The sequence below is a fragment of the Prosopis cineraria genome, unplaced genomic scaffold (assembly GCF_029017545.1).
Source record: "Prosopis cineraria cultivar Desert tree isolate PC_DT_omini unplaced genomic scaffold, ASM2901754v1 PC13, whole genome shotgun sequence".
Lineage (NCBI taxonomy): Eukaryota > Viridiplantae > Streptophyta > Magnoliopsida > Fabales > Fabaceae > Prosopis > Prosopis cineraria.
The window spans coordinates 11,969,437-12,030,384 of NW_026555344.1; the positions used below are offsets into that span (position 1 = coordinate 11,969,437).

The 60,948-nt window shown below is 29.0% G+C and overlaps 1 protein-coding gene, 1 non-coding gene and 2 pseudogenes across 2 annotated transcripts; all 4 read left to right on the forward strand.

Moving 5' to 3' along the window:
• Positions 1 to 549, forward strand: part of LOC129291339 (heat shock 70 kDa protein-like) — a 2,320-nt pseudogene extending 1,771 nt beyond the window's left edge.
• Positions 550 to 19,602: 19,053 nt separating this feature from the next.
• LOC129289896 (probable LRR receptor-like serine/threonine-protein kinase At1g05700) lies at positions 19,603 to 27,794 on the forward strand. The gene is made up of 14 exons (XM_054926652.1): positions 19,603 to 19,680; positions 22,040 to 22,081; positions 22,174 to 22,781; positions 22,890 to 23,386; positions 23,492 to 23,630; positions 23,904 to 23,975; positions 24,058 to 24,129; positions 24,213 to 24,284; positions 24,519 to 24,667; positions 25,027 to 25,241; positions 25,397 to 25,523; positions 26,424 to 26,486; positions 26,769 to 26,962; positions 27,372 to 27,794. Exons 1-14 carry the CDS (start codon positions 19,603 to 19,605, stop codon positions 27,792 to 27,794), a joined length of 2,751 nt encoding a protein of 916 aa, XP_054782627.1.
• LOC129291895 (U6 spliceosomal RNA) lies at positions 20,815 to 20,917 on the forward strand. The gene has a single exon (XR_008588792.1). It is a non-coding gene; the product is annotated as a U6 spliceosomal RNA (small nuclear RNA).
• A 21,549-nt stretch (positions 27,795 to 49,343) lies between the features above and the next one.
• On the forward strand, positions 49,344 to 60,391 carry LOC129289898 (putative leucine-rich repeat receptor-like serine/threonine-protein kinase At2g19230; annotated as a pseudogene).
• Positions 60,392 to 60,948: the final 557 nt, after the last annotated feature.

Genomic DNA, 60,948 nt, shown 5'->3' on the forward strand with positions numbered 1-60,948 from the left:
ATGGTGCAGGAGGCAGAGCAGTATAAGGCACAAGATGAGGAAGTGAAGAAGAAGGTAGAGGCCAAGAACTCTCTTGAGAACTACGCCTACAACATGAGGAACACAGTGAAGGACGAGAAATTTGCTGGGAAATTGGATCCTTCGGATAAGCAGAAGATTCAGAAGGCCATTGACGAAACAATTGAGTGGCTTGACAGGAACCAATTAGCGGAGGTGGATGAATTTGAGGACAAATTGAAAGAATTGGAAGGACTGTGCAACCCCATTATAGCGAAGATGTATCAGGGTGCTGGTGGTGATGTTCCCATGGACGGTGGTGCTAGCATGCCTAATGGTAGCTATAGCAAGGCATCCTCTGGTGCTGCTGGCGCTGGGGCCTAAGATTGAAGAAGTTGATTAAATGTTCATGGAAGGCTGTCCTAAGGTTCTGTTTCTTAAATCTGTTGTCTTATAATGTCTTGTGTAAGTCAGAATGCTCTTGAAAGATGAAATAAGTCTATCAGAGGTGGACTTTGTATTTTTAGTTTTGCAATGAAAAATTGAATATTTCATTTACCGTTCCCCCCCCCCCCCCCGCCGGGCTTATATTCTTATAAGAAGTTTCAATGCCTATGTTGAACATTTTGCCTCTACAATTGGTTCCAATTAATGATCCTTTTACTTGCCAATCTCCTTGCTAAGAGAGAAGAAAAAGATAAGGTAAGTAGTACTGACAGATCGGCAGTTTGTTCAAACCATTTCATTTGTAGCAAAGTTAAGAATTTTTTGGTCATTTGTATTGTTCCGAACATGTTGAAGACTTTGTATTGAATCCTGCTGTGCTAGTTGTTTCCTTCTATTCCTATTTCCTTCTGACTTCTTATTTATTTATTTTGGAAGAGCTTCATTAATTTATGATTGTGTTGGAAATGTTACATAGAGTTCAGTAATGAGATTGAAGCTGCATGTGCAGACGTTTATGGTAAGCATTCTGAATTGTTAAACTTAATTTCTGCCTAAAGATCAGCTGGCAAGTTTGTGCTCAATCTGGATACTGTCTGAAAAGTTCTATGTTACGGAGCTAGTTAGTTCTCTACGTTAGATTAGCTTGATATATTCTGATTTTGCAGGCTGTCTTGCTTCAGAAACTTTCTGTACATATCTTAGGTATTGTATTGTAACAGGCACTGGTTTAGTGCACCAAAATTGTGGACGTGCATATTTCATCTAAAACCGTTGTGCAGTACTTTTTAAGGTTGAAAGATTGCTCTTGATGTCTAATTAATTTGGTCCTTAAGATTCTGATTATATTTAGTACACGGGCAAAGGACGCTGCAGGAAGCAGAACTTTTGGCCATTTTGAGTCCTATTTCTTTTATTAGACGAAGGTGAATTCCTTTTGTGTCTGTTAGTTTTCCAATAATCACTTGACAAAAAAAGAAGAAAAAAAGCTCTTTTCTGCAAACATGAGAACCGTGTACTAGAGCCATAGAATTATCTGCCCGTGGATTAAATGCACAGGGGAAGCCTGTTCTATAGTTTTCTATCTGGTAAATCTCTATTCTTGTGTGCTGTGAGCTTCAATGTCTTGTAGCGTTTAGGGCAGAAAGGTCATCAAAGAATATGGAATTTAGAATGTTTGGTTTATTTAATGTTCTGTGCATCCAAACCGAAGTTAGGGGGGCAGGAGCTAGTTAACATGTTTTTTTTTTCCCTAAATGTTTGGATAAAATTTTGCCTAAATAACATGTTGGATCCTTGTGTTTGAAGCAAGCTGAATGTGGCTTTTAGCTTTTGGCTTTGAGTCCTTCCTTCGCCTCTTATTTTATTTTTATAATTAAAATTTTATGTGTAACATTTTTCCTTAAAAAGATCAAGTTATAGTGTTATATATATATATATATATATATATATATTTCGTTAAAAATGTAAATATATTAAAAAATTTTATCCTCTAATTATTTATTTTTAAATTAATATTATTTTTTATATTTATTTTTATTTAATATGGTGTTTTAATTTAAAATAAATATAAAATGTTTCTTTTTTTTATTAGGATAGTTCTGAAAAAAATACTATGATTACATTGTTAGAAATATTTTATATTTTTAAATATTTAATTTTTTTAAAAACTGTACATGTAAATTTCTTAATGGAGGGGGTATATCATAAAACTCGTGTTCTTTCAATCATTATACATGTAAATTTGCTTTTGAATTATATTACCTTTCAAATGAATTCCAACTCATCGAATTGACTTATTTTTTTAAAAAGAAGTATCTAAATATAAATTATATTACAATAATTGAGTTTTATCAGTGTTTGCAAACTGCAATCCAAGCCTACGAACGATTATTGGTTGCATTGCCATTGGCTGATATTCATTTTTAAGACCTCAAAAATCTCACTTTGCTATTGGTTTATGAAGTTTAATTTATAGCTAACCTTGTTGGTCCCAAAGGGGAAAAAAAAACAGAAAAGAAAGAAAGCTTACCTCAGGAGAAACTGAGAAAGTGGGCTAATATGTTTAATATGTTATTGGATATTTTCTCTGTCAATAACTCAAATTTGATGGAGAAACCAATAAAACATGCTCTCAACAATGTCCATGTATTATGCTGCAGAATCATGAGATAATGATCATTATATTGGTGTATTTGTAATTAAATTTGTTCGCAGCTGATTGATGTCATTTGTGTTGGGTGACTACTCCAGAAAGTATGTATGTAAGCCATATTTCGTACAAGTCAACGATATCTGTGCGAAGAAAACTGGAAAGAGATAGAAAGATTGAATTTTGGTAATATTTTTTTTTTAATTTTCATTCCATTATGATACTGTGTCGGGACAGGGGATTAAATTTAATTGGTTTAATAAATCCTAACTTTCTTGTAGGTTTGACACTTGAATTATTCTGGATAATTTATTATTTCGATCCCACATACTTGTGGCGGCAATCAGATTTGTTTAGGTTTTATATGGAATCATGGAACATTATTTGCTTCCAAGAAATGCACTAAGTTGCTTCCAGAGTGGAGAATGTGGATTTTGTGACGACTTGCAGGAGAAACAGCAATCGAATATACGTTTGATTTTCATATTTAACATGAATTTCTTTGATGTTTCAGGAACTTTTTTAGGCACGTGATCTTAGTTTGCTTGCAAGTTTTTTTTTTTAAATAATTTTTTGTCTGCAACTTTTTATTTTCATAAGGAAAAATATAACTTAAGATTCATGTACTTTGCTCAATTTTTATTATAGATTCTTATAACTTTTTTTGATAGTTTGGGTCTTCATATATATATATATATATATATATATATTTAGTGTTCTAGATCCTGTTAACATCACTCATAGAAAGATTTAAGACACCAAGAAAAATATGGGGACCTGAAATATTGATAAAAAGAACGGTGACCTATAACAAAATTTGAAGAAAATGTAGGGATTCAATTTTATATTTTCTCTCTTCAAAAAAAAAAAAAAACTGTAACATAGATAATTGAGCATTGAGAATAAAATGTAGAAAAAGTAATTGTAATTTCTAGCTCAAAAGCGCATAGTTACATAATGATGCAATGAACGGCCCAAACAATATCAAAGCTAAATCAGCCCAAACATCAGATAGACCAAATGATAAGTGTGGTAGCAAGTGTCAACTTAGGGAAAGTTGTTGGACAAGGGAGAGCATTCTCCCTCCCTCTTCTTTTCCTTTCTCTTCTTTTTAATACAAAATTATAAAAAAATCATAAAAAAAAATCAAATCATGTTTAAAATTATAAAGTTTTTATAATTTATTGTTGGACAGTCTAAAATCCTAATATTGATGTTATCTTAGGATGCTTGATGAGCAAATCGATTGACACATTTATTTGCTTTTCTATTGATATAGTTAAAGGTGATCATTTAATCTTTTATAATGAGATTTTTGATTTTCCTGATAATTTCGAAGAGTGAGTGTAATAATTTAGTCTTATAAAATAATATTTTACAGATATTACTTATAATATGATATTTAATATATAAATTTTTTAATATAATAATTTAATTATAAATGATTAAACTACAGTTCAATTTCGGTTCAATCATTGAATAGTAAATTGCTATTTTGATTGATCGATTTAATGGTCAGTTCATTTTTAAAACCTTGTTATAAGCCATCATGATAAGCCCTAAGGCTTGCTTCCTTTTCTGTGTAAATAGCAATCACAATACAGCTAGATGAGTTTAAGAGCCATTAATTTCCTTGTCATTCACGAAAACCCGACGAGGTTTTTCTTTTTCTTTTTTTTTTGGGAAATTAGGGGATGCAAATAATAAAATATATATGATAATTGAAAAAAACTATATATATATATATATATATTATTGATATAACATATATATTTATATTTAATTATATATATAATAAAATAAGTACACATCTTTTTTTTTTAAATTTTGCTTATTAATTTTTAACGTATGATGGGGTCTCTTATTTTTCTTAGTAAAACGTATGGCATGGGGATGAATGTTGGTGAGTGTGACAATGTGGCGTGTGGAGCCCACACGCTGAGGGTCAAGTGGCCATATGCCCCTTTCAGGACGATGAAGCCATGAAGGCCTTACATGAAAACGGAAACACATCCCTTTCTAAAATTGGTCAAAGGTCATCATCCCATTCTTTACGGTGAATTTTTTTTATTTTTTTAATAATTTTAAAGAGTCACTGTCTATTTGTATAGTTATGTTAAATGAGTGGTAAAACTTCAATAAAATTAGAGTAGAAGGTCTTTTTCCTTTTCATTTTCTTCCTTTTCTAACTACTTAATTTGAATAATTTAAATTTAATTTTTTTTATAAAATTAATTTTCAATGCCTCATCATAAAAAAAAAATAAATGACTAAATTTAAATTATTTGTACTTGATTATGTTTTTTTTTTAAGAAAAAGATGGAGTTGCTTTTGAAGTCGTCCCTGCATATTTGGTAAAAAGTAGCCACAATACAATCCATAACAACACAACAATGGCAATCATTAAAATCAAACCTAAACATGTTTGCAAAAATAAATGACCAAATTTAAGCTAAAATTTAAAATATTTTTACTTGATTATGGTATTTTTTTAATATTGAAATTAAAAATTGAATATGTAAGGTTAATCTCTAAAAAATTGTAACAGTCATATTATTCACGAACCATGAATCTTGTATTTGCTCTCAAATCCCATATATAGCGACTTTTATTCATTCTTTCAATGTTAGAGATATAAGTTTAATCCTTAAAAAACAATAAAATTATCATTTATTATGTTTATTTTACAGGGGAAAACAAGTTGAATGCAATCTAGAACCAATGAAGAGGCATAGTAGAGCTCCATGAAGTCCATGCACGTTGTGCACTGTCTTCATCAGCCCCGCGGAACTTTGGCACCGCCATTCAATTCAATTCAATGCAATACGGGATCATGTGAATAGAGGAGATTAGAGCTCCAATTAATCTTTAGTTAGATGTGATATTTTTTCTATTGGGTTAATTTCATTGAAGGATCAGAGATGTGACATCATATTAAAAATGAGGTCCAAATAAATTGAACTCGTCAGCACCAAAATACACGCTAGAAAATGTGAAGTTGGTACATAGTCATTGTAATGGGATAGATAGAAAGTTACTTGGCGACAAAAAAGAAAAAGCCACACTTGGAAAACTACGAACCATGCACGGTGACCATAAGGTTAATAATGCCAGCGACAAAAGATCAGAACTCGCTGACCATAAGGATCAACGACTAATTAAATTGACTTTTAGAAAATAATCCAATATTCGAAAAACAGAATATTCAAGGTTATGAGCTCTAGATCCATACATACTTGGGCCTGTCGGTTAACAAAATTACTTGATGGTTATTCAAATATATGACTATACTTAATGATTATTTTAAAATAATAACCATTAAATATTGTCTTTCAGAACTTCAAGAGGGTTAAAGTTGGAAACTCCTACTTAACGATTGACTCATAATAACCGTAAGTAAGAGTCCTCTTATTTAACAGTTAATCACCTCTTATTTAACAGTTAATCACTGTCAAGTAAAACGTCCTTTAATATATAACACCATCTTATCTGACCGTTAAAAAACATCAAATAAGGCAAAAAAAAAAAAAAACTGTCAAGTATTTTTGCTTAATTTTAGGATTTGTAGAATATTTCTGTATTTAATTCTAGGGTGCCTTAATATATTTGCTTTGTATACCTTTTATTGAATAAGAAATGCTATCATTTTGTCTTCTCTCTGTGTTTTTCTTTTCTCTTTAGTTATGTCTTCGCTACTACATTTCTACCTCTCTTCTCTTCCCCTCCTTGTTCTGCATCATATCAGTGCTATTATTTCATAAACTGTTATACAAAAGATTTGAGCTCAATAAGACTTACCTTGCATTAAAGAGAGAAGTGGGAGAGGAAGAAGACTTCGCTTGTCACTTTAATTTTTTTTAAAAAAAATTGAAATATTGCTAAAAAATCATGATGGAGATTGGGATTGAAAGAAATCGGTATGGCTGTGTCAGAATTTATTGCATTAAATTAAAGATATTTCATCCTGTCATTAATATAAGAGAAAAAAAATTAATCTTTGCCCTATGTGAAAAACATAAACTAATTCTAACTCATTAATTTGATTTTTTGAATTAATTAAAATAATTTATTAATATAAACGAGAGAGTAACATTTACTCCCTCCAAACCCTAGTAAAAGTTTTCTAGAATATTTGCTTAATCCAAAATATGGGACATTAGTTAGTTGTTATATATTTTTTTTCAATTATACCCTTACTTTATTGAGTAATTAATGAGAATATCTTGAATAAGTCAAATGTTATATTTAGTACTTTTTAGGGCACAATTAAAAAGATTTAATAATTATTAGAAAATTAATATTTTGATCAACTTTTTTGAAAAAAAGTAAATTAGTTAATAATGACTTATTCATGACTTAAGAGAGCTAATTTGAGTATTTTTAGAACATTAAATTAGCACTTGTTTTTATTAAAAATATTTATAAGAGGATATAATTTTAGTGTTATGAAATGCAAGGGGATAAAAGTCTTAGATCCCAATTTATACTTGAAGTTTGAGAATCATTTGCTTTTCTTTATTTTTCTAATTTTAACATAATTTTCAAAATCAACTTATCCATCTAATTGTGTTTTTCTAAACTTAATTGAATTTGTTGAGTCTTTTGCTTGATAACTCTTTTTTTAAAAAAATCTTGATGTAAATGATATTTTACTTACACTTTATTACTTATCATGACTCGTGGACTTACAAAGAGCGCAATAAATACCACTATTTCTAAAATCAATTATTAACATAAAATCATGTTTTTTCTAACATCCAAACACTCATACATGCCAACATTAATTACACACCCCAAATTGTGATTATCTCATAAGAAGCTATTACTTGCTTCTTAACTACACTTTCTTAAAAATTTATCCAAAAATTATATAAAATTTATTTTATAAATCGTGGTTTTTTTTTTACATTAGTTGGCATCTAATTTATAAATGAATGTGTTTTTTACATTAGTTGTAAATTTTTGAAGTGGGGACTCGTAAATTTTAAAAGAAGACTTATATATAAATTATCACACACTATATATTTTAATTTATAGCTTAACTAATGTTAAAAAAAATTATTTGTAAATTTTGAATATACTAGTTGAGTTGAAAATTTTTGAAGGAGGACTTACAATTTCTTTTAAGAAGACTTATAATTTAGTACACTATTTTAATTTATAACTAGTTTGAAAAATATATTTACCTATAAATCTCATATGACGATTAAAAACCGTCAAATAAGATCAAAAATAATCATCAAGTATTTTCATTTTATTTTAGGGTTTGTTGAGCATTCCTTTATCTAATCCTAGAATTAAAGTTAAGGTCTATATATAGTGCCTTAACACATTTTTTTTTTGTATGCCTTTTATTGAATAAGAAATGCTATCATTTTATCTTCTCTCTTTGTATTTCTTTTTTCTCTCTAATTATCTTTCTATACTATATTTCTATCTCTTTTCTCTTCTCTTCTCCTTTTTTCCCTCCCCAAACATCAGTGCTTTTATTTTATAAACTGTTACACAAAAGATCAGAGCTCAATTAGACTAACTCCCTGCAATCCGATCATATTTATAAGGTAAAGAGAGATAATTTTTTTTGTCTTATTTATAAATCATATCATTAAATTTTTATTACAAATTACCCATTTTACCCATTTTACCCTTCATTACTGAATGTTGGAAAGAGAAAATATATTATTAAAATATACATATTTAATAGGGTTAAAGTTGAGATCTTTTTAAATTTTTAAATAAAGTTAATGAGTTTTAAGGTTTTTATTAATTTTAGCAAAATATATTAAAACTAACTTATAAATAAGATTAAAATACGTTGCATATTTTATGGGAAGTGGGAGAGGAAGAAGTCTTCGCTGGTCAACTTTAATTTTCTTTAACAAAGTGAAATATTGCTTAGAAAAGAATTAATCATGATGGAAAAAGGGATTGAGAGAAATTGGTATAGTTGTGTCAGATTTTATTGAATTACATTAAAGATATTCCATTTGGTCATTAATGCAAGGCAAGATTAATTAATTTTATGTTTATTAAAAAATGTTAATTATGTTCTTAAAATTCTAATATACATACATACATACATATATATATATATATATATTCAATTTTAACCTTCGTCTACAATTAATAATAGTAATAAATTGTTTGTTGTCTAAGAATTCAAATCATAATAAATAAATAAGAGTAAAATTAAAAAATAAAATTAATTAAAATTAAATGGCAAAAATACCGAACAACATTTTTCTCAAGGAATGCCCAGTTAAGCGAACAAAGGTAAAGGTAAAGGAATACTTATGAACTTATTTTATTATGTGCAATCTTTTCTACCCTGTTAAATTTTCCTGACATCTTAACTGTTAAATTCTGATGCACACACAACCACATAATTCTCCCAATTAATTCGAAAATGATGAAATCTCCCAAGTCAAGACAATTGTTTCTCCGTGGAAAGATGAAACAACGGAAAAGTAAAGCGCAAAAACATATATTTTATTTTGTTATTTAGTATGTTCCAACTCACGTGATGAGAAAAAGTCATAGCAATGTGAACCCCACGAATTAATTGAATGCCTTCCTGTTGTTGCTGTCAAAATCGCAGACACAGTGCAACCCAAAAAAAAAATTTGACAATTAAGGACCTTTTATGGGTATTAATGATCATAAAATTTTGAAATCTCAATTAAAAATTATGGGATAAAAAATATAGTTTGTTTTAAATATCCTTAAGAACAAAAAAAATTCAATTATGTTGAAATCTCAATTATGTTGTTCGCATGATATGCGTTAGCAATTTTTTCACGTCGGGTTAGTAAATTTTCAAGTGGCGTTAGTGAATTTCACCTTATGTTAGTGGATCCCAATTTAGACAAGTCACTTTTTATTAAACAATTAATTTTTAAGTGGAATTTCATTTTATCACCATATATGTTAGACATTTTTTTAAGTCGGGTTAGTGAATTCTCAAATAGCATTTTTTGTTAAACAATCGATTCTGAAGTGGAATTTCATGTTTTCATAATATATGTTAGAAATTTTTTTAAGTCAGGATAGTAAATTCTCAAGTGGTGCTTTTTGGTAAACAATCAATTCTTAAGTGGGGTTTAATATTTTTACAGCATAAGTTAGTAATTTTTTAAAGTTGAATTAGCAAATCTCCAACGTTAGTGAATCTCATCTCACGTTGGTGAATCTCAGGGACATTTAAGATAAACTATATTTTTTTATCTCAATTAAGAACCATGATCTTTAATTGAGATTTTAAAATTTTATAATCCTTAATTATGATTAATATTCTTAAAGGGTCCTTCATAAATGAAGTAGAAATATAGTTGTGAAAACAATTATAAAAATTATAAGATATTATATATTTTGGATCAAATATGACTTCTAAAAAATGCTTTACATTATTATCCCGAGGAAGTATTCCAAAGTCTCTAAAGAAGCAAAACGTATACAACAATTACCAAATTAAATTAAGAAAAGGGATCTTTCTTATTACACAAATTACAATGTCCAAGAAATTCTAGTTCTAATATTGGACTTAATTTCTTTGGTAGACAAGATCGAAATAATGCTGGTTCCCAACAAGAGCATCTTCTACTCATAGATTAGCATTTATCCAAATCATAGCATCATCGAACCTCCTATTGGACTAATCTCAAGTGAAAAATAAATGCTTAATTTCATCATCTCATTTTATAACATTAGACAGCACGCAACGAACCGATGAATCAATCTGATAATTAAAAAAATGCCAACCTTTCTTTTGTAAGCAACCTGTGATCAACCATAAAATGAAGGAATGCTTTGGTACATTAAATCATAAGTGCCCCACAAAAGGGATATTTGCATGAATCTATACAATATGTTGTCCTTATAACCACAAAACATTTAATAATTTTTGGTAGTATTTAATAAAAGTAAAAAGATAAAGATGAATATAAAAAACATTAAATTGTCAAATAAATAGGATTAAATTTAATTTTTTTCTATCTTATAAATAGGATTAGAAGAGTACTGCTATATAAAATGTTATACAAAAGCTTGGAGTTTTTTCTTCCAATCATCAAACTGTCTTTCAACTGTATTTCTTTTGGTTCTGGAATTTAATATTCCATGTTTGTAAATATGTCAAGTATTGCATTATATTTAGCATTTTGATTTAGGTAGATTCTGAATGGTTAGGATTATTCTTTTTTTTCTTTTTTGAATAATACTAAAACATATGCATTATATTCTTGTTTATAGGTGAATCACTTTTAACATATTTTACAAAAATTAATACAAATTTTAAAATTTGTCAATTTTATCTAAAATTTTAATAAAGTTCTTTATCCTTATTAAATACACATACATATACACATTTTAATGACGTATTTTCTCTCACTAATCTTTAATAAGAAGTAAAAAATTTTAATAAAAATTTAATGATATAAAATAAATGAAAAAAATTATTTTCTATCCTTTTTGTGTTTGCTCTCTTTTTCTTTTTTGAGTAGTACTAAAACATATGAATTTATAACCAACCATGTTACAAACTCTCAAGTTCAAAACCAGGGGAGGATCCCTAATCATTCTCCAACCCTTATACAAGTGTTGGAGGATGATCAAAAATACAAAATTTATCACAAAGAATAAAATGCAATTTAGCCAATCAAATTCGTAGCCTCAACACAGTTTGAAAGAATCTAGACATTCCTGAAACCACAATTTCAGTGCAGGTTAAGCCCCTGAAAAATAGCAAATATTTCCGTTATGGCCGGTGGAATGGAAATGAGTTTACACGCGGAATTACAATTGATACTATCTTGAGTCAGTGAAATCTGATTTGCCCACGTCCTCACGAAATCAATTGTCCTGGCTAAAGCAAAAGGTCCAAGTCAATTGATTTTGTTTGCTTGTGTTTTATGACAATTTTCCAGGTCGGCACGATAAATTCGGAGTACAGTGCCGCTTAACGATGTACGGAGAATTAAAAGCTGGTGAGACATCTCATTGCCTCAGTGATTCAGGAACGACTGTGTCATAGTGAATCATGTGAGAGCACCAGAGCAGTCCAAATATCTGTAGGTTAAATAAAAGATAAAAAGTAACATGTTTTAAAATTAAAAATTAATTCTAAATGATATAAATTAAACAAAATGCTAAAGTAATATCATAAAATGTACGTAAAAATTCATTATATTTCTTTTATAATTTATTACCCCTCTAAATATTAAAAACTTAAATTACATATTTTATTTTAAAATTTATTTCATTCGTGCATAATGAATTTTAAAATATAAACAACATGTAGTTAAAAATTGATGATCCTAGGCATTTTAATTAATGTTAATCATGTAAAAAGCTTGTTTTATTTTTTGAATTTCTTATTTGGGTACACATTGAAAATATAAATAATATATAATATACTAATATTATTTTATCTTTCAGCGTGCAATTTAAAATTTAATTTGGATATGTGAACAAAATTATTGATTTTGTTATCCCGCGAAAATTAAAAATTTTAACAACGCATACATTAGGGCTAATTTCAACCATATATAAATAAAAAAAACATCTAACCTAATTTCATTAAATTTTTTAATAATTTAAAACTAAAAAGCTAAAATAAATTTTAAAACAACAAACTATTGTTCAAACTTTAAAGTTTATGATATAGGCATGTGAAAAATATTTATAAAAAAAACATCCAATTTCTACATTGAATATTGTCTAAGCTAGCCATGTACAGAAAATTGAAGGCTAGTGAGAGAGTGAGACAGCTCATTGATTAGAAAGGACTGGGCCATGAGATGAGAATACGCCAAGTCTTTGTACAATCCCCATTCAATTTCGATAACCACCAAAAGACTTAAAAAATGTGTGATATTTTTAATTAAATTTTATTTTTAAATAAAATAATTATTTATTTTTAATTAAGTTTATCTTTTTATATTCATCCTTATTAAATACCTTATAATAAATATAAAATTATTAATAATAGAGATATTTTTGAAAAAAGATAATAATTACACTTCAAAAGACTAAAAATGCCTTATATTTTTTAACATCCAATTTCTCAAAAAATACCTTATATTTTTTAACAAATGGAGTATATATTTGTGATTCAGAGAGAATAATAAATTTTTAACTTTACCCTTATTAAATAATACTCTTTCTAAATTACAATATTTATTATCATTAACTAATTTAGTTTATTAAAAATATTAGTTTAAACTTTATTTTTCTAAAGGTGTGCACATCTTTTCATTTATGCCCTTGAACTTTCCTAATAATACATGCATAGTCTTTGGATATATATGAAGTATTTAAAGACAAGGAATTAAAAAAAACCAAGGGTATAAATGCGAAAAAACATTAAAAAATTTTAATATTATATATTTTAGATCAAGGGATACTTTTAAAAAATGACTTATATTCTAGTCTAAAGGAAGTATATATTCTTTATTAACATACTTTGTCTCATTAATATTTATAGAGAATAAAAAAAATTATAATAAAAATTAATGATGTAATTTATAAATAAAAATAAAAATATTTTTTTCTTTATCTTATAAACAATATAAGAGAGAATATATCCTTATAGGCCCAAAAGATGAATTTAGAAATCCAAACGCCAAATTGTCAATTTTGCTAACATTTCTTATTTTTCACTCCCTCCAGCCTCATTAGGACATAGGGAGAGAAGATTTTTTTTTTTAATCTTATTCATAAGTCACTTTATTCAATTTTTATTACAACATTTCTCTTTTACCTTTTATTAAATATTGGATAGAGAAATTATATTATTGAAGTATACATATTTAATGGGGGTAAAGTTAAGAATTTATTAAATTTTTAGATTAAGTTAATGAATTTTAAATTTTTTCTTGATTTTAATTAAATATATTGATGGTACTTATAAATATGACTAAAGTTGTACTTTAAAAAAAAATTAAACTCCTCGCCCATTTATTCCCATGAACTGAATTATATTTTCTTTTATGCCTTTGTAAGACTTTTTTTTTTTTTTTTGGAATACAAATGGCAAGCCAAAGCTTGAGAGAAACAGAAATAAAAAAAACCTAATGGCTAAGAGCATAAGCTCATATCACTGGCCATAATTTTTTGACAAAAAGTCCTGTGTAATGAAGTATTTTTTTAGCTTTATTTATAAATTATTTTTAACATATTTTATCAAAATTAATGAAAATCTCAAATATTATAAATTCTACTTGCCTTAAAATTTAAAAGTTTCGACCTCTACTTCTTAATAAAGATAAAAAAATATTTTTAATAATTTTTTCTAATATTTAAAAAGGATAAAAAGATAAAAATGAACATAAAAAATAATATCCAATAAATAAGATTAAATTTAATTTTTTTTATTTTATAAATAAAATTAGAGGAGTAGATTTAAAACGTTATACAAAAGATTGGAGTTTTTCCATGCAATCATCAAACTGTCTTTCAACTGCGTTTCTTCTCTGGCATTTAATATTCCATGTTTGTAAATATGTCAAGTTTTGCATTATATGTAGCATTTTGATTTAGGCAATTCTGTAGGGTTAGGATTATATTTTAATGTATATTATCTTATTTTATTTATAAATCACTTTTAACATATTTTACAGGAATTAATAAAAAAATTTAAAAATTACTAATTATGTCGAAAAAATTAATAAATTTCTTTTTTCTTATTAGATACACACACCTTAATAATGTAATTTCAAGCTGTTTGCTATTTTGAATCAGTGGAATCTGATTTCCCCAAGTCCTTATGAAGTCGATTGTTCTGGCTAAAGCAAAGGTCCGAGTCAATTGATTTTGTTTGCTTGTATTTTATGACAATATTACCCTTCCTTTTATTTAGTGCTACTGCACAGACGCCAAAGAAGCTAAGGAAACTTTCAGGTTGGCACCATAAATATTTCCAGATTTAAATTCTTTGAAATTGAGATTGATAAATTTATATAAAATTTTTCTTTTTTTTTAAAGAGAAGATTTTATTTATAAATTCATGAAATTTGCACAAATCAAAGTCAATTTGTTTTAAAGGCGGGTGGTGAGCCAGCTCATTGATTAGAAACGACTGGGTCATGAAAGATCAATCCAATTCTTTCAGTATTCTGTACAGTGATTGCTGTCTGCTTTCATCCCCTGCTCCGTATCGCAGTCCCCATTCAATTTAATATAGGAAAAAAAAAAATTACCCAACCTTATAATTTTTCTTAATTGTTATCGATGTAGTTTACTTCTTTTAATCAAATCTTTATAATTTGATTCCTTGAATATCTTAATCTCATAAGATTAAAATTATTAATGAAAGATTAACCTTTCTAAAATAAAATTACTTTTAAATTTTTTATAAAATTTGATTTAATACTTTTTAATAAAAAAATTGATAAATATGTACTGGTAATTACTTTGAATTTTCTTGAGGACTTATCTGACATGCTTTTTTGTACAATTACATTCTTGAGCTAAACAAAATAATAAAGCATAGATACTAGTACTTAAATAGAAGTTGTTAATAACAGACATATAATTATTAATATAGAAAGTATAGTTTTTAATTTAGTTAGGCAATAACAAGTATATTTTTTATATTAACAACTTTAACTTATTATGATTAACAACTAATATTAACAACACAGCTCGTCATAATTTCAATTTAATCCTGCAATAATAATTATATTTTTTATATTAGCAACTTTAGCCTAGATTTTAACAACTACGTTTTTTATTATTTTGTAAAGAGTTGGAGATATAATTTTGAAAAAAAATGACAAGATGAAAACATTATGACAAAAAAAAACATTATTACCCTTCCTTTTAGCAAGAATGGCATTAAGGGTCTTAAAAACAGACTTTATTATAATTTAGACCTAAATGAATCTGATATTGCTCTGCAGGCCTTGAGACCCTTATTGCCAATTTTCTTGAGACCAAAAGTATGATTTTACCCTTTGTTTGATTTGAATTCAGAACCTGCATGAACTCTCAAAATAACGAAATAGATCATGCACTATATAATATCCACTATGCATAATACGATGTCCATGTGTGCTGAACAAAAAATTCATACATTTTCAGTATTTTACTAGCCTAGGCTATAACAAAATGATGTTAGGCAGACCATGCATGACACAACATCCACTATACACAAGACAATGTCCACGCATGCTCAATAAAAAGTCTATGTATTTTTAATATTAAGAAGGATAATTACATCATAAATGAATAATTTCATGTTGGTATTAGCCTAGGTATTAAAACAAGTACCAACATGAAATTTGACAAAATATTTCAAGTTTGATATATACAAAAAGTTAGCCACTATGTTAAAAATATCTAACAGTTGCTTCTCCATATACAAACAAAAAACATTTGTGATTCTCACTTACCCAAAAAATATTATTTGAAAATGTTTTCATATACATAATTATAGTTGCTTGTGTACACCAAAGAAGTACAATGTAACCACATCTTATGCTGGGTTAGGATTCTTGCATGTCTTACGACTGTGTCTGGCCTTCCCACATTTTGAACAATGATAAATCTTCTTATCTTGAAAGACTCTATCTTCCTTGTTCGTGACTTTCCAGGAGGATGGCTAGTTAAAGACGGTTGTAAGAAAAAAAGTTTGTGATATATTCTTATCTGAAAGTCCATGTGATTTCAATTTATCATTATGTTAGGTTTAACAAAATACTAAAGTTAGGCAAATAATACATAACACAATATTCACTATGCACAATATAAGGTTCATTTATTCTCAACTAAAAGTCCACTTTATCAGTAGGATAGGCTTGACAAAATACACAAGTAAGCAAACAATGTACAACATAATATCCACTATGCATAACATGAGGTTCATATATTCTCAACTAAAAGTTCATGCGATTCTACTTTATCAGTATGCTAGGCTTAACAAAATGCACAAATAGGTAAACAATGCATAACACAATATTCACTATGCACAATATAAGGTTCATTTATTCTCAACTAAAAGTCTATAAGATTCTACTTTATCAGTAGGCTAGGCTTGACAAAATGCAGAAGTCACTACTACAGAATATATCTTTAGGAGCGGGTATTCAGGAGCGCTTCTTTAAAAAGTGCTCTAAAATGTGAATGCGGAATTTACTGGAGCGCTTTTCTAAATAAGCGCTCCTGTATGTCAGGGCTTCTCAATAAGATAACGCTCCTAATTAATATAAATAAAATATTGTAAAAAATTTAAAAAGACCTTCGGGAGCGCTCATAGTTAAGTGCTCCGGAAGATGAGCTCTTTCGGAGCGCTCATGGAATGAGCGCTCCGAAAGAGCTCATCTTTCGGAGCGCTCTTGGAATAAGCGCTCCGAAAGAGTTGATCTTTTATTTCTCTGCCTCTCATCAGTTTTCTTTTCCCTATTCATGAGTTTCTTTCAAACCTCTCTCTCATTTGCTGAGGTTGTGCGTTCCCAACGAGTTCCAGATCGTCACTGTTTCAGTCTATCTTCTATCGCTGTTCGCTGTTCCAGATCGTCGTCCGCCGCTGTTCGCTGTTCCAGATCATCGTTCGCCACTGTTCGCTGTTCCAAATCGTCGTCCACTACTATTTGTTGTTCCAGATTAGTGTTTGTCACTGTTCGTTCATTTCTGTGTCGACATGTCTCGCCATCTGTCTCTGTTTTTGCACTGTTGTCGCCGTCACCGCCATCTCCTGCATCACTATTCCAGATCTGCATGGCTGTTCCAGATCTGCGTCGCTGTTGTACACCGAAGGAAGCGATGCCGTGAAGACCTCCGTTGCAGCCGTGTGTCATTGCTGTACAGCTAAGGAAGCAACGCTGCAAAGACCTCCGCTACTGTCGTGAAGACTTCCGTTTTCTGCCGTGAAGACTACGCTGTGAAGGTATTTTTTTTAATAATTAATTTATAATGTAATATATTGATATATTTATATATATTTGAGAATAAATTTTATATATATTTTTTTAATAATCAATATTATAGATAATATATGAATTGGAGTTATTTATATTACAATTATGGAGTATTTGTAGTTGATAGTTAGATTAAAGTTGAGAAACCTACTTGAACATTTTTATTTTATTTATGAAATATACTTTTAAGGGAGATTATTGTTATTAATTAAATTACAATTGATTGACAGAATTTAGATGCATTATGCTACTAAATTTTTATTTGGATGAATTAATTTTTTTAGTTTAAATGTATTGTGTTGTGAAATTTGATTGTTTGATCATTTGGGAGGTTCTTCTTTTAAGGAAGATGTTATTGAATTTTTTTTATAGAAATCTAAGTCTTTTGTTTATTGAATTTTGATAATTATATTAGTGATATGGATCATAAGTGGATGTCGGCTAATCAACTATCTAGAGAATATTGGGATGGTGTGGATGAATTCATTGAATTTGCATTTTGTTGTGATCAATACCCCCTGGAGTCATTTGTCTTTGTTTGAAATGTTGCTATGGAAAAAGAGTAAAGCCAATAGAATTGAAAGATCATTTAATCTATAATGGGATTGATCCAACTTATACTTGTTGGACCATGCATGGGGAGACAAGGAATAATGCAAATGATTGGAGGGATAGTGCGAGCTACTCAACATTTGATCGTGATAGTGGGAAATATGATGTTGACCGTCTTGATGAAATGATTCATATATATAACTTCATCGCTGAAGTATTTTAAATTAAGTTAGAATTTATTTCTACCATATTTTGATAATGACATCTTTTATTGTTTTATAGGTACCTACACAATTACAAGGTTGGGAGTGTTGATATTATTTTTAAATTAGTTTTTGATATTATGATTTGCCATTGTTAAAGAGATGTAAAAGGAAAAATTTTAAAAAATCTGATTTAAAAAAAAATTAAAGTAATATACGGGAGTGCTCTTCCAGAAAGCGCTCCTATATGGTTCATACGGGAGCGCTCTTTATAAAAGCGCTCCGGTATGGTTGCATACGGGAGCGCTCTTGTAGAGAGCGCTCCCGTATGTGATGTGTGGGAGATCCCTTACGGGAGCGCTTTTCGAAAAGCGCTCCCGTATAGCGTATATACAGGAGCGCTTTTTTTAAGTTCTCCTATACATTTCGGAGCGTTCGATACGAGAGCGCTTCAAAAACACTCCCTAAAGTAAAAAAAAAGCGCTCCTGTAAACTTATTTTGTAGTAGTGAGTAAGCAAACAATGCACAATACAATATCCACTATGCACACCTTAAGATTCATATATTCTCAACGAAAAGTCCATATGATTCTACTTTATCAGTAGGCTAGGCTTAACAAAATGCACAAATAGACAAACAATGCATAACATAATATCCATTATGCATAATATAAGGTTCATTTATTCTCAACTAAAAGTCCATAAGATTTTACTTTATCAGTAGACTAGGCTTGACAAAATGCGCAAGTAAGCAAACAATGCACAACACAATATCCACCATGCACAACACAATCTTCATATATGTTAAACTAAAAGTCCATGTGTGTCCACTTTATCAGTTGGCTAGGCTTAACAAAAAGTTTCTCAAGTTTATGAACAATAAAAAGTCTATATATAACATGACAAGGTCCATTTATTAACAACACAATGTCCATCTATTTCACATGATTTGTGTGATTAAACTAAACATTTGAAAAAGTTTCTCAAGTTTATGAAGAACAAAAAGTTCGTATATAACATGAAAGTATCCATTTGCTGACAACACAATGTCCATATATTTACAATACAAGGTTTGTCGATATGATACACATAAATATCCGCACAAGTTAATTACAAAGTTTGCACAACGTAAACTCCATAAATAACAACATAAATTTCATAAACAACATCTACACCAGAACATTTATATCAGTTGCAGAAAAATATGTATTAAAAACAACAAAAAGTCCATAAATAATAACTTGTTTTCATTAAATGAACGTGAATGCGTACATTATGATTAGATAAAATTGATATGGCTTAAACTCTCTCTATATCCTTTTTTGACAAAATAAAACTGATAATGGCAGATGCAGCACTTGATCCATTCTTTCCACACTATGGTGGATCGTTTCAAGAAGCTGGTTGGCGTGAGAGGAATGTAATTGGACGAATGCCTGATCGTCTTCTCCATACCCATCTAGATAAAAGTGGATCACCCACTCATACCTGTTGAACGAAAAGGCTTCAAATGAGAGAAAGAAGGAAGAAGGAGGAAGGAGGAAGAAGAAGAGAGGGAATAGAGAAGTATGGTGGGGAGGAAAATGAATTTGGTTATTGTATCAGTGTTGAAAGAGGAAGAGAGAGAAGGAAGAGGGAGGAAGAACAGAGGGAGAAGAAGAAATTTTCGTTCAACAGCTGGTTATGAGAGGGACAAATTGGTCATTTCACCAGAAAATATAATTGCAAATGAGGCCTTTAGGCTCACAGAATAATTTCAAAATCTATTAGGCCTTATCTATAAAATTCTTACTTTTAAAGGTCTTTAGTGCCATTCTCCCTTCCTTTATTTGGCACCACTATATATACATTATACACGCAAGCTAGAGAACCTAAAGAAAATTCCAGGTTGGCACGATAACTTCAGGGTGAAATTTCAATAAGTCAAAGTCAATTTGTTTCCTGGTGCCGCTCCTCTCTAAGGACAACGTCTGGGATACGATGTATGGAAAATTAAAGGCCGGTGAGACAGCTCATTGCATCATTGGTTTAGAAACGACTAGGCCATCATGAGAGAACTACAGCGGTCCAAATCTCTGTAGGTTAAAAATATAAAAAATATATAACATATTTTAAATTTAAAAGTTAATTCTAAAATGATATAAATTAAACAGTATGTAAAATAATATCATAAAATGTTCGTAAAAATTCATTATATTCTCTTTTATAATTTATTACCTCTCTAAATATAAAAAACTTAAATTACATATTTTATTTTAAAATTTATTACATTCGTGCATATTAAAAAAACATTATTACCCTTCCTTTTATTTAACATTACTATTAACTTTATCTTAAAATTTAACGAGTTTTTACCTTTACCCCTAATAAATATTTTTAAATCTCATTACTAATATTTTTATTCAAAGCATTTAATAAGGGTAAAAATGTAAAAAAAGCATTAAAAATTGACAAGTACCTTATAAATAATCAAATTTTTTTTTCTTTTTCTGTCTTGTAAATAGGATTAGAGGAGTATACATAATACATACAAGCTAAAGAAAATTCCAAGTTTGTCCCTCCAAGGACATCCAATAAAATTGGAAAGATGTCGAGAAGATTAGCATGACCCTTACACAAGGACGACACGCACAAATCAAGAAAGAAAATTCTAGGTTGGCATGATAAATTTAGAGTGAAATTTGTGTAAGTCAAATATGATGGCATCAACTAACATGCATTTAGGCTTTTAAATCTTTTATTCATTTTCTATATGATATGAGACCTTGATTTAATTTATGTTAAATTTTAAAGTTAAATTATAATGTTAAATATTATAATATTGAATAATATTATTTTTTAGAAGAACAACATTAAATTATAATATTAACTTTTTTATTTTTTTAAAATCAAATTTTTAGGCCCGACCTTGAACCTTTTCAATAAAGGTTGGGCCTCAAAATTTAAAAAATGGGCTTCAAGGCTTAGGCCCTTAAGGGCTAGGCCCTAAAGGGTTGGGCCTGCCCATATTTTCATCTCTACTAAGATATTTTATATAAGTGTCTTAATTATAATTAAAATTTTAATGTATTATTTTTTTTAAAAAAGTTATGTAATAAATAAAATAGGGATATAGTTGTAAAAATAATTATAAAAATTATTAGATGATGTATATTTTAGATCAAGTATGGCTTTAAAAAATGCCCTATATTATAGTTTGGAGGAAGTATTCCAAGGTCTTTAAAGAGGGCAATACATACACAACAACTACGAAATTAAAATTAAGAACAAGGGATCTTTCTTGCACAATAAATTACAATCTCCAAGAAATTCTAGTTCTATTGGAATTAATTTCTTAACCGGACAAGATTGAAATAATGCTTGTTGCCAACAAGAGTATCTTCTACTCATAGATTAGCATTTGTCCAATTCATAGCACCATTAAACCTCCTTTTAATTTGAACCAATCTCAAGTGAAGAACAAATGTTTCATCGTCTCATTTCTTTTAACATTAGTTCTGATGATTAAAAAGATGCCAACCTCTCTTTCGCAAGGAACCTGTGATCAACGATAAGCAACCTGTACATTAAATCATAAGTGCCCCACGAAAGGGATATTAGGCTAACAATACTTCCTAGTTCCTACTCATATAAATTAAGCCCGCCCTCCAACTCCCAAACACAACTTGATCACTACAATACAGCAAAGATAGCGTCTCCATAGAATTCAACAGATCACATGGAGAGGGCGCATCAATGGATTCTATGGTTCGCCTTTATCCAACTTTTGCTTATGCTAGATGGAAGGAAACTCTTCACCAGCGACGTTAACGCTCACGATGGTAAGCTAAGCACACAAATTATTAGCTACAGCTTATTTTACACTTGGTCAACAAGCTTTCTATCAATATGAAACAAACTATGTTTTTTGTAGTTCTGCAATAAATCTAAATTTGTGTCAACTTTTGCGCACACAGATTGGATAAGCATCGACTGTGGAGCAAGCATTGGATACACTGACCCAGAAACAGAAATCTCGTATCAGACGGACACAGGCTTCGTAGAAACGGGAGAAATTAATATGGTGGCAGCTGAAGAAAGATTTGACGTAGATTTTCCTTATTTTGGGAGACAACTAAAGACACTGAGGAGTTTCCCAAAAGGAAAAAGAAATTGCTACACCCTAAATCCAAAACAGGGCAAAAACAGCAATTACCTCGTTAGAGCTTTCTTCGCTTATGGAAATTATGATGGCAAAAATAAAACTCCAACTTTTGACTTGTACCTCGGCGTCAATTATTGGACAAATGTTAATCCGGGAGATGGCTATCAAAAAACAGAAATTATCCATACTCCCACAACTGACACCATACATGTTTGCCTTCTTAAGACTTCCGAAGACATACCTATCATTTCTACATTGGAAATACGACCTCTCCACAATGATATTTATCTAACTCCATCCCCTTCTCAATCACTATTAGTCCTTGATGAGAGAATTGATGTTGGCTCCATTCCGTCGACTTCAACCCTGTTCAGAAGGTGATTCTAACTTTATATTATCTAGCTTGTGTATTTTCATGTTTTAATTTCCTAATGTGCTGAAGATATTCTCAAATTCATTCATCTAATAATGTTGCAAGCATATAGATTTCGAGATGACATCTATGATCGTGTGTGGCGTGTGGACGATATTTTTGAAGATGAAGGTTGGCAACGGTTCAATAGATCTGTCGATATTGATCGCAGAAGCATAAATGATTCTTATAAATTACCGCTAAATGTGATGTTATCTGCAACCCAACCATTGAATCTCTCCGCTCCTTTATACCTTGACTATGACTCTTTCTGGACCGAGCCAACTGAAAGATCTTTCAGATATTTTGTCTACTTTCACTTTGTTGAAATTGAGCGGCTTCCCCATGGAAAGAAGAGAGTCATCGATGTTACTGTTAATGATGAATATATCCTCCGAGAGAGAACTCTTGAATACTTGAAGCCGGTGGCGGTTACTGATGTTACGAAACAAGACGGTCTTAGTTTTAGCATAAGTGCAACAGCAGAATCTGATCCTCCTCCAATTCTTAATGCCCTTGAGGTTTATAAGTTAATATCAGAGCTAGCATCCCCAACTAACCAAAAAGATGGTATGTATACATATATGCATATGTATTCTTCGATCAACTGTTTTGTGAGTGGGTGTGTGTGAAAACAGTAGTAGATGAGAACCTATTTATTGTTTTTGAAAATAGTGGATGCCATTTTGGACATTAAAAACACATACAAAATAGTAGATTGTCAAGGTGACCCATGTGTTCCGGTGAACCATGCTTGGGAGAGACTTAAGTGCAGTTATGGCATTGATTACTCCAACGCAAGGATCACCTCACTGTAAGTATTTCATTTCTTGAATTAAAGTACATATTCCTTAAAGGATTACGAACTAGAGATCGATCAGTTCCACTCATTCAAGAATGTTGCAATGTTTGACACTTAAATGTAAATTAAAACAGGCTTGTCTCAGTTGACCAATAAAAAAGGCTTGTCTGGGGTCAAGCTGATGTTATTTCAAATGTATCAAATACTATTAATTAAGCTATATATTTCACAAAACTTCATAATCTCATGCCTTACTAAGTATATATTAATAATGATCACAAGCAGAAACATGAGCTCGTGCAAGTTAACAGGACAAATAGTTGCTTCATTTTCACAACTCATGGAGTTGGAGTCCTTGTAAGTATAAGATGAGTTAATTGATTAGAACAAAAATATTTAGTATAAGAATTTTGTCATCTAAAATATTGTTTTGTTGTAGGGATTTATCAAGTAATGACTTGTCAGGACCAGTACCTGAATTTCTAGCTGAATTACCAAAGTTGAGAATCCTGTAAGTTTTCATATAGATGCTATACAATAACTTGAGGATCACATGATAATTAATTGAATGCATTTCACAATGTTTTTTTGCAGTAATTTGAGTGGCAACAGGCTCGAGGGTTCAATTCCCAAGGCTCTTAAAGAAAAGTCTGATTTGGAAATGAGGTTTCTCATCTTGATATGTCCTCTAGTTGCTCAGCCATGACTGTCCCTTTTTTCTTGAATTAAAATAAAACCAGTTGATCAATTTTTTTTTTTGGTGATAATATAGTTTCACTGTTTCTTGACTCTTTTATTTTAGGGTACCGGAAAAGATTCATAATTAAGCATTTCATGAAACTAAATAAAGCTACAAAGTTATTTGTAAGAGGCTGACTAATTATTTGACTTATCTTCCAGTTTGGACGGTAATCCCAGCCTATGTTTGAAGCAACCATGCAGAAAGCAAAAGTTCCTTATTCCACTTATAGCATCTGTTTCGATTTTGACGGTTCTAATTATCTTGATTTCTCTTGGAATTTGGGTGTTCAAAATGAAAAAACTGAAAGGTATATGCTATACCCACAAAATACTTCTTGTTTGTATTATTATTATTATTATTATGTGCATTATAACTTGTTTTTTAGCAGCAAGCAAAAAATAAAATAAAAAATAAACTTAATAGATGAAATATATTTATTATGCCACTGAATTAAAAAATATAAAGCATAAGTATTTATAATTATTAATAATAATAAGAATAAAATAGACATATATTTATACACACGTACTTTCGAGGAAAGAGATACAATCATTGTCCTTCAAGGTAATCAAACAAGCCCTGATACCTTGTAAACTTTCCTTATTAATATTTATAATTATAGCACTCCCAACTGGCATTTCCGATTGTCCTTATTAATATTTGCAGTGGATTCTACCGTCTCAACAAAGCAAGCATCAGAACCAAGAAATCGTGCTTTTTCTTATTCCGACGTCCTTGAGATGACAAATAACTTACAAAACTTGATTGGAGAAGGTGGATTTGGAAAAGTTTATTTAGGAACCCTTAAGAATAGCACTCAAGTTGCAGTGAAGTTACTTTCTCATTTATCAGTGCAAGGTCATAGAGAATTTCGATCAGAGGTGAAGGCGAAATCTAATCTAATAGTCTTTATTATTTTCTTTAATTTACTCTTGGTTGCCTTATTTATTTGTTAGATATTTATTTAGAAACATAATTTGCTCTGTATTAGTTCTTTAATTATCATATAAATGATAAAGTTAAATTTGTATTGCAGGTAGAACTTTTGATGGTGATTCATCACAGACACTTAGTTTCTCTGATTGGATATTGCGAACAAAGAGGCGTCAGGGCATTAATATATGAATATATGGTTAATGGGAACCTCCACCATCATTTATCAAGTAGATAATCTCTATTTCTAGAGCCTGATTACACAAATATCAAATTCTAAATATTTAGCATTTAATTTCATAGCAATCTAACCAATATATCAGTATTAAAATATCTATAATAAAATTTATAACATCCGTAATAAATACTGTGATTTTTTTCTTAAATGTCAAGGAATACACAATAAAATATATCTATTAATATATTAGGGTAAAAAATGTATGGTAAATTGGTTCTTTTTAATAAATTACCATATATTTACTATTTATTTTATTTCCTTGGATTGTATATATAAATTTCAAAGCTAAGATGCTTATTTGTTTCCAATTAAATCAAGACATATAAAATCATTTATTGATTATTTGTTTTATAACAAACTCTAGTTATTAATATTATTAACATATTAAAGTCTTCTTGTCTTGATTTAATCAGACAAAAGTAATATTAAGTATATAAGTCTTATTCTACATTGACTGGATTTAAGTGCAAATAAAAAAATATTTTTTAGGAAAACAATTTAATAATAAGTAATTTTTGTTATAAGCTATGAAGAGTGCATCTTATTTTAAGCCCCGTATATATGTAATGCATAGCAAAATGTACCTGATTGTTATGAACTTGTACTGTACACTTGCTATTCTTTTCTTGTTACTTATTTGCTATTCATTATATATATATTGTATTAGACTTGTGTATGAATTTCAATGATGTTCACAGACGAATAAAAATTTACCTAATCATTCTCACCAAACAAACATGAGAAAATATATGATGAGCCATTTTGATGATAACGACAGCAAACAAGCATACATGCATTTTCCAGCCACAAATACAATATTTGGAGTTCATTATTGCATTGAAAAACTTTTGAGGGCATATGTGAAAGAAATCTAATCATACTGATTCTACAGGTAATAAAGGAGGTGGTTTGAAATGGAAAGATAGGCTTCAAATTGCATTGGATGCAGCGTATGGTAAGGAAAATTATGTATATTAACGTATTGTAGGATTCTTTCAAGCTATACAGAAAAATTGACATATTTTAAATAAATTGTATATGATATTCTAATTCTATGAAAAACAAATAATTTACATTTACTAACAATTTCGTTTTCAAATGACTTAAAATACTAATTAAAAATTATATTGTACATTCTTTACGAATTGCGCAAACTGGAATTTGGATTCATTCTTCTCTGACATTAGTCTTGGCAACACAAATATATATAATTTGGTCATGCATAAAATGATTGCAGGATTGGATTATTTGCATAATGGTTGTAAGCCTGCAATTGTGCATAGAGACCTTAAGGCCTCCAACATTTTGCTAGACAAAAATATGAAAGCTAAGATTGCTGATTTTGGATTGTCTAGAGCTTTTGCAAATGATATTGATAGTCATGTTTCAACTCGTCCGGCTGGGACATTTGGTTACCTTGATCCTCAGAGTATTTTTATTTATAGAATATATATTTTCTTATCAACACATTGTTATAGTGTGATCCACATAATCGAGTCTACCTAATAGAATAAGCATGGTTATTATTGTTGTAGTATATTTTCTCATCAGTTAAGAAGCCCATCAAATCAGTTTAAGATTGCAAATAAGATAATGAATTCATTTCAAAGAGAATTGTAATGAACACTAATTTAAATTGGAGTACGAATTAACCTCAGTTTAGTACATCAACTAAAGTTTTCTTTAGGAAAAACTCTAATAGCGACGAAGAACATTCTCTCACTGAAATAAACTAATTCTTTTGAATCTTTCTAGCTCAATTTGGATGTATGATTGAATACAAATATATTAATAGAGAGATATTTGAGATATAACAATTATTCTTTTTCCTTTTAACAGATTTCAAAATTCTGGAAACCTTACAAAAGGGAGCGATGTTTATAGTTTCGGAATAATTTTGCTAGAACTTGTGACCGGAAAACCAGCAGCAAAGAGACAACGAAACAATACCTTCATTCTCCTACTTGAATGGGTCGCCCCTAAACTTGATAGCAAGGATAATATCCAGTCCATTGTTGATCCAAGGTTACAAGGACATTACAGTGATGATTCTGCTTGGAAATTTCTTGAGATTGCCATGTCATGCACTGCACCGTTGGCAAGTCAGAGGCCTGATATAAGTCAAGTTGTCGTTGAACTAAGGGAATGTTTGGCAATGGAAACAAGCATGGAAGAGACCAGTCACAACACCAATTCAAGCAGTTCATTGGATAAGAGTGTTTTGCAATATGATTCAAGCTTTAGTGCTCCATATGCTAGATAGAAATCCTTTTTTTATTCGTGCATATAATGGGAGTGTGTGTAATAGCAAGAACAATAGGTTGTGTTGTACTTGCTTTTTACTCAAATTGTGAACAATGTTGATGTAATAAATCATCTTTAATTATCTTTAATGCTAAATCACTACCACTATGTTATATATGTTGATTAGTTTTATTAGAACATTTTCACCTTTAAATATTAGTGCTCAAAGTAAGCTCAAGTTTTCGTCATATATATCTCACCAATTAATATTGACAGGAGGGATGAGCAGAAATTAAAAAGTGAAAGGAGGGGGTGCGAGGAAAAAAAAAGGGTTAGGTATTGTAATTAGATCATAAGAAAATTCGTGCATAATATTATTTATACTTCATGGAGATGCTAGTGCAATATCATGTGCTTTGACTTACCTAGAGTGATTTTTGGTAATCATGATTTAGTTGTGATCAACATCCACGTTCAAGATAGTTTGATACATATTTATTCATATTCAACATCATCATTATGTATTGTACGTTTCCTTGAGAGGTAATTTTTATTAAGACCATGGAATTAATAATCATTCATGTATAATGATATTTGTGTTAAATGCTTTCCATGCCATGCATGGGGGAGTTCATAACAAATGATAAATCATATTTTTGTTTTGTGTAAGTGATATATTTGATTCATATGAGCAATACAAAGAGCATTTTTCATCATTGAGAAAATTGCAGAATTTAATGTAAGTTTTTTTAATGCAATTTATTTATTGATGCTTTTTGTAAATTTTCCTTTCATTTTATATTTAAAGAAGTTCATTTTTTTTAGTTCCTTCATATTTATAGCATTGTAAATGCAATGATATGGTTAGATACTTATAATGATCATATTTATGTAACATTTATTTTTTAAACTCTTTTATTTGAGTATAATATAAATGCATGTTTTCTGGGCATTATGGGGGAGTAAATTTTTAGGGTAGAAAGAGATTTTTTATTTTGTTCTTTTTCAAAGTTACATTGTTAAATTTTTATCAAAAAAATCCTCCTTTTTCATGGCTTCCATTGAATGTTGGAAAGATAAAATGTACTGTTAAAATATGTTTATTTAATGATGATAAAGTTAAAAAAAATATTAAATTTTTGGGTCAAGTTAATGTGTTGTAATATTTTTCTTGATTTCAATAAAGCATATTGAAAATGACTTATAAATAAAATTAAAACAGTATTTTCTTGAGTAAATTTTATTGTCCCATTTTGACAGTCTTAAACGGTCATTAGTTGATCTCACTATGTTTACGTGGCATACCAGGAGAGCATCCACCTCATTTTTTACTTCAGTGGCAATGCCTATGTGGCATCCAAAATGAGAAGCTTCTGCAAAAGGTCGGGAAGAAGATTCAACGAAGGAGAAGATGAATACTATCATCAGGTATAAAAGCAAAAATAGATTGATCTATGGCAAAACTAAATCAGAAAGTTAAATCCACCAATACACATACACTAGCTCATCCAGAAATAGATTTAGGTCCCGTTGTTAAAAAAAAAAAAGAATGGAACAGATTAAAAAAATAAAAGTAAAAATATGATGATCAAAATATAAAAGGATACAAGTGAACTATATTTATAAGGGAGAATAGAAATTTAGTTTATAAGGTTGAGATTCATGATCCATGAGTTTTTTGAAGGTTGTGATAATTCTCACATTTATAACATATAGTATTAAGTTTTATTATATTTATCATAAAAAAAGAGTAATTTAGTTTATTTTTATTTTAATTTTTTCAATTCATTTAATTTTCATTCTTTCTATAAAATTTTAGAGGCTTAGATGTTTCATTCCCTCTATCACATAATCATTGTCATGCCCTAACATGCTTGCCATGTTCAAACCACGTGCTCCCTTCCATTCTTGGGGCTCAAGATGCCCAATAACTTTAGGAGAAACAGTTAACCAAATTACCCCCTTTCTCTTCAAAGTATCAATATTTTTTTCACTAATTTTAATTAAAAATATAAATAATTTAGCACATGTAAATTTTTTTCATTTTATTTTTTATATTTATTAACTTAAATCATTATGTTAATTTATTTATAATTTATTATAAAGTACATTGGTAATTAAGATTAAGAGTAAAAAAATAAAATATGTTTTTATAAAAATGAAGATTTTATTGATATGTGAATTTTTTAAAAATTACTTGTATTTTGAACAGTAAAATATGAAACTGTCAAACAAAAATTTATTTAAGTTAAAAAAACATGTTTTGGAAATTACATGCTGACTCAAAAGACCTCAAAAGTCGATTTGAGTCAAAGCCTGAAGAATCATTGATGTAAGCTTTGCCGTGTATGAGGACAAGAACTTCACGAACAACTATTCCAAAGGCCAGAATATTTCGTGAACTTCACGAACAACTAGCGATTCATTGTTTAAATAATCCCCTCTCTTTATATATAAGATATTTTTAATCAAATCACATAAATTAATAAAATTGGTTATCTACTTAAAAGAACAATAATATTTTAATTTTGTCCCTAATTATTGTAAATAAAAAAATAAATTTATTTTTTTAAAGTAAATTTATGAGTACTTTTCTTTTTTCCCTTTTCCTTTTCTAATATAATAAAGATATAATGGTCTATTTATTAAAAAATATGCTAACAACCTTGTATATTTAGGAGGGAAATGGTTTTAGAAAACGTATATGTCAAAATTGGATGATGATGCTTTGTTTTTAAAAGATTGAGGACAACATAGGCCTTTTCTTTAATTAATGATATCATATGTCCTTGGCATGATATTTCAAGGATAAATTTGTACCTTAACCTAATTTTAAAATAAATTTTTGTTGTTTATTTATTTAAATCAAATCTTTATAATTTTATCAATTAAAATATGTTGATCCCATAATATTAAAAATTATTAATTGATTAACTTTTTCAAAAACAAAAAACATTTTTTAATTTACGGAAAATTAAACCGTCAATCCTTATAATTTGATCTAATTTATAATCAGGTCCCTGTAATTTTTTTCTTCTATTTATTGGGTCCTTGTAGTTTCTTTCTTCATAGCCACTAGATAAATATAATTCTGCTAGTTTCAGAGGATGTCTAAGGCTGCTGAGATGGCTGACAACTCATATAGTACACATGGATTAAAATTGCCACAGACTTGAATTAAAAAAAAAAAAAAGCAATTAGGAAACAAACAGGCTTCGGTGGTGAAAACATTGAGAATGTAAAGATCTGTACAAAACATAAAAGTAAATCTGAAAACGATAATAAAGAGGAAGGAAATCTCAAAGTTTGTACAAAACATATGGAGATTTAATTTGAAGAAGTCAAACAAGATGGGAAGTATCTTTGAGAGGAACAAGTATCTCAACTCTCAAGGAGAAGGAGTCATGCTCCTAGTGTCTAAAGCAGAATCTTGCTTCCTTCGCCTCAAGTTTAATACTTTTGGCAGAAAATTAAAAAAATTAATTTAATACAATGTTTACATTTTTATTAATTTTTTTTATAAAAACTATTTTAAAAGACATAACCTAATTATATAAATTTTGAGAGTTATAAAAATTATGTCATTAAAAGCCTAATGAAAATATGAAAGTTCTTAACTTTATTTTTAAAAAGTTAAAAATTTAAGGATTTTGATCTTTATAGATTAATAAATCTAACATGTTAAAAATATATGGACTCAATTAAATTAAAATAAATTGTGAGGATCTAGTTTAAAATTAAAAAAAAACTATGAGGATTTATAGATTAATTTTTTCAAGAATATACTCCCTCCCTTTCAAATAAAAAAGAAACTACCATGTGTTTCTTTGTTTATTTTTATATAAGTTAAACTACAAATTTCAAGTAGCATTTATCAATTTTTTTTAAATTGTCTCTCGCAACATCAATGTTTATCTTCACTAGATAAATTCATTAATTATAGGGGTAATTTAGTCCAAATTTTTTAATTTCAGACATAATTATTAATTTATTATACTTAACCAACTTTCTTAAATTATGTGAGTCGGTTATTTTCTCTTATATTTAAAAGAGGCTTTTGTAAATATAACCCATATTATAGAACCAAACCAAATAAATAACTTAATATTTGTTATATTTTGCATCATCACGCTTTTACTATATTTATCAATGATATACTGTTGTATATTAATGATAAATTCTCTGTAAATTTTTAAATTTTCAATGACAAATCCCTTATATATGAATGATAAATTCCTTGTATGTCCATGTACATCAGCCACATGTCCAAATTTTAAAAATTTTAATCTATATTTTTTGGGTATAAGATTTTTTTCGCCCCACCTATTTGAAAATAGAGGGAGTATAAAACTCATTGATTAGAAAGGACTCGGCCAAGACCAAATTTAGGCGAAAATATGCTTAATTTCCGACAGCTGTTTGATGGTACTTAAACTTGTAAATGTAGGAACTTGATTAGGTTGGTTAAAAGGTAAAAAACAGAAAGAAGAACATGATCGGAATTAGTATTAAGAAAGCTGAACTGGTAATTTTAAACATTTATTAAGGGTATTTTAAGAAAAATATTTTAGCAATTTTTGAAACTTGTAGAGTGTCTTGTAAATAGAGGCACCACCAACTTTAAAAATTTGGATTAATGAGCAAATAGGATCCTGAACTATTACTCAAAAATCAACCTGGACTCTAAACTCTTAAAATATACAAAATAAATCTTAAACTTTTAAATTTAAAGGAAAATAAACTATGACTGTTAACTTTTTAACACTGTTATTGTTCACACAGGTATTGTTCAGGGTTTATTTTCTATAAATTTAACCCTGACTGTTACAGAACCCATGTGGATAGTAACGGTATTAAAAAAATTAACGGTCAGGGTTTATTTTACTATGAATTTAAAAGTTTAAGATTTATTTTGTATATTTTAATAGTTCAGGATCTAGAGCGATTTTCAAGCAAAAGTTTAGGGTCCTATTTGCTCATTAATCCTAAAATTTTTGTCTTAAAATTAGAGATTGATAATTATTTCTTTTTATTTAATTTCCTTTTCTATTTACAAAATGAATGATTTTAAGTGAAAATTTGCATTGAATACCAAGACCCCATAATTATCTTATAATATTTGGAGCCCGTTTGTTTGATTTTATTTTATGAAAAAATCACTTATTTTATTTAAAAAAAATATTTTGTGAGTTGTTATTATGTTTGTTTAAACTTTTAAAAGTAATCAAAATCCAAAAATAGCATATTTTTTATTATTTTAAAAACTACTTTCAGTAGCTTATGAAAATAATATAATGCGATAAATGAGAGAGAATATTTTAAAAAGGAAGGATACACAAAGATATCATAAAATTTTAAAGTAATATAATAATAAATTATTTTTTATAAAACAAAAATCAAGTAATATATCATAAAATTTAAAAATAATTAATTAATAATCACTTTTTTATTATTGTAACCAAACATAAAATAATGTTTGCTTTTTATAAAATATCTATAAAATAAATCTATTTTTATAAAATCTCTAAACTATCTTAATATCACTTATTTTTTAATTTAAAACAAATGGGCCCTTGTTCTTAGGCAAAAAGGCTGAGAAATAAGGTATGGTCTCCTCTACAGTAGCTTTTAGATGACAAATTTGAGGTAGGTAGATATTTGTTGGTAAAAAAGAAAAAAAAAGAGGTTGGTAGATATTTTAAATTTTTAATTCTTTTGGTTGAAACTAACTTTGCAGCATTATATTAGATTGTCACATAGAGAGTACAGATAATGAGTTAAAACACATATATGATAATTTATTGAAAAAATTATATACAAGTCCCGTTGAATAAATTTATTTATAAATATATCTCACAAAATTTAGAAACCACGATTAAATTTGAGACTTGTTTATAATTTAAAATTGAGGTGTAAAGGTAATACTGCCCTTACTTATTAGTATTAGAAGTTATAGTTATAAAAAATTAAAGTTATAGTTGTAAATTACGGATAAAGGAGTTGTAAACAATTAGTGTTAAATTTGTTAGTAATACATGATTAGTTTAATTATTAGATATATAAAGTTATAGATATAAAATATTGAAGATAGTTGTATAAAGCCATACCTTAAACTATTAAGTGAAGCAGAAAAATGATAACAAAAGCATCATCGAAGTAGAAAAATAAAAAATATTCAGGAACTTATTCGATCAAATATCCATGAAGTAGTAGAATGGTCGAAGGACGATCAGAAAAACCTGATATCTAGAGATTTCAAAGATCGATTTAACCTCCAATATTAGCATTGAGTTTAGTGATCTTGGGTGATTTGAAGACCTCTTTAAATAAGAGATTTCAAAGATTGATTTAAATCCTCATGAAGTCGATCGTTCTGGCTAAAGCAAAAGGCCAGTCCAAGTCAATTGATTTTGTTTGCTTGTGTTTCATGACAATATTACCCTTTCCTTTATTTTTTTAATAAAAGAGTAATTATATTAACATAATAAAATGAAATAACAAACACAAAAGGTTCGAAGCTTAACGGTAAAAGTTAAAATAGAAAATAACAAGTCGTGATTAGAATAACTAAAACTACAGTTCAAGAATTACATGAGAAAAAAGTTGAAACATGTGCTTAATGTCTTGGTAAATTGTGCTTTGATCCAACAGAGAAAATAAATTATCCTTCCTTTTATATATTTAGCATTACTACTCTAGAGAGCGAGCTAAAAAAAAAACGAAGAATTTCAATAAAGTCCCCTTAATCACATTTATTTAAATTCAAAGCCCTTAAATTTTTAAAATTACATTGCAGTCTAAGGACACTAATTTGATATTAAATTTTTAAAAGAAATGATAAAATTGCTCCTCATTTAAATTAATATCAGAATTACTTTCCTATTTCACTTGTTCATTGTCATATTTCACTTATTAATTTATTGATGAAATATTATTAATTGCCCTACTTAACTTGTTTTTATTTTAAGTGTTTAAATTATCTTAAAATAACTTGTTAAGTCTCATATTGTTTGTCATTTATTTACTTATAGACTATTGTTAATTGCCCTATTTTACTTGTTCATTATCAAACTTTCACTTGATTTTATTCTAAGAAATTGAACAAATGAAGTATGGCAATTAACAAGTGAAATAGGACTGTTTTGATATTAATTTAAATAAAAATATAATTTTATCATATTTTTCACAAATTTAATATTAAATTAGTACCTCTAGGTTGCAATTAAATTTTAAAAATTTTAAATTTTTCCCAAAAATTTGTTTAATTTTTTAGCCGTGTAAATTTAAAAAATTAACAACATATTTTAATCATATATAATAACAAACATCTAACATAATTTCATAATTTTTTAAAAATATTTAAAAATAAAAAGTTAAAATACTTTTTTGAACCACAATATAAGACATTTTTTAAAAGTCTTGCTTAGTCTAAAATATAAAGTATTAAGTAACTTTTATAATTATTTTTCTAATTATACCTCTATTTTCATGCATTGCTCTTTTTGAAAAAAATAATGCATTAAAATTTTAATTATTATTATCAAATCACTTATATAGGATATTTAATGATAGTAAAATTAAAAAGATGTAATTTTTTATAAAAAATTAAGGTTTCAAACTAACATTTGTTAAGAACTATTAATTACTTATTAATCCTATATTTGGTCTAGAGCGAGTAAGTTATAAAATACATTATTTAAAAAATAAAATAACAACGCATAGTTCAAAGTTTATGATCTAGGCATGTAGAAATATTTTTTAAGAAAACCAATTTCTACATTGAATATTGTCTGGTAAACATTGTACGGAAAATTAAAGGCTGGTGAGACTGCTCATTGAGTAGGAAGGAATGGGCCATGAGAGGACATTCAACACTGCCTGCCTTCATCCACAACTCCACATGCAATCCCCATTCAATATTGATGCCTAAAAGATTTAATATACAAATGCAGTTACATGGCTACGTCAGAAAATAAAATTTTTAAATATATAAAAAATTAATCTACATGTCATTATAACTTTTTAAATTTTAAAATAGTTCTATGTAATTTATTTATTTTAATCAATTCTTTATAATTTAATCCATTAAATATGTTAATCCCATCAGATAAAAATTATGAATGAATGATTAATTTTCCCACAACAAAAACACTTTTGAGATTTATTTAAAATTTTATTTAATTCTTTTAGCAACTTAAAATTTTTTATTCTCATAACATGTTTTATAAAACACCAATTCTCAGAATAATAAAATAAAAATAGTTTTAAATAGGCCCCAAATCTCTATAGGTTAAAACTATAAAAAAGTGTTTTAAAATTAAAAGTTAATTCTAAAACAATATTCTTCTATTTAAAAATATAAGGAATTTTTTAAGGAGTTAGATGTTAAAAAATATAAAATATTATTTTTAGTATTTTGAGGTATAATTATTATATTTTTTTAAAAATTTTCCTTAATACTGGTAAAAAAAAAGTTTCCCTAATAAATACATCATTTTATATTTATTTTAAAGTAAAATTCCCTATTAAATATGATTAAATATGAAAAGAGAGTGTTAATTTTAAGATAAATAACTACTTTATTGGGATAAAATTTAATTAAAAATGCATTATATTTTTTAATGAAAAAAATATAAATTAAAAAATATGCTAAAATAATATCATAAAATGTACATAAAAATTCATTATATTCTGTTTTATATTTATTACCTCTCTAAATATACAAAACTTAAATTACATATTTTATTTTAAAATTTATTACATTGGTGCATATTAAAATTTTAAAATATAAACAACATATTGTTAAAAATTGATTATCCTAGGTATGTTAATAACATAAAAAGCTTCTTTTATTTTTTGAATTTCTTATGTATGTACACATTGAAAATATAAATAATATATTATTTTATTCTATAATTTTTCACCTTGTGCAATTTACAATTTATTTTGGATATGTGAACAAAATTATTTATTTTATTATCCTGTTTAAATTAAAAATTTTAACAACATATTTTATTTTAGAATTTATTATCCTATACATCATGAATTACGGCTAATTGTAATCATGTATAAATAAGAAACATCTAACATAATTTCGTTAAATTTTTTAATAATTTAAAAGTAAAAAAGCTAAAATAAATTATAAAGCAACAACGTATAGTTCAAACTTCAAAATTTATGATCTAGGCATGTGAAAAATATTAAAAAAAAAACAATTTCTGCATAATACTGTCTAGCTAACGATGTACGTAAACTTAAAAATAAACCTGTCTTTGATCAGTTCTATGCTTGTTTGGTTTTGATCATGTACGGACCGGATTGCGGATCAGTTTTCAGTCCAACCAATTAAACCGGCCGTCCCGATCTCATTTTTAAAATATTGAGTGAGACAGCTCATTGATTAGACAGTATTGGCCCAAGCCCATGAGATGAGAGAAGAGTCCAAATCTCTGTACAGTTCCCATTCAATTTCGATGACTAAAAAACTTTATACATAAATGCAGGAATATGGTTACAACATAAAAAGAAAAAATTGAAAAAATATAGAACAAAATTAATTTGCAAGTTCTTGTAATTTCTTTTTAATTTTAAAGGATTAAGGTGCAAATATATCTCAAAAGCCTTGTGGTGAGGGACATCTAATATTCTTAACTAAGGAAAAAGACAATCTTAGCTTTATTTTATTTTTTTTAAAAAAAGAACAATGTCATCCCATTTTGAAAGACTTAAACAGTCGTTAGTTGATCACACTATGTTTACGTGGCATATCATGTGGGCATCCACCTCATTTTTCGCTTTGGTGGCAATGCCTACGTGGCATCCAAAATGAGAAGCTCCTGCAAAAGCTCGAGAAGAAGATTTCGCAAAGAAGATGAATAGTATCATCAGGTAAAAGTAGAAATAGATTCATCTATAGCAAAAGCGAATCAGAAAGCTAAATCCACCAATACACATACATAAGCTCATCCAGAAATAGATTTAGGTCCGATTTGGTTGCTTAAAAAATAGAATCAAATGCATTGAAAAAATGAAAGTAAAAATATGATGATTAAAATGTGGAGGCACATAAGTGAATCATATTTATAAAGAAGAAGAGCAATTTAGTTTTATAAAGTTGAGAGTTACGATTCATAAGCTTTTTGGAGGTTTTGATAATTTTTATATTTGTGTATATAATATTGAGTTTTATCATATTTATTATAAAAAAAAATAATTTAATTAATTTTTATTTTAATTTTTTTAATCAATTCCTATCTCGTTTTTTCTAATAACCAATGGGGATTTTAGAGATTTAGGTGCTTCAATCCCTCACTCACATAGTCTTTAATTTGTCATGCCCAAGCATGTTCAAGTCACGTGTTCCCTTCAGTTCTAGGGGTTCAAGAAGCCCAATAACTTTAGAGGAAATAGCGAACCAAACTACTCTTTCTTGTTCAAAATATAAGTATTTTTTCAGCTGAAATTAATTCAAAATATAAGTAGCATAGTACTCCCTTCATTTTTATATACAAGAGAAAAAATTATATCACACAGTTTAAGAAAATTAATTAATCATAATAATTATGTCTGAAAATAAAAAAAATTAGACTAAAATGCCCTATGTTAATCAACATAAGTATGCATTAATTATTTTTTATTAAATGCATTAATTATTTTTTATTAATGTAAATTATGAGAGGCGATTTAAGAAATATGTAATAAATATTTATTGAAACATATGATTTTGTTTTTATAAAAAAACAAGTAAAAAGTGATAGTTTCTCTTATAAATAAAAATGGCATAGTATATATAAGAAAAATTTCTCTATTTTACCTCTCCTATTTATTAACCTAGATCATTATGGAAAATTATCTTTCATTTATTACGAAGTGTAATGGTAACTGATACTAAAGGTAAAAAGGAAAAACAAAATATACTTTTATGAGAATGAAAATTTTATTGACATACAAATTTTTTTAAACGGATTATATTTTGAACATGAGAAAGTATGAAACCAGCAAACAGAATTTTATTTAAATTAAAAAACATGTTTTTGAAATTACATGCGGATTCAAAAGACCCCGAAAATCTCCTTTGTTTTCCCGATATGGGTCAAGGCCTAGAGGAACACTCTAAAGATGCAAGCTTTGCTGTGCACCAGGCCAAGAACTTCGCGAACAACTACTCCAAGGGCGAGAATATTTCGGTGAATTTCACAAACAAGTAACGGTCAATTGCTGTTCCATCAAAAAGGGGAAAAAAGAGGTCGATGTTTGAATATTTCAAAATTGAATGACAATGCCCGTTTCTTCAGTAAGGATACCAGATACCCTGGCGTCATATTTCTGAAACAGATTTGCACCTTAATCCAATTTTAAAATAGGTCTCTGTAGTTTTTTTTTTTGTTTATTTAATCAAGTCTTTATAATTTAATCAATTAAAGTATGTTAATCTCATAATATTAAAATTATTAATTGATTAGCCTTTTCAAAAACAAAAAAAACATTTTTGAATTTATATAAAATTTGATTTAATACTTTTGACAGAAAAGAAAAAAAATTAATTTAATACAATGTTTATATTTTTATTAAATTTTTTATAAAAATGATTTTAAAAGACATAACCTAAGTATGTAAATTTTGAAAGTTATAAAAATCATGTAATTAATTTTGAAGTTATAGAATCTCTTAGTAATTAAAAATATGAAAGTTCTTAACTTTATTTTAAAAAAAATAAAAATTTAAGAATTTTGACCTTCATAGATTAATAAATCTAATAGATTAAAATACAAGGGCTCGATTAAAATAAAATAAATTGCAAAGATTCGGTTTAAAATTTTTTTAAAAAAACAATGAGGATCTACATACTAATTTTTTTAAGAATATACTCCCTCCTTTTCAAATAAAAGGAAAACTATCATGTGTCTTTTTTGGTTATTTTTATATATGTTAAATTACAAATTTCAAGAGATATTTATCACATTTTTTTTCAAATTGTCTCTTATAAAGTCAATATTTGTCTTCAATAGATAAATTTGTTAATTATAGGAATTATTTAGTCCAAATTTTTTAATTTTAGACATAATTATTATACTTAACTAATTTTTTAAAACTATATAAGTTAATTATTTTTTATTATATTTATATAGGAGGAAGTATACAACTCATTGATTAGAAAGGACTCCGTCAAGACAAAATTTAGGTGAAAACATGTTTAATTTCCTATTCGATAGTACTTAAACTTATAAATGTAGGAACTTGATTAGGTTGATTAAAAAAAAGAACTTGATTAGGATCAGAATTAGTATTAAGAATAGTTGACCTGCTAATATTAAACATTTTTAAGGGTATTTTAAGAAAAATATCCTAGCACCTCCCCAAACTTGTAAAAGTGTCTTGTACTTTAAAATCTTTGTCTAACAATTAGAGATTGATAATTATTTCTTTTTATTTGATTTCCTTTTCTTATTGCAAAGGGAATAGTTTTAGGTGAAAATTTGCCTTAAATATCAAGACCCCATAATTGTCTTCTAATACTCGATCTTAGCCAAAAAAGCTGAGAAAGGTATGGTGTCCTCTATAATACTTTTCAGATGACAAATTTGAGGTAGGTAGATCTCAATATTTTAAATTTGTTAATTCTTTTGGATGAAAATAATTTTGCAACATTTCAAATATATTAGATTGTGAGTTAAAGAGCACAAATAATGAGTTAAAAAACATACTGAAGGATGGAATGGTGCAAAGTTTGAAGAGTATCATCCATTCAATATTATTAACGAGATTTATAGAATTACTAGAAGAGATGAGGATGACAAACCAAGATGGACGTGGTTGAATAATGGGTTATTCACTACTAAACCAGCTTATTTGAACCTTTGCCCGCGCAGTGATACAACATGAAAGAACTTGTGGAGACGTGTTTGGAAGGCTCCAATTCCACAGCAAAATAAAACCTTCCTTTGGCTGTGTGTGAGAGGAAGGCTAATGATAAACTCGTTGCATGCTTCTAGAGGGATTCAACTAATTGAGGTTTGTGACTGTTGTACTCATTGTATTGAAAATATTATTCATGTACTAAGAGACTGCTCAGTAGCTGTGGAATGTTGGGAAAAACTTGTACCGATGGAGATGAAGGCAACATTCAGGGCATATGATGACCATGTGGATTGGATTACTTGGAATTTATCTAGAAGAGTTGAAGTAAAGGGTGTGCATTAGGATATTTGGTTTTCTCTAATGTGTAGACAACTCTGGATCACCAGAAGTGTTAGAGTCTTTCAGCATAAGGAGAATGGGATCCTGTCAATCCCTGCACAAGTTCAAGCTATGGCAAGATGGTCTAATCTGAACTTGAGCTTGAAACATTTTTGTTGTGGCTTCAAAGGATAGCATGCTCTAGAGATTGGGGTGGTTAAGTTTAATGTAGATAGAGCATGTGGGGGTAATGGGGAAGTTGTAGGATGTGGTGGAATTGCTCATGACCACATGGGAATGACTCTTGGTGGCTTTATGTATCATATTGGGCATGGAAGCAGTTTGCAACTTGAATTATAAGGCATTCTCTGGGCCCTTAAAAGAGCATGAAACTCGAGCTGGAGGAAGGTTGTGCTGGAGACAGATTGTCAGGAGGCTATTAAGGCTATGAAAGCTAATTGCTTAGATCAACATCTTGATCGGGATCTCCTCTTAGCTTTGAGATTTAAAATATGTTTTCTAGGGATTGGCGTGCTGAATTATGTTGGTGCAATTGTGAAGCAAATAACGTAGCTAATAAGCTTGTGATGGAGGCTCTCAATCGAAGAGATGGTGCAATGATCTTTACTGATCCCCCTGTAAGAGTCTAGTACCCTCTATCTGTTTATTTCATCCAAAAAAAAAAAAACATACATGATAATTTATTAAAAATATTACATATAGGTCCCGTTAAACAGACTTATTTACAAATAAATCCCATAAAATTTAGAAGCCACAATCAAATCCCTTGAATATAATTTGAAATTGAGGTGCAAAAATAATATTGTTCTTATTGGATATACAAAGTTATAGTTGTAAAATGTTAAAATTATATTGTTGTAAATTACTAATGAATAGTTGTAAACAATTAGTGTTAAACTTTGTTAGTAACGTATGATCGATTTAACTATTAAATATGTGAAGTTATAATTATAAAATATAAAAGTGATAATTATAAATGACTGTCGCACCCAAAAATGCGACTCGGACGGTGCACAAGAGCTAAAATTCGACCTTTAAAACGAAAATCGATTTAAAGGAGTCACCACCAAAATTTTGAGAAAAATTTTGGAAAACCATTTAAAGAAAATAAGGATAGTGTTATGAAATCAAAAAATAGGTTCGGGAGTCGATTGAATGTGGAGAAGGTGTTAGACATCCCACAACACCTATTCATAAAAACGGTTACCTAAAATTAATTGTGCTAAGTTAATATGGCTTTAAAATTATTTTAATTATCTCTTTCTTATTTATGTGTTTAAAAAATGATAATAATAAAATGAATAATATTTATTAATTTATAAGTGATGACTTGACTCAGAATCAGACTCTGAGACCTATGTATCTTACAATGAGAATCAAAATTCACGTAGTTCAAGATTATAAGTTATTGGTAAAAATATTTTTGAAGAGAAATTAATTAAAAATAATTCACTATTTTGCAAATAAAATAATTTTATGAAATTTTGATATGTACATTTTAAATTGCAAAAAGTAATCTAATTTTAATTATTTTCTCAACTTTTAAAATTTTGAAATAAAGAAAAGAAAGAGCTTAAAATTATAATTTTTTTATATTTTATTATTAAAAAATTAACCACTGTTAATCGTTATACCTGTGGAGCTTTATTAAATCACGTGGTAATATGATTGTTTCAACGGTCTACAAAGATTCAAAAATCTTACATGATTACAAGATCCCATTAATAACTGTGATTATAATTTAATTAAAAAAACGTTTATTATTTTATTCATTTATAACAATATCTATAAAGATTTATTATCCCACATGATAATGCATTTAATTTAATTTTCTATGAAGATTTTTAAAATCTCACATGAGACTTAAATATTATTTTATTGATTTAAATCATATAAAGAGAATTAATTTTAATGATCGGCCTTTGAAACCTATATTAATATATACAAGTTTTGATCCTCATATTTGTAAAATCTTATTAATTTTCACTGTATGAGATCATTCTAAATGATTGCGGAGATACCTAAATCTCATATAGCAAATAAATGATGAGCAAATATATTCTCTCTCATTCATCATATATATATATATATATATATATTGTATAGGATTCCAATTGTAAATAAAATCCAATCCCCTCCAAAATCAAATTCCCTCCTCAACCTTTTATAAGAAAAGCTCAAATAATAGCATATTAAACCACATCGATGAAGGAAGGTACAATGAAACATATAAGAATAAACACAATGCTACAACTAAGTAAAAGACCCCTTAAATTGGCACAAGGACCAAAACTCTACTGCCACCTACTAGTAGATCCTTTCATGCTAAACACATCTTAAAAAATCCAACTGAAATGTGTGGTCTAATAAGTAGAATAATTTCTTCATTATTAGAGACAAATCCATAATAGGAATGCATTGAAAATCAGATCAAGCTAATTAGGACAGCAAGCAAAGTTTTCATTTGGAAACTCTTTTTATTTTAACAATCGTCATTGCATTTTCTTCACTGTTTTAGAGTCTAAACAAACGTGACATTATCAAGACAAAACTAGATCAAACTGTTACCAGATTTTCATTAGGAATTTCTCAATAGTATGTCCCAAACAAGTAAAAGCTTGATGGAATTAGGGATTAATTTCAACAGCTCCATTTGAGTTATATTGAGAGATGATCAACATATTACAATTAATAAATTGATTTAACTATAATTTTTATCATCACTCTATAAGCTTGAAGTTATATGTGGTTCTCTAACCTTAATATCAACAAGAAGACTCGAGAATAAACATAGTTCCATCACAGGATTTAAGACAAAAATTTCATGCTCATTACAGTGGAGATTCCCTCATATTAAAAAAAAAATTAGGTTAATGTAAACCTCCTTTATCTTGGGTTACTCTTAATCCATAGCAATTCCAGAAAACAAGTCAACAAAATCAAAAATCTCGTAGCTAAGAAACCCGCATGATTTAATGAATTAGATAAGCTGGACAAATGGATAGAAAATCATTAAGGGAAGAATTCCATTGACCCATTATATGTTCCAATGTCATTATATAATCAACATCTCTACAAAGATATAGGACAGGTATACGCAGAGCCAACAAAATATAACTGCCATGGAATTTCTAGCACTTGAAAGAAAACTATTGGTTTGAAAATCTCCATTCTGCACAATAGCAGTATGATATTTGATATAAGAAGAGCTAGAATAGTTAGGATAAAAACATAAAATTAGAACCTACTGTATTGAACAAAGCCTTCAATCTTTGCCTCTCTTCCGAAAAATTCCAGAAATCCTTCTCAGATCTTCGGTCCCTGAATCTCCTTCCTGCTCTCGGTTTCAGAAATTTCCCTCAACTCTCTCTCTAGTTCTCTCGGTTTCCTCTGCCGAAAACAAATCACTCACCCTTCTTTGTCTCTTTTAGACAAAATCTCCGATCTCTTCGTTCCCGGTCTCTGCCATCTCTCTCTTTTCCCCCCTCCCTCGCTCAGATCATCATCAGCCCTTTATATAGAAGATGGATACCATACTTGGATTGTACAGCCGACCTCTGCTCTACCCCATACACCTCTGTCTCCTGCTTTCGCTGTAGCGCCGATTTCGTGTTGTCATTTTGCTGTATCATCCTAAGTAACTTGGTCGCTTGCCTCTTCTTCTGGCCGTCTTGGTTCTCTGCTCTGCTTGCGTGCGCCTCTGGCTTTTCTCTGCGTTCCTCTGCTCCCCTTCGCCTTTTCTTTCCTTCCTCTGTGCTTTTTGTCTCTGAGTCCTCGTGTGCGCGTCTGCTCTCTCCCTCGCTTTTGCTCTTCTTTTCTCCGTGCGTCTCTGCGTTTCTGCTCTCCTCTGCCTTTTTTTTTTTTCTTCAGCGTTTTCGTGTGTGTTTAGGCCTGCTCTCTCTCTTCTCGCTTTTTCTTCTGCGTTTTCGTGTGTGTTTGGGGCTCTCTCTGCTTCTGCGTTTTTGTTTCTAGCGCGCGCGCGCGCCTCTCATCGTGAAAGAAAAGACCAGGAACCGAACGAACTGATGCTTTCAGCCTTCATTATTTCTTTTTTTTTTTAATATAACTCTTTTTTTCAAATTACACTTATTAGTTAGTAGTGTTCATCTTGTACCCATTTCAATTGATCGAATATCATTTCGATCATATTAAAATGAGTTTTGTCCTGACTCAAAAATAATTGGGAAGAGACTTTACGTGACGGTATAAGAAAGGAGTTCGAAATGTGATAGGACACGGAATTACCATCAGGACGTCCCGTCCTAACCCGAATATTATATATATTATTTTTATTTTAAAAATACATATTAAATATATTAATATAATTTATACTTATATTAATTATATCAATTATAATTTCAATACTTATAATTCTTATATAAAACTAAAGTTTTTTATATTAATAATTTTAATGACATAGAGTAAAAATAACGATATTTTTTTATAGTATATTAATCATATTAATACAATTTATCTTTATATCTATCTATTTAATAATTTTTATTTATATCGTATTTCTAATTTTATTTTTGAAAGAGTAATTAATTTATCACATTTCAAATAAAGTAAAAGAATAATGATTTAATGTTGTACTTGGTTTGCCTATTGTTTTTATAGCATAGAGATTACTTGTAATTGTTATCATAATGTGTAGTTATAATTAATGTAATTCAATAATTGACTTTAAATTATTATGATTTATGTACTTATGTTGTTTTAATTTTAAACTTAATAAATTATACTTCCTTCATTCAAAAATATAAGGCATTTTTAACTAAATCTCACCCTCAATAAAGTTCTTACCTAATTTTAAACTAACTCTATCTTTTCATATTTACCCTTCTTAACTACTTTATAATAAATATAAAGTCACAATGAATAGGGATAATTTTGAAAAAAAGGTAATGATTACACATCGAAAGACTAAAAATGTCTTACAATTTTGAACATTCAACTCCTCAAAAAATGCTTTATATTTTTGAACGGAGGAAGTATGATTTAAAATTTTAATGAATATTATTATCTAAATATTTTTCTGACACTGTCTGATTTATCGAGACGGTGGGACATCTCGATCTCATCCCAGTCTCTAATGGGATGGGACAGGACGGGGCACGAAATTAAAATTTAATCACAATCTTTTTTTCAAGACGGGACATGGGACAGGGGTGTCCCAGTCCCGTCCCAATTCTTAATGAGACGAGACGGGATGGGACACGAAACTAAAATTTAATCACAGTCTTTTTTTTGAGATGGGACATGGGACAGGGGTGTTTCAATTCCGTCCCGTCCCGTGAACACTTCTATTATTAATTTCAAAAATTAGATTGAGAGGAAAAATTTTGATTTTGAATTAAACAAGAATATCTTTTTTTTCTAAATGAAAAACAACAAAATTTAAGGAAAGAAATTTAAAAATAATTAATTCTCAAAAGTTAATTTCCAATATCTTTGAATTATTTAGATAATTTGGGAGAGATTTTGCAAGATTTAAGCAAGATTTTTTCTCATTTTTAAAATTGATTCTGAAGATAAATTAAATTTATCTATCTTTTTTTTTTAAAAATAATCCTCTAAAAGAATTAAATTTTATTTTTATATATTTTTATATTTTTTGGTTGTTTTAACTAACTAAAAGAAATAAAATCCTAGCCAATAGAAAATTACCTAGGCTAAAATAAAATCAATTCTATTTAAAGGTATTTTTAATTTTTTTCATTTTATCTATATTATTAAAATTTCATTTTTTTGGGTTAAATTCATTATTATTATTACATTTAAAAATGTTCGGACAAAATACAGTATTCACAATTACTGATGAAGTAGTTGTAAATAATTAATATTAAACTTTATCAATAATGCATGATTTAACTATTAAATATGTAAAGTCATTGTTTTAAAATGTTGAAGTAATAGTTATAAATTACTGATGAGGTAGTTGTATATAATTAATATTAAATTTACAACATATGTTAGTTTAGCTATTGAAAATGTAAAATTATAGTTATAAAAATTGGAGTGATAGCTATAAATTATTAATGATGGTAAATTACTTGATTAATGTAAGTGTTGCACTGGCAATCGAGTTAATGGGATATGACAAAACTAAGAACGTGACTTGGAGCATTCTGGTGGGCAAGGTGAGGTCAATCTCATTCTCCACTGAACAATCCATCTTCTCAAGCACCTTTGAGACCTCACTTCAAGAAAAGGTATATAGTCGCCATAGCTTAAGCTATCATGTGAAGCAGAATAATGATAACAAAAGTATCATCGTGTCAGAAAAATAAAAACGTCCAAGCACTTATTCAATCCAATACTAAAAAACATAAAGAACCACATAATTCCCTGTTAACTAGAAACCCAAAATAAATCAGAAAGAGAAAGAACAAATGGAGCAAAGAAAAGATAAGTATAATTAGACAAACATCAACCGGCGAGGAGCAGAGACTTGTGGCATGTGTGTCAGGAAAAGAACAAAGCGGTGGAATGCTCAAAGGATGATCAGAGAAAAACCTGATGGATATAGGGATTTAAGAGATCGATTTGAGAACTTCTCCAAGCCGAATGGCTCTTCTAAACATCGCAAGAGCGGACCTGTTAAATTCACCAAGGAATTACATATGGATAGAAGGACTAGAGATGCTTAGTTCGGCTTCTTCGGCTCTGCAACCATCACGAAACCTTTTCTATCTTTTGTATGATTCTTTTAAAGAGAAACCAAATCTCACAGGTTAGATTGATTGATTTGGGAGAAGGCTTCTGAAGGAAGAGGATGAAGGAGTAAGGAGAGAAAGAAGTGTTGTCTGGTGGTGCGAAGGAATTGATGATGAGAAAGGAAGAAAGGAGCAAGGGCATTAAAGCCATTTGATGTCACCAGATATTGACATCGGAGGACCTTGGCCCTTGCAGAGATGGCAGGTACTGTAGGGGAAAAATTGTTGGTCAGGGATTTTTGGGAAAATTTTTCAATTTTTGTCGTGTACAGATTGAAAAATGAGAAAATGACAGAAAAATCTCCCGAAATATGAAAATGATGGTGAGGTCAATTAAAGTGTTATAATTCTTATCAAGTCCCTGAGAATTTTTTTGATATTATTGATTGCAAACCAAACTGAATATAACCGATATGAACCTATCAAAACTTCTAAGTAAGGTTTCGTTTGATTTTTTTTTTTACCAAAACTAATTGATTTGGTTTTGGTTTTCATCTTTTGAAATGTAAAACAAACCGAACCAAGCCTTGTGTGTGTGTGTATTTGTATATATTTGTTTAATTTTTTTCTTTTATGTTGTCTATAATTTTTTGTATAATTTTTAAATTTTATAATCAAGAAAATATCTCCCAAAAAAAAAATTCAAACTTGATTAAAAGCTAAATCAAATTGAATCAAACTACTTAAAAGTCGAACGGAACCAATTAAAAAAAAAAAGTTGAATAGGCTTCAAATTATAGTGAACCAATTGATTTAATTTATTTTATTTTTTCTCAAAATTGAACTAAACAGAACCTATGAATTTAATTATTATTCCGAAAGACCAAGGGGACCATTACACGCGTGCACCACATTGACACAAATTGAGTAAATTGAAAATGATGATATTTAATTATTATGTATTAGTTTTTGTTGAAATTGTGATTTCATTTTAAAATACTCCATCTATCTCACATTACAAGATAATTTTAAACAAAATCACACCTACTAATAAAACCTATTACATAAATTTTATATCCTCACTTTTTTAAAACAAAAATATAAATATTAAAAAATACTTTTTATTTAATACATTTGTGAAAAAACGTTAATGAAAGATAATATATGTAAAAAATAATAGTGAAAAAAATATAATTAATAAAATTTTATTTTTCTTAAAGTGTTTTATATTTTAAAATGTCAAATATTTTTTAAAAAATATCTTGTAAATTAAAATGGAGGGAATATCTGACAATATACACACAAACAGAGGAGAATGGGTAATAATTAGGCCACCTTAAATAAGAAGATTTCCTACAAATCTACTCCCTCTAACATAAAATATTGAGCATGGGTAACTACTTTATAGTTAAAAGAAAAAAAAAGTTAATGGAAGTCTTAATTTCTTAAAAAAATTTATATCTCTTAAATTATACTTTCATTAAATATTTTATATTAGTATCTTATTAGTAATATTTGAAATTTCAATGTATTTTTTTTAAAAAATAGTAATAAATAAAAGTAGATGTGTAGTTGTAGAAACAATTATACAACGTTGTCCTTGTAACCAATTATGTCCACCATCAACTTATACCATTCGGCATTCATAACTCAAAACCGTTCCTCATCTTGGTTTGAACAAAGAAAGCGTCTCCATAGAATTCAACAGATCTCACATGGAGAGGATACAGCAATGGATTCTATGGTTCGCCTTTATCCAACTTCTCCTTATTCAAGATGGACGGAAACTGTTCACCAGCGACGTCGACTCTCACCCTGGTAAGCTAAGCACACAAATTATTTACAGCGTATCTTTCATTGGTTAACAAGCTTTCTATCAATATGAAACAAACCGTGATAACCCTGAAAAAATAAAATAAATAAATAAATAATTTGTAATAGGAAATATATAATAATTTATTTAGAATATATTTTATTTAAGTTTGGCAAAAATTATGACAATAGAAAATGTTGGTAGAGTAGAAGGGTGCATGCTAGTGATTCTTAAAGTCTCAAGTTCAAATGCCCTGATGCAAATAAGTGGGATTTTTTTTTTTCAACTCTCCTAAACTCACCAAAATGCCGTCCCTGACCAAATTTGTTCTCTCTCTCTCTCTCTCTCTCTCTCTCTCTCTCTCTTCTCCCTTATTTCAGTTTCGGTGGTGCTGAGTAAAGGGAGAAAATTCTGAAACTTGGGTGTGCGGTTCTGGTCTCCATCTCATCTGCATCTTCGTCTCTTCCTTCTCATTTCCAGCGGTCGCCGGTGGTGTGAATGCCGTAATCCTCCATTGCTAGCTGCAACGTCGTGAGTCCTTGGTCCTTCACTTCACCGTTGGTCTCTGTTTTTTTTTTTTTCCTTCGCTGTCGGTGCTGTCATATCTTCTTCTACCTCCATTATTCTTTTCGTTCGTGCGTGCGGAGAAAAGGAAGAGCTGGTCTGGTGCTGTGGGAGGACTAACTCGTGGGTTAGAGGCTGAGTTATTACTGTCTTCTTCTTCCCCTGTTCAGCTGTAAGTTCCGTTTTTCTTCTTCCCTGTGTATGCGCTGTCAGCTACTTGAGGTGAGGAGTTTTGAACTCTTTCATTTGTTGGTTCTATTGTGCATGTGAATGGGTGGAAGAATGGAGTTGATTGCTGAAAAATCTGTCTTCTTTGTGGCTGTACGTTACCGAATATATATAGGTGTAAAAGAGGAAGAAGTTTGATCTAAATGGAATTTTGGCGCTGTAAAGAAAAGGAAAAGAAGAGAGAAAAAGAAGGAAATGAAGTGGTGTGGAATTATAGAATTCTAATGTGTGTTTGCTGCTGTCCATGCTGTTTCAGAGAAGATAAAATTTTAAATATTAAGCTGAAATTCTGATTTAGTATTGCTATGTGAGATGTGAAAGATGATGATTTAATTTTTTTTAAGTTAAGATTGATTTGTTCAATAAAGAGAAAGAACTTAGAAAGCTGAATGTTCATTTTATATATTAGAGAATTGTGAAAAATGAAATCAAAGAGGAAGAAGCTTGACTTGAGCTTGAATAACTAATGAATGAAAGGTGTTTGACATAATACCCTATCAAAAGAAGCTTTACTTAATTTTATATTTTTGAAAATTTCATTAGTCCTTGTGAGAAATATATTAGTATAGAAGCTATTGATTTGAAAATTAACTTGTAAATTTGTAAAAGAATTTGATAATGAGTTTGCATGTAGCTATTTAAATACTTGAAACTTGTATGGGTATTAGTGGATTTTGGATGTTTTAATTGAACGATTGGAATCAATGTACCTAAGGTGCTGGTGTAAAGCCCAAGGGTAAATTTTACCTCAAGTAAGTAAATTGTTTTGGCTAAAACAAATTGGTGGAGACTAGTGAAATGAATGATAATACTTGGGCTAACTCTAAAACATGAATTTTAGTTTTAAAATTCTGGATTTTGGTGGTGATTTGGAATTGTGTTAAAAAAATTAAAAATCTATTAAAATTTCAATTATTATATCTTTATAGGGTGAGTAGAAGAGGAGGATGCAGGTAGAAATTGAAGAAAGAATATTTTAAAAATTTGAAACGCTAACAAGTAAGTGAATAGTATCCCCTTTAATTTATTTTTATTTTTAATGAATTTTTGTTGAAATATTTTACTCTTATGAATTACATTAGTTTTGAAACTTTGAAATATTAATGATGGATAGTTAGATGATGATATATGCATTTATGTCCTCAATAAATATATTTTGAAGATTTATAAAATTATTTTGTTATTAAACTCTTGAAATTCTTGATTATTCAGGTGATGCAAGCTTGTATATTATTTATGAAATATTATTTTTAACAAGTCTTAAATTGAAATTTGAAATGGTTCATGCGAGTTGGATATTAAAACGTAAATTTGTATTTCAAAACTGATTATTTTTCTCGCATGTTTGAAGTGTGATTTTTAAGAGGATTCTAAACAGAACGTTGTTGCTAAAGATAGTTCTATTAACCCGTAGCACACCGTGGCTAAAAATTAGTTAATTTGTTTCGTGAGCTTTGTTCTCACGTTTGTTATTCGTAGGCTTTGTATCTATATTTTTTTCATAGCTTCGGTTGTGTTTGATTACTTATTCTCGTGGATTGTGTGTCCACATTTGTCTCGTAACTTCGGTTGCGTTTGGTTATTGACTCTTATGGACTGTGTGTCCACGTTTGTTTTTATGGCATAAGTCGTATTTTATTATTTACCCTCGTGAACTGTGTGTCTACATTTGTCACTTATTCTGTTGAGTTCTCAAAATTCTAAATGTTGACTAATATGTATTTTTAAGATTTCCATGGTTTTGATTAGTAAATATATTACTTTGATTGATGTGTGAATAAATTGTTTCTAATTTATTCTCATTTTATGGTTATGATTATGATTTACAAATTTACAAATTTATTATATTGAATTATTATCTTTTCAATTAGTTTATACTAATATTTAAGTTTATTAGTTTAATTTTTTTAAATTCTATTTTTAGAATGCTATTCACTGAAAAAATTTATTTTGGTCTCAGATTTATTAGCTAACGCTGATCCCACCACTAACCTCTGAAGGACAATATGGCTATATTGGGTGGAAATTTTTTTTGATACTATTACTTTTTGATGTCAATATTTAAGCTTTATATATTTTGATTTAGAAGAAAGATTAGTTGTTCCATATAGATTGTTGATAGACTTTATTTTGATTTGTATACTAGTTGCTGGCTGGAAGGAGTTACACTCCTAATTTATACTATAAGCTGTAAAATTTTTCTATTGTAAAATTTTCAAAAGATCCTAGTTATAGGGGAGGTTCTACCAAATTTCTATAAAAATGTTGAAACTTTCTTATGATAATTAGTATTAAAATTATTATAACTTTCATATAATTTGATTAAATTTTTTTCTTTCTTTTCTAAAATGGAATAAATTTTTATTTTCAGGCCTACGGGGACGTGTGAAGTGGTTTGCACCCGTGCCGGTCACCTTTTATTCTTGGGGCATGATACAAACCATATTTTTTGTAGTTCTATAACAAATCTAAATTTGTGTCAACTTTTGCGCACAGATTGGGTAAGCACTGACTGTGGAATAAGCAATAGATACACTAACCCACAAACTGAAATCTCGTTTCAGATAGACATAGGCTTTGTAGAAACAGGGGAAAATAATATGGTGGCAGCTGAAGAAAGACCTGGCTTAGATTTTCATGATTTTGGGAGACAACTAAAGACACTGAGAAGTTTCCCAACAGGAAAAAGAAATTGCTACACCCTAAAACCAAAACAGGGCAAAAACAACAATTACCTCATCAGAGCTTTCTTCTCATATGGAAATTATGATGGCAAAAATCAAGCTCCAACTTTTGACTTGTACCTTGGCGTCAATTATTGGACAGATGTTAATCCGGGATTATCCATACTCCGACAACCGACACCATACATGTTTGCCCTGTTAAGACTGACAAAGGAATACCTTCCATTCCTAATATGCTGAAGATATTCTCAAATTCATTCATCTAATAGGTTTCCAGATGACATCTTTGATCGTCTGTGGCGTGTGGACGATATTTTTGAAGATAAAGGTTGGCAAGGGTTCAATAGATCCATCGATTTTATTGATCTTGGAAGCATGAATGATCCTTATAAATTACCGCTGAAAGTGGCGTTATCTGCAACCCAAACATTGAATCTTGACTATGACTATGACTCTATCTAGAGTGACCCAACTGAAAGATTTTTCAGATATTATGTCTACTTTCACTTTGTTGAAATTGAGTGGCTTCCGCATGGAAAGAAGAGAGTCATCGATGTTACTGTTAATGATGAAAATATGCTCCCAGAGCCGATAACTCTTGAATACTTGAAGACGGTGACAGTAACTAATGTTACAAAAAAAGATGGTCTTCGTTTTAGCATAAGGGCAGCATCAGAATCTGATGCTCCTCCAATCCTTAATGCCCTTGAGATTTATAAATTAATATCACCGCTAGCATCCCCAACGGAACCAACAGATGGTATGTATATATCATATATGTATGCTCCTCCATTCCTCAATCAACTGTCTCGTGTGTGTGTGTGTGTCATGAGTCTGGCTTTGACTATCAGACCCTAATTATTGTTTGTGAAAATAGTGGATGCCATTTTGGACATAAAAAACACATACAAAATAGTAGATTGGCAAGGTGACCCGTGTGTTCCGGAGAAATATGCATGGGACGGACTGACTTGCAGTTACGGCATTAATCACCCCAACGCAAGGATCATCTCACTGTAAGCATTTCATTTCTTGAATTAAAGTACATACTCTTCAAGAAAACTCCCTCACCTCTATTATATGGCACCATCTAAAAATATTTTTTGATCCTTAATATAAAGCAGACTATGAATATTAATTTTATTTTTTTAATATTACATCTATTTAAACTCATTTACTATGAGAGATAATGTAATACAAATTTAAAATTTTTCATTTAAATAGGGTATAAGATTAGAAGTTTATATATTCTATTTAATTTTTAGATAAAGTTAATAACTTATGGTTAAAATAAATAGAACTCCCTTAAACTTTAATGCAGTTATATATGATCCCCTTCAAAGACCTCCCTTTTATTTTTAAAACATACACTTTAGTCCAATTATTAATACGTTTAAGATTCTAAAATATTTAATTTTTTATTTGTAATTATGTTAAAAATTTTAAAATTATTAATTTTCCCTTAAATATAATTGTCTACGATCTCTCCTAATTTTTAAAACTTTTAATAATTTAGTATATAGATATTTAAATAAATAACTTTCAAATTTTTGTTAAAATTAATGAAATTTCAAAAAATAAATATAACTTATATTGAGCAATTTATTATTTTATTATATCAAATAATTATTTTATTTCTATCCAAAAAATCCTTATTCCACTAAGTTTTTTAATTCTGTTTTTAATACTGTTACAAAAAAATTAAAAATAAAAATATGCATTAATTTTTTTAGTAATATGATTTATTTTTAGACAACATTTATATTTAAAGAGGGGTATTTTGGTCCAACATGTATAACTTAATGGTCAAATAATGATTGGGTGGGTGAAAATGAAAACTTAAATAGAAGAGGGTGTTTGTGCTTTGTATCTATTTATACCAGGGGAGGTTCGAATAGGTTTTAAAAATAGAAGGGAGGTATCTATAATTAAGATAAAATAGAGGAGAGGTTAGAGGATTTTGATCTTAACTCCATTATGTTATTAATAGAGCTTGTCTCAAATATTAATTAATAAATAACATGTAGGGGCTTAGAAAAACAAAAATAAAGATTAGAGAGTTAATTTTAAACATTTAAAGGTGATGAAAGTTGGGTAACTGTTTCAAATTTCAGAGATATTTTATACATTTTAACCATAACATATCTACATGCATCTCCTTGATTCCGGTGTAGTAGTTGCATGTTCATTGTTATAGGGACTAGAGGGAGTATGAACTAGGTGATCCATTATTTCCACTTATTCCAAAAACGTTGGAAAGTTTGTTACTTAAGTGTATTATAATTTTTCTTGTCTCAGGGTCAAGTTGATGTTATTTCAAATGTATATATAACAATTAGGGACCTCACAAAATTTTCTAAAAAATAAATACAAATATGGATTTAAACAATTACAAATAGAAATCCCAACTATAAATTGAAAGTTATATTTAAAATTTAAATATCTTATTTACATCTAAAACTCTTGAATCAACAAGTACAATTGATTTTTCATAAGATTTTATCGAGAATCTAACTATTACAAATTCATTATTTTGAGATTTTAATATATATGCTTCTCCATTCCTCGATCAACTATTTTCTGAGTGTGCACACGCGTGCCCAATTTATATGTTGGTTTTGTTTTATATTCAAATGATTCTAGAATTATCTTCTTTCACTGCCATCCCAAGTCGGATTTCACAGCTTCCACATTCTTCTGGAATTATCTTCTTTTTTTTTTAATTTGTTTAATTAGACAGTGATTTTTCAATAATTCAATGGTCCTTGTAATTGTACTATAATTTTGTGTGTAGTGTGTGGGCACAGGCCATAACAAGTAATATAAAATGAGTAGAGTATTATTCCCTTAGAAATTTGTATTCATCTAGGATTATTTATCATGCATTCATCCATTCATCATGCAAACTTCAAGTTATTGCACCATTTTATTTAAATTTCACACTCAAGTTAGCCCTCTTAAGTATTATAATAAGTGAACAAATCAACTAAATGATAACCAATTACTTAGAAGTATTAAGAAAAGAGTAAAATAAATGCAAATATATTATTAATTACAGAAAGAGAGGAAAAAATTAGTGCTAATCCATATGAGGGTTCAAAATAATCTTAAAACAAAGTGTTTAGCTACTCATAATCATCTACAAGCTAAAAATACACAAAATATTTGGATTCCATATAAAATATAAGAAACAAAAGGGAAGAGGAATAAAAAACTAATGAAAAAGAGCTTCAAATGTCTTCAAAACTTTAATCCCTTACTCTTAACTCTTACAATGCCCAAACACTAGAACACAAAGCTTCAAATGGTGGCTCAAACCCAAACACTAGAACACAAAACTCCAAATGGTGGCTCAAAGTCTGAAGAATGCCTCCCAATTAAGTCAAACAGGCAATCAATGTATAAGCAACCCTAACATTTCCAGCTAATTAAAACGTCACGTTTTGCCATTAGCATCAAAAGTTTCGATTAAAGTCACAACTTTGGCCATGACTTTGCTCTGTTTTTACACTTCTCCCATTTAACGTGATTGTTAAACTTTGCACCATATTTTCTCATCTTAATGCCTTCCAAAGCATCATTTAATGTCCAAAAATGGTCCCGACAAATCCTTAGATCAAAATATCAATAAATTAATTTGAAAATAACAAAATAAAACCATGATTTAAATTTCCAAAATAATATACACAATTTCCTACTTTGACTATTCAAAATATGTATAATTGTGCCAAAATATATGAGAATTCAAGGAAAATACACACCTTGCTAGTTTATGTAAATTATAAGTATTAATTCTTTACTGTGGTCTAAACCTATTATCAGCGTCAACCTCTATTCCCAATGCTTGACACTTTAACATGTAATTCATGAAGTTGATTTTGATTTCATCCCAAGTGAGTTAACTATCAACTATTATAAGCTATAAGTACTAAAACTTCATATCACTTGCTTTTAATATTGTTGTCAAAGTTTATGACTAAGCATCCCAAGGATGATTTTCTCAAGCAGGAACCTAAGTGCAACCAATTTGGTAGGGAAAATAGCTGCTTCATTTTCAAAGCTGACAGAGTTAGAGTCCTTGTAAGTTTGTGTACAGAGTGATTTAATTATGACAAATTCTTTCGGTATTAAGTTTGTTCAACGTTTGGAATATTGCTATGTTCCAGAGATTTGTCATTTAATAACTTGGCAGGACTTGTACCAGAATTTCTAGCTGAATTGCCAAAGTTGAGAGTCCTGTAAGATTTGAATTGCAATGTATAGGATTCACTACTATATAGTACATCCCTCATGACTTCATACTCACTCAGTAAATGCATATGTTTTACAATTTTTGCTGCAGTAATTTGAGTGGCAACAATTTTATGGGTTCAATTCCTAAGGCTCTTGAGGAAAAGTCATGTGGAGCTCTACAATTGAGGTTTCTCTCATTTTATCCTTTTTTTTTGCCCCCAATAGTGGCTGGCCTTTTGTGAATCAAAATTAACGTTAATATAACTGACTTGTCTTGTCTCCTAGTCTGGCGGGTAATCCTGGTCTTTCTTCGTTGGATTCATGCAAAAAGCAGAAGTTTGTTATTCCACTTGTTGCTTCTGTTTCAGCTTTGGCTGTGATCTCTATGGTTTCTTTAGCAATATGGATCTTTACAACCAAGAAATTGAAAGGTACGCATGAAACTATGCTCTTCTCTTATGATTGAGAATCACATTGTTCTCATAAACTTTTCTTGTGAACTTTCTGCTATGAGTTTTGTTCTATGTTATTCATTAGCTCAAGAATGCCACTCTTCCCAGTGCCCCCCCCCATTCTATTCTTCTATAACTTTTGAATTTATAACCCCAAAATTCAATATCAAATTAAAAGTTTATGACCCCAAAAATCATTATCAATGTCTATTATCTAATAATCTATGCAAAAACGTTTAGAAAGCTAAGTGCCCTATATAAATATATATGAGGTTAGTTCTTTCTGTATCCGACTCTTGGTTTCTTACGTGTGTACTTGATCATGACTAGTGCAACAAAAATTGAAACAGAAGGAGCTATTACATGAAATTGGTGATATTGCAATACCCTTCAATGTGAGTGGCAATGGGAAATTAAATAAAAGTGATGAAACAAGGCAGATACATGTATTCGATTTCAAAAGCATCGTTTTAGCGACAGATAACTTCTCATTGACAAATAAGCTAGGTGAAGGTGGCTTTGGACCTGTTTATCAGGTATTGGTTAAATATTTTTATATATTGTATTACTCTAATAACATCAAACTGAGACGGAAGTAAAATGAGAGGAAAAAATTAGAGAAAAGAGGAACACGAAGAACACCTAAGATATTTATGCTACTAATTTAATTAATCTGAGATCTCATCCCTTTTCACTTTAAGTGCAATGAGATGATAATAACAATTTGACATGAATATTTTTCAGGGAAGATTATTGGATGGGCGAGAAATAGCAATAAAAAGACTTTCTAAATGTTCAAAACAAGGGTTGACGGAATTTAAGAATGAAGTTAAATTGATTGCTAAACTCCAGCATACTAACTTGGTAAGACTTTACGGGTTTTGCATTGAAGGGGAAGAAAAGATGCTGATATACGAATATATGCCCAATAAAAGTTTGGACTTCTATACTTTTGGTATGCATAATTTTTCCTCTCAATTCAAATAATGTTTTTCTATTGAGATGAATATGTCATAATGTCTCCTAACTTATTCTAACTTATATTGATATAGATCATAATAATAGGATTTTATTGGACTGGAAAAAGTGATTCAATATTATTCAATGCATAGCTCAAGGACTTGTTTATTTACATAAATATTCAAGATTAAAGGTGATTCATCGGGATTTAAAGCCGAGTAATATATTACTTGATCACGAGATGTGTCCAAAAATATCTTATTTTGGCATGGCAAGAATATTTGGGTTGAAAGAATTTGATGAAGAAAATACAAATAGAGTGGTTGGAACACAGTAAGTTGAAATTCTTGTTCTAGGAAAATAACAAACAAGGACAATATAAGGAATAATGATAATGGCAATTTTGACCCTCAAACTATATAGATTTCAATCACAGATCATGGCCTTTTATTGTAGTTAAAAAATTTTCCTTTACCAAAAATACCCTCACCATAGACTTGTTGTCACTGCCGGGTCAGTCTACAATGATCCATTGGGTAGCTGCTGACGACTAGATACCAACAGCTAGAAAACTTGGTGATGATCAAGACATTTTTTGGGGACAAAGAACTCTTTAAAAAAAATCTTTTTACAAATGATTTGGTTATGACTGAGAAAATGCTTAAGATGAGTGTGAAATTCCTTAATTTCATTACTGAAAAATGTTATCCTCACTTGGAAATTGGTCTATAATTTTTAGTTATCAACAATTTGATTCATGTTTGTAATAAGTTGATATCCAAGTGATGTTCAAACTTTTCAGTAGTAAATTTAACAAAATTTCATACTTATCTTAAGTATTTTCAATAGTCTTATTTTTGGTTACAAACAATTTACTCCATGTCTAAAATAGGTAAATTTCGAAGTGAGCTTAAAGCCTTTTAAGCAGTGAAGTGAAGGAATTTCACACACATCTTGGGCATTTTCATTAGTATTGATATGACCAAATTACTTTTTTTAAAAAAATTTTTAATTTTTTTATTCAAAAAATGGCTTGTCACCACAGTGGTTTTCCGGCCTAAATTTTGGGTAAAGGGTAAATTTTTGTGTTTCAATTAAGGATGATGATCTAGATTTGATTAAAATTTCTATATTTCGAGGGCCTAAATTATTATTTCCTCCCTTATATGGTTCCTATTTGTCATTTCTTCTTGTTTTGCCAATTTAATTTTTGATATAACAAAAACAATAAAAGGTTTAATTTTCCTTTCTTTTTATCTATTATTATTTCAGTGGTTACATGTCTCTAGAGTATATTCTTAATAGAGTTGTCTCAGCAAAAACTGATATTTTTAGTTTTGGAGTGTTGCTACTTGAGACTATTAGTGGCAAGAAGAACATTGGTTGTTTTGATTCTGAATTTTTGCTAAATCTCATGGGATATGTAAGTATCTACTTTTAATATTCTTTTATCAAATATGCATTCAAGTATGGAACAAAATTGTGGTTGATAAAACATTGTGAATATGAATGTGTTTTAGGCATGGAAGTTGTGGAGTGAAGAAAGAGCCTTACAGCTAGTAGATCCCTTGCTATGTGGAACATCAAATACTGTTGAAATTTTGAGGTGCATTCAAATCGGTCTCCTTTGTGTGCAAGATCAAGCCAAAGACAGACCTGATATGTTAGATGTGGTATCTTTTCTGTCTAATGAAACCATTCCACTAGCTGAACCAAAACAACCAGCATTTTTTATGAATGCAATAAAATACAAGGCCACATCACCAAATAATATAGTAGAAAATTATTCCATTTATGATATTACTGTTTCCGATATGAATGGCAGATAAATGATGTAAAAAGAAAATTGCCTGAACTGTTAATATGCAGTGTAAGAATATTAGATTTGCATGCAAGTGTTATGTTTGGAAAATCCATTAGCAATCATACTACATAAATTGTCAAATACATGACACTAAATACTTGTTTATTCGTAAAAATGACAAACAAGAATAGGCGCAGCCTGCGTAAATAAATACTTGATCGTTATGTTATACAAAATGACAAATATTGAAACAATTATTTGACGATTATTAAGCTCAAACCAATTAGCTTCCCCTTTTCTTCACACCCCTGCCTTGTTCTTTGGAGGACCACCAGATAGAGAAGCCCTAGACTTAGCCTTTTTTCTCCATATCGCCGTCTTGTTCTTCACTTCTTCACTCCCCTTGACTGGTTTTGATTCAGGCTCCAAAGACGAGGAGAGGGGGGCTTAAAGTAATGGTCATTAACTTTAAATTAATGATAGGAGCTATATTATCATGAATGTAATTGTTTAGGGATTAAAATACACAAAAAACAAGTTTAAGATTAAAATTGCTCATAAGCCTATAATTTAGGTTCCAAA

Excerpts from the sequence above, each read along its gene's own strand:
- LOC129289896 (XM_054926652.1), top strand. The coding sequence starts at position 19,603 with ATGGCAGATGCAGCACTTGATCCATTCTTTCCACACTATGGTGGATCG. Across the intron at positions 23,387-23,491 it reads CCCAACTAACCAAAAAGATG|TGGATGCCATTTTGGACATT; the intron begins GTATGTATACAT and ends TTTTGAAAATAG. Across the intron at positions 25,524-26,423 it reads CCTCCACCATCATTTATCAA|GTAATAAAGGAGGTGGTTTG; the intron begins GTAGATAATCTC and ends CTGATTCTACAG.